Source organism: Seriola aureovittata, chromosome 24 (assembly GCF_021018895.1).
Source record: "Seriola aureovittata isolate HTS-2021-v1 ecotype China chromosome 24, ASM2101889v1, whole genome shotgun sequence".
NCBI classification, from domain to species: Eukaryota; Metazoa; Chordata; class Actinopteri; order Carangiformes; family Carangidae; genus Seriola; species Seriola aureovittata.
Window position 1 is genome coordinate 9973864 of NC_079387.1, and position 60948 is coordinate 10034811.

Consider the following 60948-nt stretch of genomic DNA (forward strand, 5'->3'; position numbering starts at 1 on the left):
TTGTCCCAGTTTTCCTTTTAGAGACGTTTATGGGCGCCAGTGAACAAATGAACTATAAAGGACTATCAAACTAAAATATTAGGCCTAGAGGCCTTGAAGCTTCACAGAGCAGTTTTTGACAAGATGTAGACGTACTGTGGATCTTTTCATTGTTCCTGTATAAAGTATATTTTATTGTTTGTTATGAAATATTACTATTTTGCAGGCGAGGACTGAAAAATACAAAAAAAAAAAAACGTGTGAGCTGATGTAGTTTAGGTTGGGTTGTAGTCAGGTGCAAAACAAGCACATTATCATAAACTAGAACACGTGACCTTTGAAATGAGGTCTCATAAATGGATTTTGGCCTTACAGTTCTTCTGTTACGAGCTCAGAACATTTACATATGGAAGTTGATGCAAATTGGGTTTAAAACAGTTGGGCTCTCTATTAAACAGGATTATCTCCGTATTTAAAGTGTACCATCAGTGCAAAACAATGCTCCTGTCTTCATTAGCAGTTTGGTTTTGCTTTGCAGCAAGGGAGCACCCACACACAGAGACTAAACTGCATTTAAAGTAATTCCCAGTCAACCGTCCCAAACTTTGAACACCCAGCCTACTCCTGTTTCTAATGTTTTTTAGTTGTATTCCTCTTTAGTCTTTAGTTTCCACAGACAGTGTACTAAAGAGACTTTAACTCACTTGATTTAGCGAACTCAAACTGCTGAGGCGCCATATTTCCCCCAGATAAGATTTACTATTTCACATAGACGGTGGGTTTTAGTACAACACAACAGTACAACACCTGACTATTGTTGAAAATAATAACTGACAAATTATTGACAATGAAAATAATTGCCAATTGTAGTCCTTAATCACTCCTCCTCTTTACAGGCCTACATGCTGTGAAAGGATCCCTCCCTATCTATTGGTTATCTTCTAAAATTACAGTCACCAACAGGAAATATTTAATTTAAAGTATTTTTTCGGCCTTTTTATGTCTTTATCAGAGATTTGAGAGGAGAACGAGATGGGACATGATAAGGGATAAAGGTACCTGTATCCAGTTTTTATGCTATGATTATTGTGGCCAAAAAATACCATGATAACCCCATTGTATCAAACCTTCCTGCAATACAACTATTTAAGCTGAATCGGATTTATCAGATGGAATAAGTGCGGAACAGTGAACCATATAATGCAACTTTATTGGACTCTGCAAAAGAGTTGATATATATATATATGCATATACAGTATATGTATATATAAAAAATCAACTAAAAACCTTCGACGCACGAGCGGGACTGAGAATTACTTCAAATGCAGCAGAGTCTGTGTGGGCGCTCCCCCGTGGTAAAGCAAAATAAAACTGCTAATGAAGACAGGAGCGCTGGGTTTTGTGTTTGTGGTGCCCTATGAAAATGAAGATAAACCCCATAATGACGATAATGGAAATAGTTGCCAGTGTTGTTATCATCAGAAAACCCCCAGGCCACCAAGGCACTTGATTTGTCTAACTCGGAGTGCTGAAGCCTGAAACAAGCTTTGGCTGAACTTAAAAGAGTAATCCACTCGGTGGAGAGTGGGGACTGGGAATTTTGTTTCCCATCACTTCCACTGGAGTCATGTTGAGGAATCTCTTCAGAGCCATTATGGAGAGGAGGAACATCTGCAGTGGCTTGGCTTGAATGATATAAAACATGTAATATCTCAATTTACAGCCAGTTACATATAATCATATTAATGTATTTTATATTTCAGGTGATGCCGCCACTAAACAACAGTTCAAAGTTTTATTTGTCACATGTCAAGGTGAAATGAGGGTTGGCCTTGGCAAAAATCAAAATTATGAAAAGTATTACATAAATATTGCGATATTCAATATTATGGAATATCGGGCCGAGCCTGGCAGTGGCCAATCACTCTTGTAGACTACAGTTCATAATAGGTATGTGATTATTGATTGAAGACTGCTCTTTACGCTCTGGTGACCAGGCAACAAACCATACTGCAACAGACTCCCAGTCCTCTTATCAATCTGTATTTTCATTGCAACAGATAACACTGTCTGGGGTATTTTTAACAGCAGTGGGGTATGTATGGGTTTAAAGCTGCGGGGAGTAAACAATTATAAATGTACAAAATTGCATCTGATTTGGATTTTCATTGAAAATGTTACGGGGAAAAAAAAAAAAGCCCAATTAAAAAGATGCCAAACAGCATTTGAAGAGAGGATGCTGAATTATTGAACCAGCACCAGTGTTTCCTCAGCTTAAGGGAACTGTCATCACAACGTAGCATGACCCCACAGTGAATTTGTAAAGCCATCACTTTTCTGACACTAAAGTACAGTTGTTTTCTTTTTGGGTTTTTTGTTTTTTTTGCTGGTGTAATTAACATTGCAGTATATCCTCTTTTCAGGCAATTACCCTGCATGTTGAAGCTGTAACTGAGGTGGGGGAAAAAATCTGTCAGAGGTGACAAAAGCCACCTAATGGAAAAATCTGTAACTCCTACAACAGGCCTGCTCGATCAGTGAAAATCAATACGCCTTTCACCGAAGAGATCTCGGCTGGGCTGTTATCTAGGTAGGCTGTACATCACACCCAGCCAGGACGCATAAAGGGGATACAGCTAAGTCCAGCTTGTCTGTGCACCTACTGATTAAAAAGTCATATGTTGTTGTTGAGTTCATGAAGCTTTATTTCAACCAGACGTGATAGAAATGAAAAACCTCTTTATTCAGACACAGGAGAAAGCTCAAAGACAAAATACAGCTTGTAGTTAATGCACATATTGCAAGATTTGAAAATAAAGCCTGTTTAGATCAGTCGGCAAAAATATAGATATGCATACTAAGTAACATAAAGAAGAATTTCCATGTCTCTGCACACCAGGTGCGTTCAAACAAAGCTAGGTATTGAATAAAAGAGCAGGAGTATGATTTTAAAACTCAGTACAAAAACACTACATTGAATCAGAGCAGTTCATCTCTCCATGGACTTTGATGATTGATAATTACGTGTGGTCAACGCTGCCTGATTAGAAGCTGAATGTCACTCGTCGTCATCGTAGTATCTGTTCCTCTTGATCTGCTCCTCCGCCGTCAGGCCTTCGCCGCCGCCGTCTTCGTCAGCCCACAAAGAAGTGGCATCTCTTCCTGCGCCGTAGCTTGTGACAAAGCTGTCACCGCTCTCATCCTTTCCCCTCACATCTCCTGCGCCGTCTTTCGTCTCCATCCCGAAATCCAAGAGGTCGTCCAGCGTCGACACCAGCGGCGTCTCCCCGGCAGGCTGACTGAAGATGTCAGATTTGAAATCAGATAGCAGACTGGAGGTGCTGGTGCTCAGGCCGGCGAAAATGTCCTCCAGGAAGCTCGATGTGCTAATCTTTGGCTCGGCGGCTTCGCTTTTGAAAGGGAGCGCTCCCTCGGCTCTCTCTGTAAGGAAATTTGTGTCTGAATAGTCTGTGGCTTCAGTGCATTTGGCACCCACTGGCACGAAAGCATCATCCCTCTGTGCCAACTGCAGCACGTCACTTGGCATCCATTTTGATTCTTCACAGCGATCAGCCTCAAAGAAATCTGCTCCTCTGGTCGTATCTGTCAAAAACAGCGACTGATTTTCCTCCTCGTCCTCATTAAACCCTTGAAACAGGATTTCATGGTCAAGCAGCGTCTGGCCTTTGTTATTGTTGTTGTTGGAGTTTGCATTCAGCGCCTGTTCCACCGTCGCCTCCTCATCTGTCAGCGTGACCTTTGCCGCCTCCCCATTGTTCATGCCATCATTATTTCCTTTATCTATCTCCTCCTGGCTCTCCCTCTCACCTGCTGCACCTTCTCCCTGCCTGTCATGTCCATTTACTTTCACTTCCTCCGCACTTTCTACACTCTTCCCCTCGTCCCTCTCCGGCACTTTCCAGCTTTCCGCGGCTCCACCGTCATTCCCATCACTTTGTTCTTTCGTTTCCACTCCAGGCTGCACTTCAGAGTCCATTTCAGAACCCACTTGCGCCGCAGCCTCAGAGCCGCTGTTTGACTCTTTAGATTCTCGAGTGTGAATAACACACACTGGCTCCTCAGCGACTGCCACGGGGGAGGCTGGAGTCTCCGGCTCTGCTGGAGTTTCTTCAGACTTTCTCACATTCTCTGTTAAACAGGCACTCTCCTGCACCATGTCATTTTCCTGGGGTCCATTTTGTTCTCTAGCTGCAGGTATATCAGTCTCTTTAAATAAAGGCTTCACAGGCTGATTCATGTGGTCATTTTCCTGAGCGGAGCCCTCCTTAGGGGGCCACGATGGCTTCACCAACTTCAGCTCCTCCCCAATAGTGAAGGCTTTCTTTGGAGAGTCTGTCTGCGGAGGCCACACGACAGAAATCTTCGCTGTGGGCTTTTTGTTTTCTTCCACTGATTTACCCGCGTCATAATCCTGAGCAGCTGATGAGCTCTGAGCAGCGGAACATCTGTAATCTATGACTTTCTTTTCAGGTGATGGTGATTTGACTTTTGTCTTTTCAGCTGAATCCTGCTGAGTTTTATTAGTCCATTGTTCTTTGTGTGGTTTCTGTCCAAATCCCTCGTCGTAATTTCCTTTGGACTTGAACAGTTGCTTGAAGTGTGGTTTGCAGTACATCCGTCCATGGAGAGAGGCGTAGTTGCCAAGACTGGTGGAGAGAAAAAAAAAGGTTAAAAGAGTGCAAGGTGGAAGAATAGGAACGCTTTGTGCTCTGTGAAGCAGATTCACCTTAGTTTGCCTCTGCAGTGTTCACAGCGGAAGCAGCTTTTATGGAAGTTTTGTTTGTCTGCGATCAGCGACTCCATGGGGTACACCCTCTTCCGACACACCCTGCACAGTTCGCAATCTGGAATTCGAATTTTCTGCAGGAAGAAGAAGGAAACAGTTTTTATTTTACAGCGCTAATATGCCTTTAATTTACGAGGAGGTAATTTAATGCAAATTACAGGGAAGATACAGACGTTGAATTTCCACTGAATTAATTCCAATTAATTGCTAATAAATTTCTCTTGGGACTTGAGAGTCTAACGAACATTGATTTTCCCTTCCACAACATTTTCTTTGGGTTAGTGGCTTTTCATACATCATCATATCTAAACATGGCGTAACACAAGTAGCACAAGTATAAAAGCGACTTTAGCTTAGGTTTAGCTAACCTTAGCCTCCTCAGGCCAGTGGTCACACCAGACCACGTGAGGCTGTAGCAGCTTGTTTATAACTTTCTACTTCTCATTAGTAAAAGTGAGATCGTTATTTATTCCTTCAAAAGGTCCAAAGTCTCACTTTAAGTCAGTGTTCAGCAGCAAATATGTAATTCTCTGTATAGTTTTTTTTTTGCAAATTAATGTAAGTTAATTAAAAATGTCCATCACAATTTATTGTAAGTCTATAATGTAATATAATATAATAAATAATGAACTACTTGTGTTTAAATGTACAATTCCTATAATAATTAATATTAAATTACATCTTTCTTTCATTAGAAAGTGTTAAAATATAATGAGATTATAAAAAATGATTTAAAAAAAGGACAAAAAAGGAACTGTATAATAAGGGATGACAGCAAACACAATTAAACTGCTGTTATCAACTGTGTTAGTGTGGATGCTTCTAGATGTGAGAAAATACACTGTAGAAAAATACACTATATTATAATTAGTATCAGTATTACAATTGCAGGGTTTGAGAGACCATTCTTTGACTCCCTGGTAATTATCTAGAAGTTAAAAATACTTTATTTTGAAAACCTTATCTTCAAACTGAAAAGTTTAAAGTATTATTTTCATTTCCAGCCGATTGTCTCGCAGCCAGAACAGCGTCACACACCGAGGCAGGAGAAATATTAGTTCAATATGTTAGCATCACTTCCAGCTGCACACATCACAGGCATGAATAAACAGGACAAAGTGTGACCTGTGAAAGTTAAAAGGTGTGTAAAGTGAGAGCTGCTCCGAGCTTCCACATTTCAAATAAAGGGGAACACGTCAAAATAAAAACTCACGGGACGAAAACAACAGTGTCAAACTCGTGTTAATGCTTTGTTTTATTATTATTATTATTATTATTATTTGTATTTTCACACACTGCAGATGATGCCTTTAAATGTTCACACACGAGGGATGTTAAACACACCGTCAGGCAGGTTTAGTATCCTCATGCCGCGCGGCTCGGTTTACCCGTCACGACAGTCTCGTGCTGATGCGTTACGATCTGCGAGCTCCTCTGCTCCGTGACGCTGAAGCCCAGGTTCTGGAAAACTCCCTGGCTCTCGGCCCACGACTGCTGGAAGCTCCTCAGCAGTTCCTCGGTGGTGGCCTCGGGGGGCACGGCCACCGTCGGGACGCTGCCTCTCACCACGTCGGCGTAGGACGGGGGGTTACCGCGGGTCAGGGAGCTCCCCGAGCGCGTCTCGCTCATCGTCTCCGTGGTCACGTTTCCAAAGTCGTCGACGCTGCAGAATTGCTCGGTGACCAGCGTCGTCTCGGAGTGACCCGCCGGCTCCGAGCGGGCCGACTCAGACTCCCTTCGTTCTATCTGTTCTCTCAGCTCGCGGGCGGCCTGAGAACTGTGCTCTCCCGTCTCGAACACATCCTTTATCGCTTTGACTTTGAACATAGGGATTTCATCGGTCCTCTGAGCGTGAGGGTCGACCTCTGCGTCCTCCGTGTCGCTCCCCAGCCTCTCTGTGATCACAATCGGCTCCTTCCTGGAGTAAACTTTTGGCTTGGGAGACTCGAATCTGTTCACCAGCTTCGACAGGTCGACCCTCGGGAGATCCTCTTTCAGAAGATCTAAGGTCACGACCTCGGCGCCTTCCTCGGCCTCAGCCCCGAGACGTTCGGGGATATCGATGGGATCCCTCCGCATGTACGTCCTGTTCACCTCAGCCCTCTGCGCCTCCTCGAAGAAAGACTTTTTGTCCTTGACGGTCATCATGGAGTCACCCACTTCTGCGACATCCACCGACCCCTGCTCGGGCTGCTCCACCAGAGTCTCGCCGTCGCTGAACGGGGACGGTTGCTCTCTTTCAGCCGCCAAACTCTCGGGTACCGGCGCGGGAGGAGGAGGAGGAGGAGGAGGAGGAGGGGTGACGCCGCCGGAGAGCTTGGATGTGGAGTCCCTCAGCTTCATCAGCTTCTCCGAGCGGCTCATGGTGGGAGACGGCGTGGCCCTGCTGAGGGTGGACGTGGGCGTGTGCGACTTGCGAGGAGGGGGCGGCGGCGTCCCCACGGATTTGTAAGGCGGAGGAGACGGCGTCACTCTGCGCGGCGAGTCCACCCTCCTCGATTCAATGCTGATGAAGGTGGGTGAGGGGGTGCGGATGCTCGCCAACGGAGAGGACCCCTCCCTCAGCTCCTGATGCGACATCTTCTCTTCCACCACTTTCTTCTCAGTTTTGGAGAAGCCGAACATCTTGGCGGATGCGCCGCTGAAAACCCTCTTGTCTGGTTTCGGGAGAACTGGTGGCGCCGGCGGTTCCTCTTTCTCTTCTTCTCCCTGCTTTTCCACAGCTGTCGAGTTCTGCTCCAGGAACGTGATCTTTGTGTGAACGATGTTCCTCACATAGGCCATCAACTCTTTCAACTTTTTCTTACTTTGCTGTTTAGCTATTTCGCTTAAATTTTTCTTCTCATCCGCGCCCGTCACCCACTCAGGGAGCTCGCTTATAATCATCCTGACAGCGTTGGAGTCTATTTTGCTCGGCGTGCCCTCCAGCTCTTTCATTTGAGCGAGCAGCCTCTGCATCGCATTACATCTCTCTAAATCTGTGATTTCTTCTGAATGAGCCTCGTCCTTCTGGCCCGTTTTCCCCGTCGCTTTCACAGACGCGCATTTCGTCTCACCTCTCGCCTTCCCCACCTTTATCTGCGTTTTATTTGTTTCCACTGCTCGTTGCTTTACTTGCTGCGTCTGCATCTGAACGGCCTCTTGCCTCTCCGTCACCACCGCCGCCGCCTCCTCGTGTCTCTGAATGTGCTCTGCCTTCATGCTCTGCTGACTGTGGGTGACAGATACATGGCCTTGCCCTTGGTGAGTCGCTGCAGATGTTATCTTGGTCACCTTAGGCATTAAAGCCGTAACCGACGGCGACAGCTTCACTTCAGCCTCCTTCTTTTGCACCTGCTTTCCCTTTTTCGTGTGAACCTCGACTTCCTTCGCAGGTGGGGTCACCTGACTTTTCTTCTCCTTTACTTTCATTTCTGTTTTCATCTCAGTTCTTGCTGATGTCAGCTGGATGTTTTCCTGACTCACATTTGTTTCGCTCGTCCGTGACACGCTACTTTTCTCTTGCTGTGAATGCATTTCACTTTTCATTACATCCTTTTGTCCCGAGCTGTCGTACTTTTCCTCTTTCTTCTCCGTCGGCATCTTAAAGGTTTTCACCTTGAAACTCGGAGTTACCTTTGGAATTTTAGTGGGTTGAGAAGGACTCATTTTTCCCTCCTGTGTCGGAGGCACATTAATATTCTTTACATCCTCAGCTTTCAATGTGACCGCAGCCTGGCTTTGAAGATTTACATTTTCCTGGACAGCACTCTGTGTGGCAGTGATAGACCTGGTGCTGGATTTCTTAATAAACTGCTGCTGCTCCGCCACGGAGGAAGTGACCACGTTCGAGCATGACTGGACTTGGATATGTGAGGCCTCGTGGTGAGACTGAGAGACAGAGGAGGTCTGATGTTTGTGTGCGGTTTGACTCTTTTTAACAGCATCAGCTGAGGTGAGTGTTTTTTCTGAGGAGTGCATTTTTTCCACAGACACATTTGAAGATCCGGCGGCTAATTTCTTATTTACCACTGAGATCACGGGCTTGCTCAAAGGGATCTGGGAAGGGGTTTTCTTTGCAGGTGGGTGTTGTGCCAATGTTTCTTCTTTGGAAATGCTCTCGGCTTCTTCGACCTTTGCCCTCGTCACTTCCGTCGTCACCTCTCTCTCGGCGCTGTGTGCTGTAGAAAGCTCAGGACTGGCGGCAGAGAGGGGGGTATTGACCGGTGGGGAAGTGGGAGTTGTGACTCTACTCTGATCCGTTTCCTCTTTCTCCATCCTCTGTTGGCGATACCGTTCCTCTGCGAGCATGAGAGGGGTTTTAAACTTGCGGGCGTAAGGTCTCGGGTTCGGGGTTGGCGCAGGGTCAGGAGATGGGGGCAGTTTGATGGGTGGGACGAACCTTTTGGTCTCTCTCTGCATCGGTTTCACTGCCGGGGCGCTTGGTATTTTCGTTGCTGCCGATTCAGACTGGATCGGTTTGCTCGTTTCAATCCGTTTGCACGTTTCAATCTGTTTGCACGTTTCAATCTGTTTGCACGTTTCGATCTGTTTGCACGTTTCAATCTGTTTGCACGTTTCCTTTTTCACCTCCTGAACTTTAACCTCTTCTTTGTGGTCTGTTGACATTGATGTTTCCTGACCAGCAAGGAGCTGAACTGGAGCCGGAACCGGAGCTGGAGTTGGAGCCGGAGCCGGAGGTGGTGGAGGAGTCGGTTGCTTTTTCTGCCATTTGGGTTTCACTTGTATGGTTGGCTTCTGCGTTTCTGGTTGCTTTGGCACTTTGAATAAAGGCCTGCCGAGGGGTTTCCCCGACTTTGCAGGGGGAGGCTGAGGCATCGCACTCAGCTCTTGCAGCGAGGGAGGTGGAGGGAGAAAATCCTGTCCGCTTGCAGAGGGTGCAGACGGAGGAGGAGGAGGAGGAGGAGGAGGGGGGAAGAATTCAGGCTCAGACTTTATGCATTCTACGGGGGGCGGAGGTGGCGGAGGTGGGGGCGGGAGGTCGCCGTCCTGCATCGCGTTGAAAGGTCGCGATGAGGGGAACGCCGGGCTCTCCAGCACCGGCGGCGGCGGTGGAGGGAGGGAGAGCTCAGACTCTGAGGGCGGAGGTGGGGAAGAGGGAGGAGGGGGGAAGTGGATCTCCGGTTTTGCCTTTTTGATCATACCTTTCCCTTTCACATCAAGGTTACGGTGATCGCTCTTCATATTCCTGACGCTCTGCTTTTGTGCGAGAGCCTTATTCTCCGTTTGCTTTTGAGACGTCGACGTTTGCTCCGACGCCGTCACATTCTGCCTGTGCGTGACAGTTTTCTCCGTCACTGTAGTCTGCACCTGTTTGATCGTCTTGGTTTCACATATTTGCTTGTTTGATATTCTTGTCTGTGATGCCTTTTGTACGTCTTTCATCACATTCACATCAGCTGCTTTAGTCTCTGTTTGTTCATTATTAGTCGTTTGTTTATTCTTTATCATAATAGGCTTAGGAGCTTGTATTTTCTGCGGGGGCTGAGCTTTCTGTTTCTCTTCCTTTATGCTCTTCTGTTGAGAGGCCCCAGCAGTATTGTCTGCTTTGGCTTCAGTAACAGAGTGGCCCTCTTGGGTTATTACCTGTGTTTTCACTGATTTGCTCTCGATGTGCCTCTGTGTGTGCGTCTGTGATTCACTGCTCTGAGAAAGGTTTTTCACAGCGGGGGCTGGAGTGTCTGCTACACTCTCACTCTTAGCTTCATGTGCCTGTTCATGCTCCCTTTGCTTTACAGTTAATGGATTTTTCATGGGCACTTTTGCTTGCTTACTCTTGGCCGCGTACATACGTTTCGGTTTTGAATACTGTTTTCTTTCCATTAGACACTTGATCGCCCCTTGAACGTCCCCTTTTACCACCTCCTCTTTTTCCGTCTGTGTCGACTCCTGCCCTTCGTACAGACACTTTATGGACGTCTTAACGTCTCCTTCGATGCTTCCCCTGCGCTGCATTTTCGAAGCCGCCGTCGGCTCCATCAAGAGCTGGATCGTGGCTTTAACGTCACCTTGTTCGCTCACTTGATGCTGGTAAATCTTTTTCTCGCTCGACGCCTCGTGTAAACTCAGCATGGCGGTGTGGATGTCTCCCTTAACGACCTCCTCTTTTTCCATTTCTTTCACAGTTTGCGTCGCCTCCTCCAGGGACTTCAGGGTCCCTTTGATGTCTCCTGGCACTAAATCTTCCACAGTCACTTCTGTTTTAGTGGTTGCAGATTTCTCCAGTGACTCGAGAGCACCTCTGATGTCTCCCTTGACTATTTCCGGCTTTTCCATTTCTTTGGCTTGATGCTGGGCCTCCTCCAGAGACCTCAGCGTGGTGTTTATGTTTCCCTTCACCACTTCTTCTTTCTCCATTACCACTTTCTGATTGATAGCTTGGGTCAGCGAGTCCATGGCCGCGCTGAGGTCACCTTTAACAATATCCTTTGACTCCAGGTTTCGGTAGCTGACAGCCGGCTCCATCATGAAGACTTTAACAGTGCTGTATACGTCACCGGGAACTATATCTTCCTCCGCCACGGTGCGACCAATCTGCTGCTGATTCCTCCGCAACAAGATCTTGGTCTCTTCGATGTCGCCTCCGATGATGTGCTCCTTCTCCGCCTTTTCCTCGACTTCGTCAGATTCGCTCTGAAGCTGTCTCAGGTAGTCCAAGGCGCCGGACTCGATGCACGTGGAGTAAAAGCTGACGTTACCCCTCTCCGTGTCTCCCACCTTTATCCTTCTAGAGTCTTCTCCGCCCGAGTTGGAGAGAAGACGGTGAAGAGTCCTGCTGACGTTCCCTTGGATGATGTCCTCTTTCTCCAGACTAGTCCTCTCACCTTTATTTAAGAGGGAGTAGATCGTCAGCCTCACGTCTCCTTTCTCGTCCTCTTGAATCAGAATGCCACGCTTGGAGGAGCCTTCATCCTTGAGCAGATTGTTTATTGCCTCTTGAATGTCACCGCGGATAATTTCCTCTTTTTCGACATTGATTCCCTTCTCCTGGTTGAATAACTGCTTCACGGTGGTGTTGATGTTGCCCCGCTCCTCCTGGTCGATGGTTATCCCCCTCTCCGTGGCCTCCCTGCGGTTCAGGAGGTTCATCATTATGTTGCTCAGATCCCCTCTGATGATCTCTTCTTTCTGGATCTGAGGAGCCTCCTGGTTCATGAGTTTATACTTCGCCATGCGGACGTCACCGATCTCATCCGTCTCGATGAGGATCCCTTGCGAGTCCACCATTTTCTGACAGTAAAGCTCCTCAAGCGTCTCTTTGATACTTTTGCCTATTATTTCCGTCTTTTCCATGCTGCTCTCGTTGAACTCGTGGAACGGGGTGCTTTCAAATAGCCACGTCGTCGACTTCACGTCGGCCTGTGGAATCTCCTCCTTTGTCACAACGAGCTCCGTGTCATCCGTCTCTTTGATGCTGTCGAGCGGCTGTTTCTCAAAGAGCCACACTGACTGTTTGACATCCCCTTTCATTACTTCCTCCTTTGTTACTCTCTCCATGCCGTCGTACTCGGCGCCTTCTCCGTGGATCTCATCAATGGTGCGGGTTTCAAACATCCAAGTGGCGGATCTGACATCGCCCTTTTGGATCTCGCTCACGCTGACGGTCCTGATGTACTTTTGAGACATCTCATCGGTTTCAAACCGCTGCTTGTTCGTCTTCACGTCACCGCCTTGGATATCGGCGACTGTTTTTGATCTCTCTTTTATTTCTTCTGTAATTTCATCCAAAGGTTGCGTTTCAAACTTCCATCTGGCAGAGCTAACGTCTCCTTTGTTGACGCCTTCCTCAGTCACAGCTTTAATAACGTAGACCTCCTCTGAGTCTCTAATTGAATCCAGCGGCTTTGTTTCAAACAACCATCGGGCCCCCACCACATCTCCCCTCATGACTTCTTCTTTGGTGACTGTAGTCACTTCATGATAATGGCCCTCCTTGTCACGGATGGCGTACAGCGGCTGAGTTTCAAACATCATAGTGTAATTTTTCACATCTCCCCTTTCCACTTCATCTCGAAAGATACTTGTGAGTTTTGAAATATCAGTCTCAGAGGATTCCTCTTTGATCTGATCCAGAGAGAACGTCTCGAAGATGAATCGGCCTTTGTCAACGTCACCCCCCTGAACGTCGGTCACGGTGCGGGTTTCCCTCGCCTCTGTGACGTCATCGCGGATGGCATCAATCGGCTGGTTCTCAAACATCCAGGTGCAGTTGCCGACGTTTCCCTTCTGGATGTCCTCGGCCTGCTGCGTCTTCAGCCTCTGCATCATTTCCTCAGAGGTGGAGGTCATGATGTCCGAGGAGCGATTCTCGAAGATGTACTTCATCCTCGAAACGTCGCCCGACTGGACGTCGATTTCGGTGACCCTCCGGAAAGAGCTGCCGTCGTCTCCCGTGATGTTTTCGAGATTCTCCGTTTCAAAGAGGAAGCGAGCCAGTCGCACGTCTTTTCCCTGGATGTCTTCTTGGTTTACGGTGCAGGTCTTCAGAATGGTTTCCGACTCAGACTCGGTGTGATCACGTATGTTGTCGAGCGTCTGGGTCTCGAAGAGCCACGTGCACGTTTTGACGTCGCCTTTCTGCACTTCCTCGACGTCAGTCTCGCTCTTCTCCACCTTTTCATACAGGACATCCATCGGCTGAGTCTCAAACAGCCACCTGCAAGTCTTCACGTCTCCCTTTTCTATTTCGACACCCTCCTCAGTTTTACGTTCTTCATCTTCACAGCTGCTGAAAAATTTAATGGCATCGAGCGGCTGCGTTTCAAACAACCACTTGGCTGTTTTGACGTCCCCGGACTCGATCTCCTGTTTGGATATACCTTTGATGATCTGAAACTTATTGATGCTGTCGTCGAACTCGTCAATAGGACGCGTCTCAAACATCCACCTGCAGCTGCGCACGTCGCCCTTCACGATCTCCTCCCGCCTCACGGTCTTCACCTCGTGGTAATGGCCGGCGCTGTCCTGCACGGCATACATCGGGGTAGATTCGAAAAGAACTCTATTGGATTTGACGGATCCGCTCGTGACACCTTCAACTTGGATTTTTTGTGCGCCTTCACACTTGCTTAAATCCATAGTTTCAAACCTTTCTTTATAGTTTGTCACGTCTCCTTTGTCGAGAGCTTCGATGTTCACAGTCCTTGTGATCTCCTTCTTCTCCTCCCTTATGTTCTCCAGCGGCTGGCTTTCAAAGACCCACTTCTGATGCCTCACGTCGCCCTTTTCTTCCTCGGATGCAACCATTTTCGTCAGTTTTCCCACTTCAAGCAGTTCTTTCAGGTTCTCCATGGGTACCGTTTCAAACAGATGTTTTGCGGACTGAACATCGCCGCCAACAATCTCCTCGCAGGGTAAATTTTGAGCATTGGCGTTGTCTTTCAGAGTATCCATCGGCTGCGTCTCAAAAATCAAACAGTGTTTCCTTACATCAGCTCCAATTATCTCCTCCCTTTGCTTCCTGGAGCTCTCCCATTCCTCGTCCTTAATGGTGTCAAGCGTCTTCGTCTCGAAAAGCCATCTGCCTTTGTTCACGCCGCCTTGAGTGTTGTCCTCCATTGAAATACCACATATCAGCTTTACCTGAGCAGGGTCTTTGTTGATCATATCCAGGGGCTGGGTTTCAAACATCCACCGTGACGTCTTCACGTCTCCTTTCTCCTCGGTCTCCTCCCTGCGGATGGTGGTGATCTCCAGGATCTCTCCCGAATCCCCCCTGATGACACACATGGGCTGGGTCTCAAACATGCGAGTGGTCGTCTTCACATCCCCCTTGATCTCCTCCAGCTCCGACTTCAGGTTCAGGAAGTGGCTCTCCTCGATGGTTTCTGTTTTGCCGAGGGAATCCAGATGCTGGGTCTCAAAGAGATACCTGGCGGTTTTGACATCTCCTCCGGTGATGTCTCTGGTGACGACGGCGTCCGCCTCCTGCTCGTCCTCTTGGTAGATCTTGTTCAAATAATCGAGAGGCTGCGTCTCAAAAAGCCACGTAGCGGTGCGGACATCTCCTCTTGCGAGATCTATCGATTTTTGTGACTGCTCAGCTGAATTAGGAGTCTCTGTCCCAAGAGCGTCCATGGGCTGAGTCTCGAACATCCAAGCTGTGTATCTGACATCTTTACCAGCAATGATTTCCTGCTGGGCGATATTCCTCACCTCATCCTCATCTGGCGTGTCATCTTTGATCGTGTCTAGCGGCTTGTTTTCGAACATCCACCGCATGGACTGCACTTCGCCTTTCAGGATCTCCTCCCACTCCACGTACTCTCCGTCGGGGCTCGAGCACCTACTCGAACCGTTGCCGTCGTTTTCGAAAATGTAGCGCGCCTGCTGGACGTCGCCCATCATTTCTTCGCTCTCCAGGTCTTTCCTTTCCGCGTCGGTGAGCTGACTCAAGAAGTCGGCCTCGAGGTTCTTGCGGACCTCCGGATGAATGTGCTTGTAGAGGCGCTTCAGCTCAGCCATGCTCTTGTGTTTAAAATATTGTTCCTTGTTGACGGCGCACTTACTCTGGGAGGATGACTCCTGAACCTGGGAAGTGTACTCGTACTCGGGGACTTCCTGCGACACCTGCACCAGGTTTGAGGGCGGGGGAGGGAAGCGATCTGCCGCCTCATAAGCCGCCGACGAGGCGGACGTTACTGATGAGGCAGAGGCAGTCTTTACCGTGGAGGAAGTGTCGTAGCTCGTCATTGCTGAAGCTTTGGAGGACTGGTTTATTGGTACCCATTGAAACTGGCTGACATCCACATCAACCTTTGAGTGGTTGGAAAGAAGAATTATGTGTTGTAGTTAAAGAAATAATATCTGACATTTTCCATTCTCTGAGTAAAGAAATAAAAACGGGCAGCTTTGAAGCACAGGGTAATTTAGAAAATTAAGCATCAATTTTCAAGCTAAAATACTGATCATTACAAATCTGGTTTCTATGATTTTCTGCAGCAGAGTCAAAGTTATTTTCTGAAGCTAGAAGAAGAAAAAAGGCAGAGCAGAAAAACCAACCTGATTTGGATGTAAATGCACAAATACTGACACGTCATATTCTGTTACGCACGTTCCTAATTACGGACTTGATTGAAATATTCATTGAAGATCACTTTTCAGTGCAGACAGTAATGTGAGTTCTTGTTTTAGACTGGGGATTTTCCTTTTAACACAGTGTGGGAAAAAAAACGCTTCAGACTTTGACTCTGTAATGACACAAGGTCTTTTATCCATTTCAATTTATTCTCCATCAGCTCATGGCATGAGCAATTTCTTTTTGATGATTTCATGATGTGGCCTCATCTTCACACTGATACCTCATAAGAAAAATAAAGAAGTAAAAAAAACTAAAACTATCATCTATTTAGATAAACAGACAGCATCATTACCTTAATTTCCTTGGCTGGTGCAGCTTCCTCAATCGTTTTTTCATACTGCTGCTTCAAAGCCTGAGTGGAAACCTTTGGTAGGTCCTCTCCTCCGACGAGCATAACTGAATTAGACACAAGGAGAAGGCTGCCTCATTAAGTCATTCGCAGTGAGGGAGCTCAGGGGGATTGGAAAGGGAAATAAATCATTTCATTAAAAACCTGAGTAGTTTTCATTTTCTGAAACCATGCAGCGGTGATTGCCCAATTTCCACTTTCCAATATTTTACCTTCCTGACTCTGCCCTGATTAGATTTGCTGCTATGCACTGAATAGAAAATCATCTGCACTCCAACACATTTTTATAGCTCATCCCTTATTCAGCCATAGTGGGAACAATCATTAATATACAGGACACAAGCAGTGCTGCGATAAAAACCTGCAAATTACAATATTAAAAAAAAGAAAAAGGCATGTGCAGACTAACCTGTTTCATTGTAATGGTTCCCGTAACTGCCAGCCACATTGTTATGGTGGACTCTCTGATCGTGGACCACCTGTGAAAAGATGGAGGCAAATGATTGATGTACTGTTTACTCTCAGAGCAGCATCCGACTGTTTTCAATCAGGGAGAAGCATGAGGCAAATTTTCTATATAAAGGTTTTGTAAAATGCAACAGGAAGCTCTGAAATAACAAGAGAGCGTGTTTATTAGCAGCGAGACGAACCGGCGAGTGTGACAACCAGTACCTCTTGTTGACTGTGAAGGAGGGCTGTGGCGGGGACGACCTCCCTGGCACTGCTTCTCACCGTCACCTGCGAGGAGCTTGACACTTCCTGTCAAACACAGAGACGAGGGAATGACAGCGTGTGCAACAAAAAAAAAAATGGCCGCAAACACACGCGAGAGAGAGACACACACACACACACACACACAAACAAACGCCACGGTTTCATCACCTCATGACTGCGAGCTTTAAGAAACAGAGGAGTCATTTTTATATTATGAAAACGCTTAATAAAATCCCTCCGTGGCTGGAAACAAATGCTTTTCCATTACGGAGCCGCTTCCAAAGAAACTACTGAGTTTAAATTCCACTGAAGGAAGAATTTCAGTGTTGGAGAGAAACAGCAATAGATGAAACTGCATCAGCCGGTTCCTCCAGTGAGATTCATGCAATTTGAAGGGGATGAAAGAGAAATATGATATTTTAGCTTGTATCCTCTGCTGTTAACATGAAAGATACATGGTTGGTGGTGGTGGTGGAGGGGGGTGGGGTGGTGCTGTGCTCCTGAAACCACTTATGTCAGTATAATAATATCTTTTCCTGGTGCACAGCCAGCGTTAAAACATAACTCGGATATTACACCTGTGAAGGAAACTCGAGTGGAAAGTGGTTTTCTGTTGCAGCACTGAAGCAATAACTCGATCAAACAGACTCAGACACCCCCCACCCCCCCCTCACGAATCCCTATGTAAAATTTAGCATTCAGCAAGGTTCCTCGTGCACTCGATGAATCCGCCCTGCTTCCTGCCTGAATGAGCAGATGGGGAGAAAGCATGGAGGGGCAGAATTGACCTTACTTCACTGAGACCCCTCCCCGTCCCGGCGCTGCTAAAATGTTCTGGCATTTTGCTCACGCGCTCGGTGACTGTGGCAGATAGATGAGCAAAGTTCAAGGTGCCCTCTTTGATTTGACCTACAAGATCGCTTCGGGCGGGGGAGGGGAAGGAGGGCAGTCGGGTTTTTCCAATTAAGAGCTACAGTAGAATGTAAATCATCCAGTGGCGCTCATATGTTTCTCACTTTACACAGAGCTGGTGGAGGGAAAGGACAGCAGTAATCCGTCTTCCAAGTTCTGTCGACTTTAAACAGGAGAGGGGGGAAAAAATCTTCCTTTCACCTGTCATCTTCGGTATCTCCAACAATTCATTTTCTAAGCAAAAGTTGCATATTCAATATGTGAGGATATTATCACATATATTCTCCAGCCACACTTCTTCCCTTACTCTGGCTGTATGAGAAAAGTTGCTGCACAAAAAAGCAAATGTGTGTTTTTGTGCATGAAATATTGACATACAACTATTACATGAACACACAGTTGACAGGAATAGTTTGACAAGTTTTAATTTGGGGATTTACTTTCTTGCAGAGAGTGAGATGAGAAGATTGATACCATTTTCATATCTGTATGCTAAGTATTAAGCTTGGGCCTGGAGACAGTTAGCTTAGCTTAAAATAAAGACTGGAAGCAAAGGGAAACAGCCAGCTAGCTGAAGAAAAAAAAACAGCACACAAGCAGCTTTTAAAACTCAATAACTAAGACGTTAAATCTTGTTAAACAAGCAAGATATATTATTATTTAGCATTAGAGGTGCTGCTACGCTAGCTAGTTTCCCCCTGCTTCCAGTCTTTATGCTAAGTTAAGCTAAATTCTACTTGCTAGCTTTAGCATACATATATGAGAGTGGTACCAGTTTATTCACACTGACCTTCAGGAAGGCTAATTCTTGGCTACGATTAAAGATTTAGGACAAATTAATTGTTTATGAATCAAACTGCACAATAACAAACTTTAAACATTTGATGGGTGAAATGTTTAGATTCAGTTACAGTATTGCAATGTTTATATTATAACTGTAAAAAATCTTTATCAGAACATATCAGATTATAAAACTAAAATAGTTAGAAGCTAATATTAATGTTAATGCTATTAGCTTAGCATTCGTCTTAGCTTAGCGAGTTAGCTTAGCTCCCACAGAGGCAACAGGGAAGGTGCAGATCATTTACTCTTCGCAAAACTCTTAGAAAGAACATGAATGAGAATAATTCCCAGAATGTTGAATTGTTCATTTAGAGGTTTTCACCTTTTTCAGGAGATGAATATGTAGAAATATCATGTCCAATTCCACTTTCTGTCACATACATCCATCTACTGCGAGCGTAGCAACACACGTGTTTGATTAGTTTCTCACCTGGACAGATTTCTGTTGGAAATGAATCTGGGTGACGCTGGACTGGGAGGACGAGGACGTAAACTCCTGGTTCTCAAACTGTCTCTTCACGCTGGCCAGGCCACCAGGCAGCGAACACGCCTCCGACTCATCCATCATCTGTAGGCAGGAAACAGAGAACACCAATTACACCTGGAGATATGTATCATAGATCACACACTGTAAGACTCCACCGTTTATCTGGGACTTAAGAAAGATTGGATTTGACTTAGGTTAACTAATCTCTGCTCTCATTGTTTGTGAATATGTGACACATTCACTCATGCTAATATAAAAGTGAATACAAAGGCATTATGCTAATGCTTTTTGGAAATATCAGCAGTGTTGGTTTTTCTTCAGAACGTGGTGTGAATGCTGTAAAATGTCAGATCCTCTAGGGTTGAAAAGTATTAAGGTGATATGATGTGCTGTAGGTGACGCTGTAAAAGAAATACTGAGATAAGGTATAAACATCAATACAAAACTTAAGTCTTTCAGATTATAGGAACAAAAAAAAACTTTTCAATAACTTTGAACAAGTTACGAAGGGAATTATTCCTTAAAACTGGAAAATAAAAGAAGAGTTCTTTGCAAAGATGAGGAGGACAGAGAGTGCAGTCCTCAGACGACATGAATGCACATTGACTGTTTTAAGACAATAATCTCCTTTTGGGTTTGTCAATTACTTTGCTAATAAAACATTTATATTTAGGCTTTTGCATATATAGCTTCTGGGGAAAATGCAGAATATGAGAATCTCCAAGCTTGCTGCTGTGTTAATGTATGTGTGTGTGTGTGTGTGTGTGTGTGTGTGTGTGTGTGTGTGTGTGTGTGAACGTTTCTTTTTTTAATGCAAATTAAGGATACAATACAATTTGCAAATTACTGCAGAGGAGTTTAGGTCAGTGACATTTTCTGGCAGGGCACCGTGTTATCAATATTTTACTACTTCAGGGTAAAAAAGCTCCATTGATATGACATGCAATCATTTATAATTACTGCCATATAATGTCGAGTTGAATATGTATGCAGGGATGTTCAGACACGCTGTCTCCTGTGCAGTTCCTTCTCCTTTTCATTTGCACATTATAGAATCTCTTCTCTTGGCCTCTTCCACGTGGATTATGTGAATAATTAAAGTCAAATCAGACAGAAGCACCCCCCAATTAAATCCTTATATGCTGCTAATTTGGTTTGTCAATTACGTTTTGAGACGAACTGTAACAAGCGCAAAGACTGTGATGCTGGAGACGTTTGCATCCTGCGTTAGCATTAGCATTATGAAACAAAAGCACTTGGTTTGAACAGTTGCACATTCTGCTTATTTGATTTCTTGCCACACTCTCATTAGCTGAAGTGAGGAGACAGTCAGCTCAGATTAGCATACAGACTGGAAACATGGGGAAAAGCTAACCATTGCATGTTGGTTTTTGTGCAGATAAAATGAGAAAAAATACGTTAATTAAAGAGCTTGGTTAGCTGTTTCCCCCAGCTTCCTGTCTTTATGCTAAACTGAGCTAGCCTAGCTTAGCCATGTAGCTTCTTATTTGAAAGAGAATGACACATCCTCACATCTGGGGGGGGGGGGGGGGGGTATTCCCATCTAACTCTTTGCAAGAAAACAAATAGGTGTATTTCCTAAAACATCATAGTATTCTTTTAAGGGTCAGAGGAAGACTGTGGGTTTGATTAAATGCTGATAAAATAAACTGTTGCTGTAGTTTAATATGAGCAGAGGGTTTTGCGAGAGGAGGGGTAGCTGGATGACACACTGAGTGACACGCTGTCACTTGTGTGGACATGCAGACAACAGCTGCAAAATGTGGAGGAAAAACAAGACTCCCGTGACCCCACCACCAACCCTGTCTCACACACACCTACACACACACTCAGCTGTCAGTAGCCACCACTGACAATCACTGTGGAGGGTCATTCAGTGAAGCTGCTGTTTGGGAAGACTCTTGTATTGGTGTTATTAAACCCTCAATAAACTAATAGAAAGGATCTGTTGAGTTCATCCACTGGTGTTTCTTTTAAAGATAATTACGTGCTTACAGCCATTCATTAAAAGCAACACACCACTTGTGGCGGTGCTTTATTGTGATGTTGGTGCAGAGAGAGAAGCACTCGGCGTAATGTTAACACCTCTCATCTGTTCTGAAACAGCTGTAAAGCTCGGCCTCAAGTGGCTTGTTGCTATGCAGACCTGTGACCAGCTAACTGCTAATGCACTCACCGAATATCAGGAAACTGAAGTTATGCTGCAGAGTGGAAGGCAACTATCAGTTATTACTATTTAATCATGTTTAATAATGAACTGTTTTAATTATTTATCTTAAGATTTTTAATTATTTTGTAACATTTTTGTTTCCCACCACTGTTTTATCATTATTATAAAACACAGCTTCTTGTGTGTCATAGCTTAAGTATGCAACTGTGCTGTCTTGTCATGTCCAAAGGCACCAGAAGGTGGCAGGTCACCACCTGTAAACATGTGGCCTCATGAATGCTTCACCTCGATTACTTAAAGATTTGTTAAATTAGATCAGAAACCAGGGGATCTTTCACACACAAGAATAAAGGTTCTCCAGCGTTGTTGAAGCTTCAGGCTTTGGGTTTTACTTTGTACCATCATCAGGGGGTTGGCAGGTTAAGACATCAAAAACACCAGCTGGCTGCTCATCTGCATCAATTAGCTTGATGGTGTCACAGGCCTGAACTGCTTATAAGCCAGAACGTCAACACATGTCGGCATCCAAAACTCTGATCAATTATTTCTGTGTTTCTTGTTTTTTTTATTCTGTGTCTGACTCGACATGATGTTATGAGCTTGACCTCGTATGTCCTGACTGTAACGCTGATTACACAGGCAAAACTGAGAGGGAGTTCACATGTGAGGAAATGTTCATTACGGAGTCAAATGTTGTCGGCTCGACAAGAGGAGCAGTGATTGAACGAGATGACAAGTCAATATGGGAGATTTATGGCGTAACTTTTAAACTTCTCAAGCAGAAGAACGAACAAACAAATCATTTATTAAACACTATTATATATAACCATGGATTATAACCATCCGCAGATACAAACGTCCCTCCAGTTTATTTTACAATTGTTGTTTTTTGACATTTGTCTCTGCTCCTGATGTTAACTGAGTTTATTCTTTAGTGGTAGAACAGACATTTTCCAGTTGGTAGGGCTTTTATGTTAGAAAGTGAGCTGACTCACTGTAATGGCTGTTGAATTACATGCAGGCTCTCCAAAGCCACAGAGGCTTTTCTTTGTCATTGATAATGACTAATGACTCAGAAATGTTATTTCTTTTCATTTTAAAAAATAAGAAAAACGCAGTTAAATGCAGTAAAAATGACTCATATTACTAACATGGTGATTGGTGGCTTTGTGCGTTACCTTTCCACAGTTTCACATTCTGACTTTGTCACAAAAATCCTTGTTTATAATATAAGCAAATCAAATATTAACTACATCTGATAAAAAGAAAAGTTTTTAAATTAATTTTCATATTTAATATTGCGATCACACTGATAAAAGCTTTCAGTGGTGGATTTCTAATTGCTTTTTTTAAATTAAATAACTTTTTTTGTTGGATTTTGTTTTGTTACATTTTCTTTTGCTTTTAAATTAATGGATAATGTTTAAAGGCCAGGAAGTAAACACATTTCTTACAAAAATATTTAATTACAGCTAAAAGACAAAGGTACAAATGTGCTAATTAAACCCCTGTAATTGATATATTATTACAAATGACATTATTAAATTGGTAATACTAATGATTCAGTGTGTAACAGCTCAGTAGTTCCCTGTCTGTCTCTGCATCTTAGGTCATGTTCTCGTATTTGGTTATGTCTCGTCTTTTAATACACTTCCTGTTTTATTTTGATATCACTAGGTCACAAGCCAAAAAGGTTGGGAATCGATAGACACTATTAGTAAGGTTTGCTGTTGCTACACAGCTAACGTTAGCATTAGCAGCTGTTTACTTACCAGTCTAGGAGAAACACTGAGAGTTCAGCATCAAACCTCATTCGTTTACTTGCAACCCTTTTGTTTTGCTTCTATTCCTATCACGTATTTCCTTCTACTGAAGTTAGCATGCTAACCAGCTAGCTCCTTATCACTTCCCAACACCAAGTCACTGTAGCATCCAGGCTACCTTGAAGAAGTAGCTGCCCAGAGTAAAGTAAGTGAGTAAATGCAACAATGAATGAAGCTCTTGGCAAAACTGGTGAGTAAACAGCTGCTAATGCTAACGTTGGCTATGTAGCATTTAGCAAAACTTACAAAACAGCTCCTTTAACAATATATTACATGTTAGGAGCTTATTACACGTTTTGAATGTGAAATCTGTCAGATAAATGTTGTAGAGCAGAAGTATAAATTAGCATTAAAGAAGAATTCATCACTGGAGTAAATGTGGGTCAGATCTACTGAACTGGCTCCAACTGAGGTGAAATCAAGGCTTATGATTTTCTAAATGCACAGCGTGTTGAGGAATTATTGATATATCCTGCTGAAGAAAGCCGCCTGACTGCTGATGATTCCTCCCGACACTCTGGAGGTTTGGTTTTTCCCATCCTGCTCTGACCCCTTTGACACATTGACAAATAGTGCCACCATCCCGCCAGACCCCCTGTTCAGCCAAACAGCCTGCAGTAGATTTATACCCGAACCCTGGATCTGAATGACAGAAATGTGCTCATAAACATCAGTAACGTCCATCACAGATTGTCAGTTTAACCGTTAAATCAAAACACTGCTGAGTCCTGCCATCTCTCTCTGGTTGACACCGTATACCCTCTCCGCGGCGTCTTGTTACATCCTGTGGAAGTATTGTCTTACCGCCGCAGAGGAGGAACTGCTGGTTTCTTTCTTGGACACGGCAGCCTGATACATCGCCAGACGCTCTTTCACCGACACCGGCTCTGCCTCCGGGTCCTCGGCGCTCAGGGCCCAGTCCTCGGGAAGTCCTGACCTGGATCTACCTGGGCTGTCTGCAGCTACACACACACACACACACATACAGATGAGATATTAATTTTAATACCCTTCATTGATGCAAGCAAACCAAGCTCAGCTTTATCCTCTTGCTCGATATGTCTCTTTTAGAGATCTGCTGATATTCGCAACCTTCTCATTACTCTCATGGCTCGTCAGTGAAGCTCAGACAGAGCTTGCCCTTTTGTAATTAGCCTTAAGGGACAGTTTTGTGTATATGAGTTTTCTGTCATTACACTGGACCAGGCGGAGGCGACTGTTTTTACTATAATCAATGGAATAGATTTTTTTATTTACCTGCTGCAGACAGACCATCCTTATTAAAATATTACATAATAACATTAAATGAAAGGAAATAAAAGAAAAAGAACGGAGGCAGGTGGTGTCACTGACATCTAAAGTATTAAAGGTCTCATATTTCACACTTCTCATGTGTTTATCTTAAAGTGTTGATCCATAAGAAGATATATTTGTGGTTTTAAGAAGCAAAAACCATCTCAATGTAGTTTTACATCTCCTCTCTCAGGCTTCTCTCTGCAGCTCTGGTAAAAACAGGTCGGTGAGCCAATCAGAAGAGAGGAGGCTCTGAGCCTCTCTTTAGGCTTGGTGGCTGCTTTGTTGTGACATCACAAAGTCACAGAAGTCCTGACGGCTGGTTTTAAGGCTCAGTTTCTGAATACAGGCTGTGTGCATTTCTCTGTGGACTGAGGCTTTGATACTTTCACAGTATTAACACAGAAGCTAGATCTGATCTATAATCACACTACACATGGACAGAGACCAGAAAATCCCATCCGCACCGACATCTGCATAGTTCCAGACACTGTAGATATTTTAACCTATAAGGGGCCAGGGGGAAAACGATCCGTAACAAACGTCGACACAAAGCTGAAGCGCAGCGTTGATCAATCACAAAGCACTTCCTTATGATTCTCCATATTGCGCAGCACATCCCTGCGGATTAGCCAATTAGAGAAGAGCATTGATTTTACATTTGACTTTTCTGTGCTACAAAGCATCATTAGGCAACAGAGAAGGCTCCGTTAAAGCTCCACATACACCCACACTGGACCTTTCAGCTCTTGGTGTGCTCGCTCTCTCTCCAGGCAACAACACCGTGGGATGAAAGAAGACCATAAATAGAAATTATTCCCTCTCATTATGTGCTCACATCGTAACCTTTTGACATTTTGAAACTCTCCACCCCATGTTGGGTTTTTGCAATAGGTGCTCACATATTTTCTCCATATGGTATAATTTTGGTTTAAGTATGAGTTCTACTTCGGGTCAGATTTTTGTTTTGTTTCAGAAGTGTTAAAGCAGCTGCTTCTTAAATCCTTATGAATCTGATTGAAGTTGGCTTGGCGCTGTAGGTGCACAGAGAAGAGTAAAAAATTCAGTGTCTACTGGTGAAGTGCACGCCAACAAGTGTTGTGCATGAATGCTGTTGCCATGGTTACTATTTAGGTTTAGGGAAAAGATCGTGATGAGTACTTCCTCAACATTTGACGGTTTTTGTTGTCATGGTTACAGTGTAAACTGCTGGTTTCACATGGGAATCGCCGCTCTCCTGTGTCATATTCATCTGTCCACCACCACCTCCTCCCGACGTGGACTTTGTGTCTCTTTCTACTACGTCACCAGCACTTCCTTTTTGCTCCTGTCATAACTGCCACGACCACTAGATGTCGCCTAGCAACAAAAACGTATAACTATGGGTCATAACAACCTGGAGCACGAACGACCCGTGGGCTCGACAGTCTCAATACATCAGCAGAAGAAGAACCGTGAACACATCTGAACACATCTCTCAGCTCGTGAGTAAAGCCAGTGACGCTCTTCTTTTCTTTCACTTTCTGCACAATAACAAACGTTTAGAGCTGAATTACATTCGTCAACTGATCAGTCTTGAGTTGTTTAAGTGGGAAAACATGAACTCACGTTGGTAATCTCTGTCTGTGAGTCTATAGTACTACACAGTGATGTGGACAAATTCAAAACTGTGAGCTAGTTTATTTCAATCTGTGTGAACTGAACTTTGAGCCGGCTCCGGTGAAGTGTGAACTTGCACAACCCTGCAAACTGAACGTTTATGCTCGGCTGTGCAGAGCGAGCTATCTTTATGCTTCTCCCAGCCCACGTATAGTACATCCTGACCGGCTTGATATACACCACTCCTGGTATCCATGTCTTCAAAATCAAATGGCCACTGATTCCATCTTTTTATTTTGTAGGTAAAACCACATGATTTCCTGCATAAATCCAGTGTGAACCATCACACCACCATTAAAAACAGGGAAACATTTTGTGGAATATTTCAATTAAATACACTGGAGTTCATCCGGGTTGGATCGTGGCTGAAGTAAATCCAACACTCCGGTTGAGTTGACCTTTGACCCAACTAACATTGTTTATGAGAAAAACTAATAGGACTTAATGGACTGGTAAGTGCCGACGTTTGAGGAACCATTAAGCTAAAAAGACAGAGTCAGACAGATACGAGACAGTGGTACAAAAACCTCAATTAAAACTAACTGAATCTATTTTACTGTTAATGACGAAGCTAACACGCTTGCTAACTGTTAGCTACGTTCTTAGCCTCCCATGCAGAAATGTGTTCTATGTGCTTATATATGTTTTTCGTATCAGTGTCTAATATTCCCAGTCTGGGAAAGTGCTCTCAGACTTTTGGACCCTATAATATCAACATACACTGACAGGCTTTGGGATGGATATAGATTTACGTCACGCCTCTACATATTTAAACATACATATTTGTATGCGTTAGACATATGAGTCAGTGCCGTGTTCTGGTCTGACCGAGCCTTAATCCAGACGCCATGTGACAAAAGCATGTTCTCCTCATCCCGCCATTTTTAGCTTTCTGCTACGTCTGGCATGTTAGTGTAACCAATAACCATCAGGGAGAGAAATAGCCTGTCCAAGACAGCAGCATCTGAAAATAAACAGGGTTTTTTACCCACCACATCCTATAAATATGGGTCAGAAATCCAACACCTGAGGCTGCGGCGTTACCCAATACCAGCCTGATGACAGAAGCACAAGGATAATGCCTTCATTTATCACCGGAGATAAATGTTCACGTCACGGTCTGGAGCCGTCAGAGAGGCACAGACATGACGGGTTTGATCCCTGAGAGCGGTGACAACAGCGCTTTGGATATCACTGGCTTCTGAGAACGGGGGTTTGCTGTATACAAAGCTGCCATAGCATGGAGGTGAGGTAACCAGGCTGCAGGAGGGGAGGGGAGGGAGGGAGGGAGGGAGGGAGGGAGGGAGGGGGCTGACTGGAGGAAAAAAATAAACCCAGCCTTTTTATAAACCGGCTCTGTCTGCAGCGTCATGTTCCCCTGTAACAAGGAGATTTATGGAGTGGAAGTGTGTGTAGGGATGGGTGTGTGTGTGTGTGTGTGTGTGTGTGTGTGTGTGTGTGTGTGTGTGTGTGAGAGAGAGAAATAAAAAGGAAAGAAAAAGCTAATGAGATATATTTTCAAAGATTTCAAAATCATTTCACCATCTCCCTCCGCTGCCACTAATTACTACTGGCACCAACGGATGTTTAATTAGCATTAATAATAGCTTTCAAACACGGTCGTCCAAATATAATAAGGGGCCAAATTTCTGTTTACAGTGTGGTATTGATATCAGATAAAAACTTTTCTCCTGTGTCACTCCTGTTCACAGGCACATTTACCACCGCGCTGAGTATTAGCTTCTTATCTCTTCAATCCCACAGCAGAGGCACAAGTGTTGGCACCGGACGGGGAGAGGCCGGGACAAGTCAACAGGGCGGGGGGGTGGGGGGGGGGGGGGGGGTGGGGGGTTCATGCACAACTCAGTGGCTATATTGAGCCCAGCTGAGGAGCGCTGACCTCCCTGTCACAGCCTCCTCTGCTGCTGCCTGTGCTGGAGCGATGCGAGGCGAGGCGCTGGCTGGAAGTGAGCGCGGCGTGTCGGGGAAAATGTGTGAGTGCAGAAGAAGAAGAGAGTAATTTCAGAGTTTATGGGTGTGAGCGAAGGCAGAATGGCGCCGTTGCTCAAAAGCTAAATCGAGGCCCATAGATCTGTGTCAAGCAGAGGCCGTTTCCTAATCACAGAGGTGTCACCCTCCTTTTTCTCTGCCCTCCCAATTTTCTGTTCAGCACTAACTGACCGAACCCTCTGGCTGGGCGAGGTTTCACAGGAGAGTCGGAACGAGCTGCACTAATTGAAATGTCAGCCGTGGAGGGGGGCGATTTCTTCCCTTACCGATGAAAGCAAAACAGGCACAATAATTGAGCTGTCAAATCTATCAGAATAACTTCTTTACATTGAGAACGGATTGCCCCGGAGTGCTTCCTTATGCTGGGCTAAGCACTTTGTCTCTGATTTGCTATGCTTTCAGAATATTTTAGATCCGACTGCTGCCGGTGATGTCTGGTGGAAGGGAAAAAGGAAAAGGGGCCCATGCATGTTTTATGACAAAGCACAAATCCTGGTGGAATCGCGTGGGGGGGGGGGGACATGCTGCGATATCACATCTCATTCAGAGTCCAACACAATGCAGCCTCTCTCCGCTTCATCTTATTTCTGATTTTACACCACAGACGTCTCACGTCTGCCGCCCGGGCACATCAAACCAATTCATTATCAGGTGAAATGTCATCTTCCGTTTCCAATTTCCCTCTCCCACCACTTCTGCTTAGGTGTGCTGACGGCGGGGGCCTTGAAATGCTGATAGTCCGCACACATCTCTTACCTTCTTTAAACTGTGTAGGTCGCTCTTTGCGTCAAACAACAATAGAATCCAACAGAATGAAAAAAGGAACCTCCGGGAAAAAGGAACGGGCTCAGTCGACCAACCTTGACCCGACACGGTGAGCAAATCCCAGGCACAGACAGACAAGTGAGGCTTGGAGACCAGCTCCAGCAGTGCTCTCCACAGCTCAGTGAGGCCCGGGGATCCTGTGACAGCTGATTTTATTTTAGAAGCCCCCCTTCGTAAAAAATAGGATGGACTTAGGGGAGAGGGTAAATGGATGTGGGTTTGCTTTTTTTAGTTGTCATGTACCGAGGTACCCGACATGCTCTTAACCTTATGTCAGAGCGGTCTTACGGACAAAGACGTCCCACACTGTGACACTCGGTATCATTTACCCGGGGAGACGTTTGGCATTTGGAAGCACCGCTCGTTAGCATGGTAAATATCACGACATTTTATGACTCAGCACACACAGCCGAGATACGGTTCATACATATTGTTTCATAGACAACATAAACACACACACACACACACACACACACACACACACAAGCTATGGGAATTCAATGAGACATCAAGTTAGATGATAAGATCATTATTACTCTCATGTCTGTGCGCTGGATATGAAGCTAGAGCCAGGGGGCAATTAGATTAGCTAAATTAGCTAGATAAAGACTTGAAGTAAAATCTGACAAAGCTCAGAAATACAGCGAAGCGCATCTGTAAATCTCACAAATTAAAATATATACTGTTTATCGCCTGTTTGATCCATACACAGTGAAATGCTAGTTACATGGTGAATCTGTTTACAAGCAGAGCGGGAAGCGCAGCTGCTGCTTCGCCACGATGCGTGTAAGTCACTGTAAAACCACTTAACTGGCACATGGACACGAGACAATGGGCCGCAAAAAACTCCCCACCCCCCCATCACAGGAGCAAAACCCCCGGACTGAAAGTCATCGTCACTTTGCATCTCTGTGGTCGTTTTGAGTCTCTTTGTAGTTTCTATGAGACTTTTGTTTTTCTTTTTGTGGTTGTTTTTGGCTTTTTTGTAGTTATTTTGAATCCTTTTGTAGTTGTATTGTGTCTCTTTGTAGTTGTTTCGTGTCTTTTTGTAGTTGTTTTGTGTCTTTTTGTAGTTGTTTCGTGTCTTTTTGTAGTTGTTTCGTGTCTTTTTGTAGTTGTTTTGTCTCTTTGTAGTTGTTTTGTGTCTTTTTGTCATTGTTTTGTGTCTCTTTGTAGTTGTATTGTGTCTCTTTGTAGTTGTTTCGTGTCTCTTTGTAGTTGTTTTGTGTCTCTTTGTAGTTGTTTTGTCTCTTTGTAGTTGTTTTGAGTCTTTGTAGTTGTTTCGTGTCTTTTTGTAGTTGTTTTGAGTCTCTTTGTAGTTGTTTTGTCTCTTTGTAGTTGTTTTGAGTCTCTTTGTAGTTGTTTTGTCTCTTTGTAGTTGTTTTTTGTCTCTTTGTAGTTGTTTTGTGTCTTTTTGTAGTTGTTTTGAGTCTCTTTGTAGTTGTTTTGTCTCTTTGTAAGCTCAAGCACAAGGGTCAGCTGAACCCTTTGGGCCCCGGGGCCTGTGCCCTGTTGACCCACTCAGTAATCCATCCATGTGTTGGTGGGCATATTTTTGAACTGAGCCAGCTGTTTACCCTCCTTTGAGTGTTTATGCTAAGCTAAGCTAACCAACTGCTTCCTCTGCCTCCATATTTAGCATACAGACATGAGAGTCGTCTTCTTGTCCAACTTTCTGTAGGAAAACAAATAAATATATTTCCCAAAATATCAAACTATTCCATTTATATAGATGGAATTGAATGACATCAACTTTCCCAGTATACTAATATAACTTTTCCCGACATAGCCCTGCCTCTCTGTACATCATTGATTACTGATTCATGTGTCAGGGAATGGTTATAATAGCACTACTTCTAAATCAAATCTTCCTCCTTCTTTCTTTGATTAGCTCCTTTACTTCATTCACTATGTTAAAATTCTGCTTGTGAACTGAAGTGCCCTACTTTCTCAAGAGGAGGTAAAAACCTTTGTTCCCCCTAAAAGCCCTTCTTATTCACTGTATTTCATGCCTTTGAACCTCCTCAGCAAATGAAGTGCACTTCCTGCTGTGCACAATCGAGCAAGAAACATGTAACAATCAAGAAACACTCAAGCAGGAAATCAATTGGTGGAAGATAGAAAATCATATTGATATCCTTTCTTTCTCTTTGCGTTTATTTCTTCGCTTCCTCCTTTTCTCCATACATCTCTCCTCGACATATGTTCCCCTACAGCAACAGCAAAGGTCCTGTTATAAACCAGTGACCTCCTGTTTGAGTCTGAAAAGCCCGAGGCCTTTCCTTCACTCCTTCTCAACCTACATCCTTCCTGACAGCACACCAGAGAGTCTAACCGACGCATACATCCATTCTGTACATAATATCAGCTGTGATCACGCCTATTTACTGATCTCATGTATGAAACACAGGGTGTTCTCGGGGAGCCCACCCCGTGAGGTGCCGCTGGCAGCACATCGACTGGAGAAAAGCGTGGTTATCGGGCTTGTAGAGAAGCTGCTCTCTGCTGATAATCCCACTGAAATTGCACATGGATTTTCTGTTAAAGTGGAAAATAAATGTACTTGTGTGGAATACCTAATGAAGGGGGGGCCTGACACTGTCCCCGAACTGAGGTTCGGAGGGAGTCCGCACTCAAGTGAAGGTGATTTTAAACTACAATAACTTTGGCGCTGAATGCGATTAATATCTTTAATTTGTTAAAGTAAGTTGCCAATAAAGAGATTTAGTGTTCGATACTAAAATAACCGTGAAGGCTTTTTTCCTAACAACAACATTTAGATGACAACAGGTGCAACCAGGCGCAACTGCAATGTGGAAGAACGTCTGAAAACTGAAGGAATAAAAGGGAGGGAGAGGTCTCTGAGAGAGAGAGAGAAGTTCAACTCCATGAACAAACACGCTGCTGACGGTGTAATTAACAGGTGAAGCAGCTTCAGAAATATCAGCGCTGCTGGTTATAACTGTGAAAAAACAATTATCCACCAGTGAAGTGAATTCAAACTCTGCAGTTCGTCTCCTCCTCTGCATATTTGAACCCACACAGATTTATGTTTTTCAAGTACAATAATCTTATATAATTATGTATCTGAAAAAAAAAAAAAAAGAAAAAGAAACAGTCTTCATTTTTTTAAACTAATGCAACGAACAGTTTGGAGATTTGATATATAGAAAAACACACAAGGTCAGTTATTATTAAATGCCCATCAAAAGATTTAAATTATTGATGAAGGTATCTGAGCTGTGGCAGCAGAGTGAAACGTAAGCAGGATGTTGAAGAGCTGCGTCTCTTTCCAGAAGGGAAAACTTAAGTGACCTGCGCAGGATTCTGCTCCAACAGGTTTTATTTGTTCTCTATAGAAGCCATCTGTATTTTGCATATATAAAATAAAATAAACTAAATGTAAAAATTCAGTTGCCTTTTCAGGGCTTCTGTAGTTCCCAGGATAAGAGATGGATCCTTTAATGGTGACAAAATATAAAACTCACTGCTTTTTATTTTCCACTGTTAATAAAAAATAAAAATTCTAGAGTGATGTTTTTCGAAAATTCACACAACGTTATTTACTGATGGATCTATTGTTGTCACCGTGTCCACAGACTTTAATAATCAACACGCAGCTGCTTCCTAAAGTCAGAGACTGTAGATGAAAAATGCTTCATCTGTGATGTTGTGTGATGAACGCAGGTGTTTAATCAACTACAGAAAAGACCTGACAGCTCACTAATCACACAGAACAGCACTGCTGATGTTTCTGCAGAAGTCCGGGTCAGTCGGCGAGATACCAGGCGGGCGCAGTCGGGGGGAAAATACGAGTTCACCCGTGCCACCACGGTTCCCGCCGTGCACCAGCATGAAAACAGAGCTCTAAATAACACTGAACCTTTCAACTTTGGAGGTTCCAGGAAACAACTTTTCACGGTCACACGACGGCGGTGGATGGATGGGTGAACTAACGAAGCCACTTGTCAGACCCGATCAACTCAGACTTCTTTTAAAACAAAGCTTCTCTTTAACGATGAAATATTAAGAGCAGATGTAATAAACAGGAAAAAAAACACCATTGATTTCCACCATTAGTCAAGAAGAAAGCAAAGATATTAAAGTGTAATCTTGATAAAAACCCCAAGATTACAAGAATTTCTTTGCTCAGCGAGGTTCAGACACATATTCTTCAAATGTCACGGATTTCACACATTTCTATAAATACACTGTGTAGACGACGTCCTGGTTCACCTGGAGGAACCGAGATCGAGCCACATCAAACCTCAATTTTTAGATTTCCCAGCATCAGCCTTTGTCTTAAGATCTGATTTGCATGCCATAACAGCCACTAAGGGAATCAAATCTGGATTTGACAAGAAGAAAAGCTCTGTTTATCCTCGGGATGAGATTATAAAGACATCATCATTTGGCAGGCAAATCTGGGAGGAGATTAATTAAAACAAAAAGACTGTTTTGGCAAATCCTCCTCCAACTGGCAGCGTTTGCACTTTGAAAAGTTCTCTTGGGCCCAGTCTGCCTGACAAGTTTAATCAGCCAGAAACTAATATATATAACATATATACACACAGGAAACTTTTAAATAAATAGAGTATAAAAGCTCTCCTTTTTATTGTGTGCGACACAACTCTCATGGCGGCGATTCTGGCGTAACAGGAGAGGAAACAAGTAAACAAGGATGTCTATTTAGAAAAAGAGCAGCAGCGTGGAGATTTAGAGGTGAGCTTTGCATCTGTTTAAAGTGCAGTTACACCCGGCTTTATTTAAACATTGCGGCTTTGGAGGGAACAGCTCCTGAAGCCCTCCTGCCACCGCAGCCAGTCATTTGACCCGGCAGAGGACTGTGCCGTGTCGTCACTGACAACCTGTCAGCAGAGACAAAAGCTTGTCGCTCAGTCGGGTCAACAGGAACGCCGACAAGCTCCAATTTTAGAGACGGCGCGGAGGTTTAGAGGCCGACTCGAAAGCCCGACTGATCTCAGGTGGAGATGGAGAGGCGTCAGTCGGCATCTGTGAGTTTATGAGCGTGTGCGTGGTTAACACCTTGATACTGCTCCGAGGCCTGTCAACACTTCCATCGCTTTAGAGTCTCGCTTTCTACAAATCACTTTTACTATTTCAATTTACACCGGCCTGACATTTGACATGTGTTCGCAAAGCATATAGAAGAAAATACAGTACAGTTATAATACAACCTGGGTAAATAAGAAAACGGTGAAGAATAAAGCAGCTGTAGTCAACATTTCTTGAGTGACATGACCACGAGCATCTTTCAGCTCATTGTTTTGGTTTTACTGCTCACAACTTCTCTGTTTTGGTCGACTCTCACCGCTCTCATCAGCTCTAAAAACCACCACTTACTCAGCACCAAACAGCAAACAAAGCTAACAACTAGCTGGTGAACATAGTGTAGCATTTAGCGGCTAAAGCACCAGATGGGAGCTAGCTATAGCAGAGCTAAAAAGAGGGTAAATACTCGAGCTGTGTAAAAAAAACAGAGTGTAAATAAAGATGGATGCAGCAGTTTTGAAGCTCAGAGTGAGCTGCTGCGCTGTCGCCATCTTGGCAGTGCCTGACTCCGCCTCCTAACTCCTGGCTAATCTAAAAATAGAGGAGGGACGAGTGTGGAGCTTCGGTGCCATAAGGAGGAAAGTAGTTTTTGTACCAGGCTGTAAACATGTTTATTTCTGCTGTAAAGTTGGACATTTTAACATGGGAGTCTATGGGGACTGACTCACTGCTGGAGCCAGACTCTAGTGGTCGTTAGAGGAACTGCAGGTTTTTGACTTCATTTTTCAGCTGCTTGGTAAAAAAGTTTAAATCTCTGTTGGTTTTTTATTTTGGACAAACACTAAGGGAATGTGTCGTTGTTCTTTTGTCACCTCCCTCTGCTTGTTTCTATATAGAGACCTCTTCAACAGGCTCTTCAGCGGCCTCGGGTTTAAGGCACCAACCATAAAACACAAAATCCCCGGCTCACGTTTGACTGGCGACCCCTGTTGCATGTCATTCCCAATCTCTTTGTCCTTTCATTTCCTCATCTCTCCATCGCGGCTGTCTGATAAAGGCAGAGTAATTAAAAAAAAATCTCCACTTCATGGTTCATCGTTGTGTGTTTAGCTAAGCTTCTGCTTTCATTGTGAATGTTTTTAGATGTTCAGCCAGTTGAATGTCACTTATGGTGTTTATTCAAACGCTGCGATGGATGGATGACACTGGTCTGTGGTTGTTGGTCTCTTCAACCTCACCACACATGCACTAGAGTAACAGCGTTACTGTGTTGGGCCACATGAAAGGCCAATATCTTAGAAGTTGCTCGCTTTAATTTGTTTGTGATCCATGGACTTTACCTTGCACCGTGAACTCCATCTGTGTGCGCAGCGCTATCAGCGTCAGTGGGAAAACAAACTGGAGGTAGCCAACGCGGTGTTGCTATCGCAGTAATGCACAGTATCCAGCAAGCCATTTAAAAAATAAAGAGCAGCCAGGGAGGCAGCCTTATCTAGCAAAGAACAATGTAGTTTTCAAAAGCTGCTTTCTGCCAAATGTTTATCTCATAGAACAAATGGGACAAAACATTGCATTAAGCATTCTGCTGCCTTGGTTTGTTTGCTCAACACACTAGTGTAACCATGACGCAATCACACAGCTGTAAGGGCCTCTCGTCAAATGTTATAACTCATCTGCAGTTGCATCAAAGTCACTTTTAAAACTCTACTTTTAAAAAAAACACAACTCCCAAAGAAAAAAAAAAAGAAAAGCTAGAGAATATACTCACAGAGAGCGGCGTCCGGAGGTGAGGCCATGCTCTGATCTGCCGTCTCGTCAGCCTGCGTGAGACTGCTACTGGACATCGCTCTTTTGGATGGGGAGGTGTGGACGCTTGTCACTTCCTGGTAAGAGAGACAGAGAGAGAGAGAGAGAGAGAGAGAGGGAGCTATCAGAGGAAACACCTGTGCTTTGCAACAAGGGAGATGGAGAGGTGACAGTGCAGGTCATCAGTGGACAAACACAGAAAAACACACGCATACCTTCAGTATGAAAAATGACACAGTGAAGCGTCTGGTGACATTTAAAGCTGCAGATTCCTGTGAAACTTAGTTGCCGGTCTGCACACACACACACACACACACACACACACACACACACACACACACACACACACACACTGAGTGGAAAGTTAGTGCAAACAGCACTTGGTTGAATTTTAATAGTGCCACTCTGTCTGTGACTAAAGGTGTTTTCACAGGCTTCTGTTGGAAAAAGGTACAACGCTGGTAAATGGCATGTCCTTGGCGCACACAGGTTTGTTTTTCCCCTGGAAGCATTTTGTCAAAACTTAGAAGTCAGCCTGTGCAACACACCTATTCAGTTGCAAATCATCCCTGCAGGGAACAGACACACCTGTGTGTCTGTGTGTGTGTGTGTGTGTGTGTCTTTGCAAATGTGCGGGTGTGTTTTTTCATTTGCAAATCAAATGTATTCCCCATAGCATTTTTTTTTGACAGCTTCTTCCCGAGCGTCTGCGCGGAGTGACAACAAACATGCAACAACGGCAAACCACATGGCGCACGTGCACACACACACACACACACACACACACACGCATAAATCTGTGTCTGTCTAGCTTGGTCGTCTTCTCTCTGCTGAAGGTGTCAAGCATTATTTCAGAAATGCACCAAAGGACTAAACATTGTCCTCAAAAAAATCCCATTAAGCAAATCCCCAAAATGCACCCATGGTCATTTGCATACTTTCCTACAGTATTACACACACACACACACACACACACAACACACACACACACACACACACACACCTCCGTAGAACAGGGATGTAAACATAATCTCTCCCTCTCTGTCACTGTTACTTTTGCTCTCTTGCTGAAGTAGCACTCACATCGAATGAAGCTCAAATAAGTGAGTCCACACAGGCCGCTGCTCCCCAGCTCTCTGCTGATATTAAACAGTATTTTGTCCACAACAGGTTGTTACTTTGCTCCAGGGATGATTAAGTGCACGAGCAGCAGCGGCAGCATGTGAAAAATGTGTGTGTGTGTGTGTGTGTGTGTGAGTGAGTTTGCGTTACAGAAGTGAATGTCACTGACTGAAAGCCATTAAAGGGCCTGAAACATTTATCTCTGTCTGGAATTCTGGTGAGCTTGTTTACACTTCACTTGTGTGGTGAATTATGAACACATGTGGCGTGTGGGTGCGATCATACTGTGAAAGTCTTTGTCCGCACTCCGGTCGATATTTTTCAGTTGCAGATGAAACAGCATGGAATCTCATTGACGGACTGGCTGTGTGCACACTACAGCAAGTACAGTAAAACAAACGGATAGATACCTACGGTGGCCCTGAGAGCTCAACACACTGCAGCTTAAGAAAACGCATGCAAATAAACAAATGTACCGCAAGTAGCAGAGACAACAATGAGTGATGAACCTGGCTGGGACACACTTGTTGTTCAATGCTGGTAAAAGCCTCTAATTTTTTAAATGTTGATTCTGACAATCCGACAACGAGGTGTGCAGAGGGGAAAACATATGTAACTCTCACAGCTGCCTACATGAAGCTTTTCATTCCGCCTTGTAGTGTGTATCCATTTGGAGAAGATAAACACACTTTTGTCCTCAGACATGATTGGACAGCAAGACTTATGAACTGGTTCATTTGCAGCATTCCTCAGCCTTAAAGGAAGCATGTACAATAAAGAAGAACAGGACCCAGGATCGAACCCTGGGGCACGCCACAAAAATATTTACTCGACAATTCAAGTAGTCTTACTAGAAATCCAGAGGTGACCTGAGATAATCCCCTCTTACTGTATAAAATGCAGTATTGAGTACCAAAACAGATGTTTTTCTAGCATTCATGTATGTTCAAATATCATTTATTCCTTAGAGCAGATGCATCTCAGGGCTGTTTGGCACAGATACAAGATGAAGCCAGCAGAATTTGTAAGTAAATAGGTTTCCTAAAAATACATCAAGTTGGACTCAAGTTGGAAATTGGCCTGAAGATATTCATGTTTCTGCTAAAACTAACTTTCTTTTTTTTTCTTTTTAACAGAGGCAATTTTTCAAAAGCAAAAGAAAAACAGCCAGTCTGCAAGGACACATTGATGATGTGCTGGAAAAAAAAACTTTACAAAGCCGGTCAAGGGCACAGAGGAAGCTGATTTTAAGACAATAGCATCAACTACAACACATTAAAACTGACTCATTTAGAAATGATTGATGGGTAGTAAGAAATATACAATATATTATAGAGAAGCAGCATTGAGACATTCAGAAAAATATGTGTTCGCTTATTTGGGACTGTTAAGATTTTTTAGAACTGAAACTATTAAATACTGGTGAATGATACCGTCCCGAAAAAGACCAATTTTCAGTTCAGCAGATATTCTGTGACATAACAGTTTTGCTGTTATCCACTTCACGAGCTACAATAACCGGATGAACAGCAGCAGTGGCAACAGCACAGCGGCTCGTGCAACCATCACCGAGCGCTATCTAGCTTTGAGTCTCTGCCATATGTTCTGTTTGGCGCAGGCTGCCACAGAGGAAGGAGGGAGGAAGAGGGAATGGGAGCGGCGGCGGCGGTGGTGGAGGTGGAGGAGGAGGAAGAGGAGGAGGAGGGTGTCTCTGTGCATCTCCAACAGACTGACAGAGTTAATAAGGGACAGCGCTTGGTGAAATCTGTCTAAATGTACGAGCCTGTCGCGAGAGATAATCCCTGTGAGAGCGAGAGAGAGAGAGAGCGAGAGAGAGAGAGAAATCACTGGATCCTCTTAAAAGATGCTCCGCTAATGAAATCAATTCAGGCCATCTGGGAGCATTTGGTGTGTGACAGCCGCCTACGAAGAGGCCAGTCGGACCCGTGGCGGTGAAACCATGGTAACAGTAATACACGCACCGTTAGCCCTGGGGAGGCGACACCCTCCACCCCTCCACCCTCCCACCTTCACATTGGCGCCTATTAGAGGGGGGACATCACCAGAGCTTAGACTGATCCAGGAAACTATGAGCTCGCTGTCACGCGTGCAGGGACTTTACCGTTTTACGCTGATCGCCTCATGTCAGCCGTGGACATTTTCGTCCTCTAACAAGCCGGCGCTTCCACTCGTAGGACTTTAATGACACGTCGAAGCGCACGGAGGGGTCTCTGCGGAGGGCTGTCCGCCTCTCCCTCCTCAAATGTTCTCCATCTGTCCTCCTCCTATGTCATCCTCTGTTTAAAAAGTGTCAGTCTTAATAAGTCAATTAGTCAAAAACTGAGCCCCGAGGTTTTATTTTTCTCCACCCACAGAAAGTGAATGTGCCAGCTGGGAGAGAGAGAGAGTCGGTCGTAACTGTTCACTTAGATGGAGTGATACTGTCTTGACCTTAGTAAAGTGAGTTTCCCTTCAGTCTGTTCATGTGTGTTGATCATATTTTGATGGCGATAATCCAGCTGTAGTGTTTGAATCTGGTTAATCACTCAAGGTTATGACCGCGTGGCGGAGTTTGAAAAATAGATTACAGTCAATACACTCAGGGCAAATGACTGCGGTTATGATGAGCCTGAATACAAGTCATCACAGAGCTGCTGGCCGTCTCTCCTGCACCTGAAAAGCTCAAATAGCTCGGAAATTACCCAAAGTGCTTTTAGTGGAGTTGGTGGAGCTACAGTAGCGGCTGAAATCGATAAGGTCCGTGGGGTCGATATTAGATGTGACATTTTGGAGGAGAGAGGTCGTCCACCTCCTTAAAGAGATCTTATTTTGGGGAATGCTCTCTGTTCCTTTACGCCTCTCCGTCTTTCTTTCTCCCACCCTCCTTTCCTTGTCCTTCCCTTTTATTTATTACAACCCATAGTTAGGTTGTGTTGCTAGGCAGCATCTGGTGGTGCGAAGGGTAAAGTGCTGTGACTATTATCAATTAACGCTTCTAGTCAGCGATCACCTTAAAACTGATCACCTGTGGTCAATACTAGTAGTATCGCGCCATCCCTAAATGTAACCATGACAACAAAGATCAGCTCACGTTGAGGAAGTATTTTTTGAAACTAAAGTCAAAATCTTTTCCTAAACCTAACCACGCCACCACCGCTGTTACAGTAACCGCGGCGACAAAGGCAGGTACGGCAGTCTCGGTACAGTCGGCCTGTTTCATATTGTAACCGTGACAACCGAGGTCAGGTACCGTAGTGGCGCTGTTGCAGGTGAAAACGACCTGTGTGGTTGTGCAGGTTTGTGCAACGAGACTCTGCTGACGTTTGAACCTCTTCACACCGAGTTCCTCACAAATCCGCTCGTTCATGTGCTGCTGTTCATTTACCGCCTGTTTGCCATTCATGTATCTGGAGGAGCACTGCAGCTCTGGCTGGTGGACCCCCCAAAACAGGAAGTCACTCACACATGAGTCACCGCCTGAGGACTTCATTTTAAATTAATAGGATTCCTTTGTCTGCGATCGGAGCGCGCACAAGTGAAGCTGCACGTTTTGGACAACGGCACAGTTCAGCCACATGCACCCTCCCTCCGACAGCTCTTGGAGTGAGAGCTTCTGGCTGTGAAAGCCGCCTTATGTGTCGGCTGGCATAGCATACAAGTGCCTGCTCTCGAACATGACTCATGAGGCTCGACAACAGTAAACAAATCACTGGGTCTGACTGAGGCAACCGGTTGCTTTGGACTCGTTTCTCTAAAAACACGCCTGACTCTCCCCAACAATTCAAAGCAGGGAGCCAGAGGTCTCAGCAGTCTTTTCAAACTGATGCTATGCAGGTGAAGCTTCACAATGTCGGCCTGAAACTACCTGGAGGGACTTTTTGAAGCCTGAGATTTCAAATAGTTTTCTTAGTGACTGGGATCAAAGGTCTGTATCACAAAGCAGCAGCAAAACCATGAGTGTTGCTCTTAATATGGCTGATACCTGAGAAGATATTCTAGTACGATCACACAACTGATATACTGACATACTACTACGGCTGGTTTGAAGGCTCAGTTTCTGAATACAGGCTGTGTGCATTTCTCTGTGGACTGAGGCTTTGATACTTTCACAGTATTAATATAGAAGCTAGACCTGATCTATAATCACACTACACATGGACGTCTGCCTTTAAACTCTACTACCTTTAATATATTTGTTCTTTTCACAGTTTTATATTGATGCATTAAAATGTACAAGCAAGAACCCAAGATTTACGGAGCTAATTATCTGTGTCAACTCTTTTCTCTTCATCTCATTGGTCCCTTTGGAGTATTTATACACAAACATTGCGTTGGTAATTACTTGCTAACTAAACAAACACGCCCTTGCTGTCGGTTGCATTGAGAGAAATGTGGGATGGAAAGAGTCGGACTCATCGCAGCCTCCGTCAGACACCTCTGCTTTGGCTTCAACATTCAGCTGTGGCGGCTGCAGCGCCTCAGCCTCTGGGGTTAAATCATTCAGGCTGCGTGAATAAATAGATGAGTGAATGGATGCATGAGTGAGGGGCTTTGTTGATTATATGAGGCGACTGGTCATCATCTTGAAAGACACAGCTGCTGTCAGAGGTTTCATTCTGGCCATTTACTTGCTATTCACATTTACCAAGATCAATTTGGTTTGTTTACTAACGTAATTACTCTTTTCAACATTTACATGTTTTAATTAAAAGGTTGCCATGTCAACCTGAGCTCAGCTGATATAGTCCCAGCTCACCAAAGATGGATATGAAAATTATTTTTCAAGGATACTTTCTAAAATTACATATTTCCATTCTGATTTCCATTTTCTTCTTCTGGGTGTCGAGTGATCAGCGCGATCACGCCGCTGTCACTGTTCCCAACACTTTACACGTCATGTCCTGGTGAACAAGCAGCTAGCGGCTAAATGCTAGTTTTAGCATTTTAATATGCACAAAACGACAATGCTAACGTGCCGACGTTCAGCAGATATAATGTGATAAAAAAGACCTTGAGGTATTTATCTGAACATAAAGCTGCAGCTGCAGAGTGGGCCGGATTCATTTTGCTATCAATAAAGAACTTAAAGTGTCACACTTCCTCTAATTGATTGTACTTGTTTTCTGCAGTACTTTTATTTTTTTATAACTTCAAAATATGATGATTCTGTTGTGATGATAGTGCGAAATATTTGAATTCCTGGTTCACCAAGCGTCCAATGAGAAATGCATTTACTTGACGCCCTTGTCCCTTTTGACTCAGACAGTCACTGTCTGTTCCATCTGTTAAAAGGAAACAAATCAGTATCTATTCCTTTCTTCTTCTTTTTTTTTTTCCTCTGAAGTTTTCAGTCCTTGATCTCAGAAGCTCATTGTTGCAGGAGAACGTCTTTTCATCAGGAGTGATGTGTAGAGGAGAAGCAGCCTGATCCATTCAACAGTTCGCAAAAGAGCCAATATTTTCATTTGCAGATCAAATGACGGCAGCGAGATCTTAAAGGCATGTGCTCGGTTTTATAGCGCTTCTCTAATCTTATCGACCAATGAAAGCGTTTTACACTAACAAGCCACATTCACTCACACACACACACACACACACACACACACACACTGACAAACACGCCCTTGGTTCAGCATCTTGCCCAAGGACACTTTGACATGTGGACCGGAGCGGCCGGGTAATCGAACCACCGACCTTCTGATTAGAGGACGACCCGCTCTACCTCCTGACCCCTCGTCCACATTCGGATCTGAAGGCTAAATCCTCAGCCATCTTCCATCACCTCCTCCTCATTGATGTTACACAACCATGTGCATTGTTCACTTGAAGGTCGTCTCAGCTTTCATGCGCTCCCTCTGCGCGTCTACTCTGTGGCAGCTGCTTTTTCTTTTCTGCCAATGTTTTTGTTTGTGCCGTGTGCCGCAAGTGTTCCCGTTTGCAATCCAGTAGAAGTGCAAAAAAAACTATTTTTTTGTTTTGTTTCCAATCCTCTATCGACCGTCCTTATTATGACTAAACAGAGGAACGGCGAGAACCACCCACATCAATATTTCAAGCACTCATGGGCAGACATGGGCACAAAAGAGGCACGGTCCAAAAAACGGGGAAGGAATGGAGAAAGAAATGGGCCACAGGCCAAAAAAGACCGAGTGTGAATGAAAAAGTGAAAGAGAACGATGTTGAATAAGGGAGAAAAAAGTCAGATAGAAAACAAACCTGAGAGTGAGAGAGAGGTGACTGTCGGAGGGGGAGGAGGGTGTGTAACAGTGATTTGAGGTTTTCTCCCGAGCCCAGCTGAGGCAGAAAGGATTAACTAAAGGCCAAACACACAGACAGAGTCACAAGTGAAAATCTCGGAGATGGACAACGGCACAATAGAAAGACTTACAGAGACGAACCGAGGAAATGAACAAACACAAAAGAAGAAAGAGCAGACGTGTACATATATATAAATATATATATATATATATTGAGCCAGAACAAAGCCAACAGGGTATATGATTCACTTTTATGGCGACAAACAAACAGAGCCGTGCTATTTTAATACTGAAGCTCTCCAGTACAGAAAACTGTCTTGATATATGAGCTGAGGGCACAGACAGTGCTGCGCTGGTCACAGCATGTGCTTCATTATCCTCCCTGGCAGATTTCTGACACATAAAAACTGTGTGATGTGTTTTCATCCCAGGCTGTGTGTATGTGTGTGTGTGTGTGTGTGTGTGTGTGTGTTGTGTGTGTGTGTGTGTGTGTGTGTGTTTGCGTGCATGTTTTTTTTTGTTTTTTTTGGATACATGATGCAACATTTAGTCAGAGTTTTCCCTCCGCAGCATTTGTGGTGGTGTCCTGTCAAAACCCTCCTCTCCTGCATCTGCCTGAAGGAGAGTGCAGCGGTTTCCACTTTATTTTTCTTTCACTTTTAAAAACCTCTGGTCAAAACATGGGACTGATATTTTTTGAATCAACACCAGATAAATTGAGACTGCGATAGGTGTTGTGTTACACCAGGTAAAGATTGGTTGGTGAACTGCTGGAGCTGGCGTGCTAATGCTAAAGATGCTAACACTAAAGATGGAAAGTAAACAACAGGTCCTGCAAACAGAGCAGCCATATTTGTTCCAACCCTCTGATATGACCAGTAGGAGTGTCTCCTGAAACAGAACCCCTAGGGGCCGCACCTTGGTTGTCATGGTTACAATAACAAAGACTCGCGTACCAACAGCGGCATACCGAACCGTCGTCACCGGTCATGGTTTGGTTAGCTTTAGGGAACGATCATGGTTTTGGTGCTTGCTAATGGTCATTTAGCTAACTTGTTAGCTTGTTAGCTTCACTAGCACAAAGAGTCGCATTCGTGCCATTGATTCCCGTCTCATGAGCGTCTGCACACCGTGTCTCATTTGTTGAGCAGTTCACACTGTTGAATATCTTCAAAGGTCAGGACTGTTGAGGTGGCGTGCGATTGGTCAACACACAAATTCGTGAGCAAAACTTCCAAATTCATATTTACTATGCCATTAAAATTAGCTTTACACAAATGGGTCATGGTGAAATTTTAAATTCTGGTGTCACCAGGCCTTCACTGTGAAATCTGACATCTCATACCAAGTCTTGGTTTCGTTTTCCCGTCTAAAAGCGAACACAGATTCAAACCGACTGCGTATCCATGACGGACTTTACCTTCACATACTCGCCGGTTTGATCCTCACACATTTACACCTGGGATCTGCCCAATCACACCACAGCCGTCAGCTGCTGGCCGCTGAGCAGCCTCACTGAAGCAGTTGGAGGTTATGACTAAACCTGCTGCTATTTTTAGCACTTACTAGCACTCCTCATGGGGCGAGCTTTGCTACAGGAAAGCCAGGGGGAGTCCAGTGTAGTGGCAACATGGATTATTTATTTACTAAACTTCAGTTTGATTTCAGTCAAACACACCTACAGGAAATAAAAGGAGCTGAGCATTTGTAGAAAATGGATAAAACAGCTAAATTAAAGCACATACAGTAAATCATAAGAGCTGCACAGTGCACCTGCATGACTGTGATGGAACATAACTAGTCAGCTGATAGTCACACAGCTGGTGAGGCTGCCAGTGACTGCGAAGCATGAATGAAACAGCTGATGCTACTCCGCTAATATAAGCACGACTTAAGTGTTCTGCCTGAGCTAACACCATGCTCCAGTAATTCCTAAGGCGCGGTGAAATTTCACAGCAAAATTGATTTATTCCAGCAGAATCCCCATGATTAGTGGATACACAGTCGCAAGGGGCTGAAGCAAATCCATGCAAATTTTTCTTTCGGCTTAGCTGAAATCTGACCTACAAATTAACTCGGTGGACCAATAGCAGCCTGTCTTGACACTGAGGAGGAAGGTATTGAAGCTTGTTGGTTTTCTGCACCAAACATTTTTTTGCAAAGATGTGCTGATTAATTTCCCCTACTCTCTGATGTGACGAGACCGAGACAGTACAAAGAAAATACTGCATCTCTGCTGCAGTATCTGCCCTCCTGACTCACAAACCACACGCATTGTACTTTCTAACTGTAATTTACCGCCCACTCCAGCAGGTTTTAACCAGTGTTTCAGCGCTTCACCCTGCATGTCCACCAGATTTCTACAGGGTTAAGTGCCTCGCTCAGACACACTCCCGGGGTGGAGGCTGTTAAAGGAGAGTGATTCAGTTTGCTCAACTGGGTCCATTTGCGAATGACAAATTTGACCCAGATCTAGTGAGCAGCGGATAAATTAAAGTTTGACAGACGTCCAATGATTTGGAGTTTCAAAGCTTGGCTAGAAACTTCCTGTGTGTATTGACTAGAGAAAACTAACAGGGACATTAGCAGATAATTAATGCAGGCTGGAGATGTGCTCAGCCATTACATAGTATATATTTACTGTATATGTATATATATATATATAGCAAAGTGCAGCATTATGTTCATTATGATGAGATATTGCAAGTCAACTAAACAAGTGTCTCCGTTATATGAAGTTGTATTGGGCAATACCACAGAATTTCTTTTTGATCCACAATTAAATTAAAAACAAAACCTGAAGTGAAGAAGGAAAAAATGGCATCGAAACAAGTTGTACTAGAAAAAGAAAAGACAAATTACAATCTTATCTTATTTAATTTTGATATGTTTTGTATTATGATGTTTTTCAATGTCAATCTTCTTTTTTCAGTGACAGTTATTATTTTTTTTAATGCCAGTGTTTTATTTTCCAGTTGAACCTTTTCCAGAGTCGATATTTTTAGGTCAACTTTTCTAATGCAACTTTTTCAATGCCATTGTTGGGTTTTGATTTCAGTGCCAGCTTTTATTTTTAAATATCAATACCGTCACTGTTCTGGCCCCAAACTGCAGCTGAGCCACCGAAGCGTCGGTTCATGTTTGAGTGCGTACGACACGACAAGAGCAGCGGCAACAACAAACAGTCCAACACAGAAGAGAGAAACTGAAACTGCCATCGATCGATGCCGACGCCAGAATCAATCTTCAAAAACGAGAGGTGGCGTCGATATTTCGGGATCGATCCCCGCCCCTCGTAAGAACGCTCTGACGTCTGATCCCACTGATGTTGTGAATGTAGCTCCGCATGTGGTGATACTGTATATTTAGTGTCTACCTTGTGGCCTGCGGCGGAGCTCATTCTGTATTCTGGGTTGCTCTCGCCTGATTATCAGTGATCGTAACCGGGACTGAAACCTGACAGACATGTGCTCGGCTGTCAGGAGAGAAAGTTGTGGGGGGAAAAAAGGAAAAAGGAAAAACTGTCAGTGTGATTGTGCAGCCCTGAAGTGGGGGGGCGTGATGAAGCTTATAATTATTGAAACATGAATATAATTTGTTAATCAGACAGGGAGCTGCTTCACCTGCTAAAATATGAACTCCATCTTCATTTGGATTCTCTCTCTCACCCCTCCCCCCCCCACACACACACACACACACACACTGATTCTCCATCATCCATCCTATCCGTCTTCATCTTCCTCACCCTCTTGCCTTCCCCTCCCATCCACTCTCAGTCCTCTCTTTCACAATATGGCCCTGTGCTCACTGAATGTAAATCATATTTCAGTCTCTTTCATCAGGCTCTGTGCCCTCTTAATGTTCAGTGAGCGATGCCAACATCACCAGGCACTACTATTTATACATGACGACTCCGACGTGGCCCGGGACCCGGCTCCGTTTTCAGCCTCTCCAAATATACACCGAACCATGGACCTGACATCGGCTGACACGCCGCATGCCGAGTTTATATTCTGGGGATTTTTCATCTATAATTACGTGTGTGTAATACAAGCCCATGCAGGTGGACAAACTTCATGTCACCTTAGGATACTGGCTTTTATATTAAACCTCAACTGACTTTAGCCACGCTATAGTGGCTAGTATAGAGACGGAAATGCTGGTTGGCTGGTTGGTTGGTCCATACTCAAATATCTCAACAGCTTTTGGATGAGTTGCTATGAAAATTTCAACATTTCCCCCAGTGGTTTATTCATAATGACTTGACACCGTGAGGTTGATATATTTGTTGTTTTAAATAAAACGTCTCAACTCTTGGACAGACTGCCATTAAACTGGAAGCAATTTTTTATCTTATGGGTCCATTGTTTTCCTTTGAAGACCTATAAGTAAGTAGAGACGAATTACAATTATTACACTTAATTAATTCCAAATACTTTGCTAGTGTAACTTAAAGAGTCTAAAGGTAGAAAGGTGTGAAGTGTTTCTACACGTAAGAATACACTTCATCCCATATGAACAAGAGAGAGAGAACGTTAGCATTTAGCTCTCGTATATCTGTTTATTATTATTTTGTAATTTATTTCTACACAAAGAGAATTTAAAAGTAAGTAATAACATAATGTATTTAGTTTATTTACAATGTATGTAAAAAACACTTTGTGTCTGGAGCTAATTAACAAATGCTAGCATGCTAATACAGTAAACTACTACAATAAACAGTTTACCTACTAAACAGCATTGTTAGAGTGAACATGTTAGCATTTAGCTCAAAGCACTGTAGTGCCTAAGTACAGCTAGCATGGGCGGTATTATCAGCACCTGTAGCAGGTAATTAAAGGACTGGGGCTAGTTTCTGCTAACAGAGCAGAACAAATTACCACTGACTGGCAAAATGTTACTATTTCATTGATGATATTTGAGTCAAAAGTACCTCGTTTCTCTAAAGTAAGCACTTACATATTTTACTTTACTTCTGAGATATGCTATTTTATTCAATTATATATAAAAACACTGAGTTTATAGCTAACTAGCAAATGTTAGGTTGCTAACATGCTAAACTAAAATGGTGAACATGCTAAACATTAAACCTTCTAAGCATTAGCATGTAAGAGTTAGCATGTTTGCTTCCTGATGTTAGCATTTACATAAAAGCTAAGCTAACATGTGTGTAAGTGCAGCATCACAGAGCTGCTAGCACAGCTGCTCCTGCTCTTGTCAAACTGTAGCAGTCATCAGGTTTAATGATAAAGTGTTAATTTATGATACACAGCCAAAAGCATTTACAGTGGGGACCTTTTTCTGAAGAGCGCTTCCTCTTTTTTCTTTTGCTATGGCAACGATGAATGGCAAGAGGAGAGAGATGGCGTGGTGCTGCCCTCACATAGACATATTGCTGTAGCTAGAATAAATGATTGAAACAGTAAGCCTTGCGGTCTTTGGCTAATTGTTGAACACATATGCTCTGGTGGGGCCGTGGGTGTCAAACTGCGTTAGAGAAAAGACAGCCTGAGTCACGTAACCATCTCTATGGAAAAAGGCCCAGAGATATGCATTCATTACCCAGCTGTGGGAATGGATTATCCTACATTGCAGTGCACACGCTGCCACAATACCTCTGGAATAAAAAGGGCAGTCTTAACAAGCACCGACAGCAGTACAGAGCAAGACTTTTATGTAGGTTTCAATTCCACAAATCCATAAACAAAATAAACGGCAGGTTCGACAAACGACTTATCTGAATGAGTCAAATGAAGCGGGGAGTTTCTGCGCTATGTTTGACAGACCACGTAACACTGCAACTATTCTCAGAGGCAAAGCTGTGGAGCAACAAGTCATCATCACACATCAGACCAGCAATGCGTCTCACTCTCACACACACACACACACACACACACACACACACACACACACACACACACACACACACACACACACACACACACACACACACACACACACACACACACACACACACACACACACACACACACGGCTCGGCTGCTGCCAGCTCCATTAAAAGATTTGAATCTGTGAAACTGAGACGAAAGAGATGCCTGGTAAAAGTTAATGGAATTTTTACGAGCTCACCGGACTTGATGAGGACGCCGGTGTCCTCATCAAGTCCGGATCAATGTCTTGCAGAGACACATTGTGGCTTTTAGTTTATTTAACATTTAATTAAGTGAGTTTAGGAATGCTGTTGCATATTGACTGATTCCCCTTCTTTCTTTTTGCACACAATTAGCCACAAGGCAGAGTGACAAAATTCACACAATTTCGCATAAAAGCTGGAGAAAGGTGATTTAAAAAATGAAAAAAGCTATAGAAATGAACTACATGAAAAGCTCCATTTACTGTCTTTCAGACTGAATGGTGCTTTTTGAAAACCATTTGTTGAAGGCACATTATGAAAGAGAAAATATGGTTACAGGAGGGTAATGAGTCTTTCCACTCAATTCAAAGTTATTGACAGTGACAGTTATGAAAATAAACCTGACCTCTGGTGTCACTGTCTGCGTTTACGTCGAAAACTCATTCACAGAACACACCTGAAAAGTTTCTCTCTCTCTCTAATCACATTATCCTGGTAACCCTGTTTAATCCCACAGTATGAAATCCTTTTTAAATTCTCTTATGTTGCGTTAAATTTACCGAACACATTAAAATTAGATATTTTGCCAGTTATGCAAATCCTGATAATCTGACTGCCTCAGACACAAGAGAGCGGCAATTTTTAAGACCCCCCCCCGGCATTAAGCATCAACTCCAATTAACACCAGGTGATTAGCAATTGTCTCCCTGTGATAAACTCCTGATTAAGTCCATATAATTCATCCTCCCTCTCTCACACAGTGTCTGTTTTTAACTCCAGCTTTGCTCTCTCGGCCTCACAGATGCTGCACTGCCACCCACTGGCTGACGGCGGCCATTACAACAAGTCAGGTCATGAGTATTTCAAACATTTAAATTATGTAACTGCTAATTTATGCTTGAACATTTTAATGAGCCAGAACAAAATAATGAAAAGTGCAAATGTTCAACATCCTTGATTAGTGGCCTATTTTTCTGCATATTTATATAAATGAATGAAAAGTGCGTGTTTCCAAGAATACTGAACCTCCTGCATGATAAGATTTGACACTGAAGCACCTCATGTGTCTCATGTGTGTCATGCATCAGTGTGTGTGTGTGTGTGTGTGTGTGTTCTCCCCTGTGCGCACAGTCATGACCAGAAGGTCAGACAGATGCTGTAAACACAAGCCAGCGTCCCTGGAGGTTCGTCCAGCCACACAAGCGGAAAAACACGCTCTTTGCACTGCGAGATAAACCATTGCATCACTTCACATCTGCAGTTGCTGGAAAACGCGGACGATTTTTGGCCACGGCTGAGAGACCACCTGGGAATCCATCACTCATTGTTACGGCCGGCCGTCCAATGACATTGCCGCGTTTAAATAAATGAAACGGGCCACAGAAAGAAAAATACGGCACATCATCAAATATTAAGCTCAGCCTTACAAACGAGTTGGAGACAAGGTCGTGTTTTATAACCAGCCGGCTGCAGAGCTCTAGTCCTCTCCTCTCTGTGGGAATCTGGGAACACTGCCCATATGCTCCATTAACACTGACTACAGGCTTTTTTTTTCAAGGAAAGATAGGAACAGACTGCAAGCACTCATGATACAATTCCAAGATACAGCATGTGTTGCAATGCCAGCTTGTGACAGACATTTTGACCAGCTGTACAGCTTGTTATCTAAAAGAGAATATAAATAAAAGGCTTGCTCCACCATCGGGTCAGAAAGTGAGGATTCAGTCTGGAAGTAGAAGAAAAAGTGACGTGAAACCTGAATCAGCCGTGAGTGGCCGCGAAGTGGCAAGTTGAGTAGTTATATCGACAGGAAAGGTCAAAGGTGAAATGATCCCAGCTCCCACAGAGGATGATGTTAGCGGGGTTAGCTGCAGGCACGAGGAGACTGATGGTAAAGATGAGCCATGAAGCGGAAACAAGCTAGGAACTGGGTCATTATCACCTCTAAGGTTGACACTTGCTTACAGTATTTACACATCCAGCTGATACAGAGAACGTTAGCGTTAGCATAGAGTTGTGTCCAGTATTTAATCTGCTTTTGGTCTCCAAGTCTTCTCCTTCAGGTTTCCTTTAAATGTTCTCTTAAGTATTTAAGGTTTTATCCTTATCTTAGTATTTTACTGAAGAAACCATTGCACAAAAGACTTAGTTACCACGGCAGCAAACGAGCAGTTCCCGTGGAAACAGTAGAATTTTACGGCTGTAAAATCTCTTGCACTGCTGCAAATGCCTCCACTTTTTCTTTAACTACGGAAAACCTTTTAAGAGATTCTGTGCAACAGCTTTAAATACTGTATGTGCACACTACTACTACGCATCTCTTCTGCTACATCGTCCACACTGCTCCGAAGTTACGAGTCTCTAAAACAGACTTTAAGAAACGCCGCTGGCCCCTGTTTTTAGTTTGGAAACTCCGGGGTTTCTTTTAGTCTGGACGGGCAAAACTGGAGACCTTTGGAAACAATGACGTCACTCCCTGATGTTGATGTGTTGCTGACCTTGTGGTCTTTGCTTTCTGAACAATCTACTTCCTGTTTACACTGGCACGCACATGCCCAGTGTAGGTAACGTATTGCTCGTCTGGACGGAGGTGGTGAGGTTTTTGTGTGGACGTAGCTTTATTTGCTAACTCTATCTCTCTGCCGCTGTGCAGGAAGTAAACGCTGAGAGGAATGAGACTGAAAACACAGAAGCTGCAGGACTCTGTTGCCAATTCTCTGAGGGTTAGTCACCAGAAGTGACCCATTTCACATTACACACAGTCATTTGATCCATTGCTAGTTACTGTCACTATCTAACACAAGAGATAACACTCAGGCAGACACCTCAGTGACCCTTGAGTATCGAAAGGCTGAGAACTTTCTCCTCATGCCAAGCTGCAGATAGCTAACGGTCAATGAGACACCGTGGAATGTCAAACAGCCATAATAAGCCTTCTTATCTTTTGGGACCATTATGACTTATACCACAGCAAACCCAAACATATGCCTGATGACTAAAAATAAATATATAATAGCCGGACTGGAAAGCAGAAGAAAACCTCAAAAGATGCTATCTTGGCTTCAGTGATGTGGCTCATTAACCGCAGTAATCTGGAAAATGTTTTCATCTCAGGAGCCAGATGTGATTTGATTCTAATAGCTCCACGTCTCTGTCTCCACTCTGGCCTGACGGAGAAGTTTCGCACTGCTTCCAGCAGCAGCAGCCGACATACCAATTACAGGGTTATTTTTAAAATCCTGCTTAACCATAAAGCTCCCCAAAATAGGCCTTAAATAACAGGGTGTCGAATATCAGCAACCCCAGTGGCACTGCACTGATGCAGCTGGTGTGTGATCTGTGCCACCAGTTTGCACTGGCACACACTGACAACTACACTCCCCATAATACATTGGCCCATGTGGATTTTGTTGGGGTATGTTTATATAGTTGGGAGCCTCTGAAGAAGGAGGTTTTCATGCAGCATCATCGAGCTCATTGTCCTTGGCACATTCTGACGGGTCACGACGACATTAGGAGGAAAAAGTAGGTCATCTGGACCTTCTTGTCTCATCATCAGACATTTGGAAAATGGGAGGTTTTTCTCATAATGACCCACTTCACTTCCAGCAGACTTAGATTTTCCTCTCAGAGAAGCCAGCTGAGATGGAAAAAACAAAGTGGGAGAGCGAGGAGACGTGTGCTGTGAGTGTTTTTCACCAGAACTGAGGAAATGACGGAAAAGTACAAATTGCCAGAGAGTGAATGATACTGGAGCAAATGGAGACACAGAGATAAATCCCATATTGTTACTAGATAAAAGCGTAGACAACCAGCACCTGAAGTCCTCACATAAAGAGGAAAACAACAGTGAAATCTGAAGTTTCACCACTCGGAAAACAGATGTGTTTTTCCCCTCACAGTCATGTCACCACTACTAACTTTAAAGTTTCTTTCAATTTGCTGAAATGCAAGTCGCATCGAGGCCTATATTCATCCACCTGACACATGCAGCACAAGCGTGGCAGTTACCTGGAGCGAGGTGGAAAGTAACTGCACAAAAAGGAGGTACAGTTCACGCCACATAACCCCATGAAAATCCACAGTGGCAGTACTTACCGTATTTGCCACAGCAGGCTTCTCAAACATCCTCTTAAGACTATCAAGTGGGATGGCAAACCTTTCAATCCTCTTAGCAGCCTGCAGGTCCTCTCTGAGCACTGGACTGTCTGATGCCTCTACCTGCAGCCCAGAGGGACGACGGGAAACGAAGCCCGAGGTCGCCGACACTGTGCTCGCCACCTCCTCTCCATTTCCTGATTGAATTTCCATTGTTGCACAGAAACTGTATCCCCCCTGCTTTTCCCTTCAGGCCGCCGCTCGGAGGGGAAGTCTATTGTGTGAGGTGAAGGAGGGGAGAGGAAGTGAGGGAGAAAAACAGGGAGTTATGAGAGGGTGAGGAATAGAGATGGAGATGTTGCTGGGGTTCCTCTTTGTCTGTCAGTCTGGGTCTTTGCACAGCGAGTCGCTGGAGGAAAGAGGAGGAGAAAAGAAAAAGTTCACAGGGAAATTTTTCTTCCCCCTCTCTCCCTCTGCCCAGTAATTACTCATACACACACAGAAGCCTATGTAAACTCACATGTGGGCTCAGAAAAGCAAATTGAGATACGAGCTGTGAGAGCAGGCCAAAGGAGCAACAACAAAGAAAGAAGAAAGTGCTGATTCTGTTTCCTGGAGACATTGTTTTATGACTTTGCTTATAAACCAGAACCAGTTTCATGACTGTAAAACATTATATTTGCTAATAATAATAATATAATACACTTAAGTAAATGTATTGTACTTTACTTGACCATTTCTATTCCATGCTATTTGATATTTGCTTCACTATAACTGAGGATAAAACATTGTTCTTTATGCTCCACTACATTTTACTTTACAGATAAAGATTTTAAATATAAATAAACATGATTAACTTGTAAAATATGATGCATTATTCAAAGTTAAATCACCCAATAGGCTAAGAACTAGTTGAAATGAACTCTGCCTTGATGATTTATGACATCACGTTGCTAACATGTTAATGAATCACCAGTAATAATAAAGACATTTGCACCAAGCATTCATTCACTGGTCATACTTCTCCTTTTAAAGTCTGACATTAGATCTATCACATGATGCGTAGACAAATTCACAATTCACTCTTTAGAGTTGCTAATTAAACCAACCTGCTTGTCTTTGGACTGTGGGAGGAAGCCGGTGTAGCCGGAGGAATCCCAACCCTCTCGCCGTCTTCTTGTCGCCCGGGGGTGACCTATAAAATATTTTTAAAAATGAAATAAAAATAATAACACTGACGGGGTCCATTCTGCTGCATTAAAAATACTACGTCTGCAATTTAAATACATTTAGCTATAACTGTTCTTCTCCGAGTAGCCAGCAGTAACAAGCTAGCTGGTTGCTACCTGAATAGGAAATGGGTTTTAAAAATAGGTTTTCCTTTCTTCTTGCCGTAGATTCAGAGTTCCCCAGTTCAGGTGTTATAAGACTAAAAACTCCTTTATCCCGTTTTGTATCTGCAGCCCTGACTGCAAGTCAAGTTTCCCACTCGAAATATCAAAACGTCTGAATCTGACCTTGTGAAAGTTAATGCTAATGCTAATGCTAAAACATGAGAGGCAGAAACTGGGGCTAAGCGGCTAGCTAGCTTAAATACAGTATGCCCAACACTACATATAAAGCACAAAATATTTCCTTATTTAGTGCCATAAAAAATGCTTAATGTTCATTTCTGTACTTGGTCACACTCATGAAATATGCAAGTCCGGTTTGTGGCTAAAGAATAGTTAACACCTCCAATTATTTCGTTTTTTTTAAGGTCAGAAGAAAAGAAAAACATAACTGAAGGAAAAAATGATCGTTTGATTTGTACAGTTATTATTTTCATGTGGCATTAAGGACTGTGGGAAACCAAAAACAGAGGAAGTTAAATCCAGCGACACACAAGGATCTGCTTTACTTTTAAATCAGCTGGTCGCAACATTTTTCAGGAAACAGATTAACAGCTTTTTGCCTCACCCATCCTCTCTCAAACAACAGGGTGGGAAAGCTCATTATTCCTGATCAAATCACGGAAAGGTCCATAACAGCTAACCCTGCTGGCAGGCCCTGCAGCCGTGATGGCGAATATATTGTTAACTTTTCACCAGCCACACCAGCGCTTCCTGGGGAGTGTTTTCCTGAACTCGGCCCTGGCAAGAAAAGGGAGATTAACACGTTAACTGAGCTTCCTCTCTGTGACTCACATTTCAGCTGCTCCTCTCTCATCCTGTCGTGTTTAAGGTGCGATTCTCACTATATTGTGCCACATTTCCAGCCTCGAGCGAGTGGGCGTTTGTTAACCACTCACATGAGCTGAGAAAGAGGAGCAGGGGGTCAAAACGACGGAGGGGAGAGTGAGAGCGGCTGACAAGAGGAAAGGCGAAGAAGAACGACAGCTTAGTTACAGGAAACAAAGAGAGCGCAGTTACAAGCCTGAAACAGTCAGTCACAGTCACAACACAAGCATCAATACAGAGGCAGAGGGAGGAAGGAGCTGAGAGGCAATCCAGATAATCCAATCTTAATGAATGAACGGTCATGATAGATGCATCTGATAGTACTTTAGAGGACACAGTATCACTCCGTTTATACCAGCCAGGATACATTATTCAGAGAGGCCCAGAGGTATGTGTGTCACTTTCTGCTGGATCCTGTGTCCACTGAGGCCACGCAGTTTACAGCAGTTACTCACCTAAAAAAATACATCTGATTAGGCCACTATGGATTTCTATTAAAAGTTATAATATTTAACTTTTTCCACATTAAAATGTCTAAGAACAACTTCCATTATCCAAGATGTTTACAGCAACTTTCAAACCTCGAGAAAAACTGACTTTTATTTAGTTTGAAGCCACATATTTAAAAGACGGTAATTGGTTGTTTTCAACTATGTATTTTAACCAGATGAAGGATTTTACTCATCGAACGTCTGGATCTGAAGTTATCAGAGAACAAAGATGAGTAAATGTTCAACAGCTCCGCCCCGAGATGTCCTGTGTCCACTCAACTGCGTCGGTGAATCACTGATTTTTAAAAACTGCTTTATTCAGTGTTTCTACTGGTTTTAATGCCCTGGTCTGTTTGTTCTGGAGAGGAAAACACCTCTGTGGAGAATTCAGCTGCCTCCTGAACATCTGGTTCTTAAGCTGAGAGTAGACAATAAAAGGTTCGCAGTAACACTGACTTTAAACGATTGGTTCAGAGCAAACTGTTTATTTTTATGCGATTTTTTTAAATGAAACATGTACAATAAAGAGATGTTAAGCTTAAATTTGGTTAATTCGTGGTCCATCTGAGAGTTTAAAATGCAACGATTCTTTCTATTTTACAGCATCAGACTATGATAAATGGTGTATTGGCGATATTATATATATATAAACACTGGGTCTGTTTGTTGTGGAGGTAAAAACCTCCTGAACCGCTGACACTGAAGGAATCCAAACCGGGAAAAGCTGACGGCGATCGAGGTAAGGAGTCAACAACTCCCATGATCCCGCGCCAAATCCTGACGTCACCCAACGCTGTATTTTTGTTATTGTTTTGATTAAGAGAACCATAGAGACGGTGTTTACACTTACTGTGCATTTAACTTATGTTTTTTGCTTTTGTTATTTCATTTCAGCAACTGAAAAGAGTCAATTTATAGAGGAAACAGGCCTCTGAGGACATGATCCGGAGTAATGGAGTATTAAAGATTTTCTGTGTTATGCGTCTTGATTTGTTGGATAGTGAAAACAGATTACACACACACACACAAACCCACACACACACACACAAGCCCACACACACACACTCACACACACACACACACACACACTGTTTTAAGTCCAGGGTTGAGTGGAATTCAGTGTGAGAGCAAACATAATGGCCCCTAACACAAAGCACCAGAGCAGCTTTTCTTTAATACAACAAGACAATATTTCAGGCCAAGTGGGGCTTCAGAGAGACTTTTCTGGTGAAGATCCGCCAGGGTATAAACAGTGTCTGCTTCTATTAAATGAAAGCTGTTGCAGGTTCTGTGTTTGATCCCATGTTGAATTCCTGGCAAAGGACTCTTGACTTTTATTCTGAGGACAGACTGAAAAATTATCCCCCTGATAAGATAAGAAGAAATAACTACTCTTGTTTTATTTTGTCTACAGTGTACAGAGAGTACTCGCACACATCACATTTTCCAGTAAACCATAAAAAAAAATAAAAAATGTCACTAAGTACGCCCACTTAACATAGTTTAACATGGTTTCTACTTTCAGAGCCAAAAGGTCCATTCTGGTTCCCAAGAAAAAGTCTGGAAACAGCATCTCAGAGTCATGACAGATGACAGATTCAGCTGGAAAAACTGTCAACGTTTCAAAGCCAGAAAAATCTTTTCCCAGCTCATTGCACATAATTCATTGTTGCTGGTTTGTTAATATTATGGGAATAAAAAAACAAAAAAAGATTCTCTGACATCAACAAGCTGCTGCAGCCAGAGATGACAACAATGCCTTTGGAAGCCTGGCTCTTTTACATACATCATCATGCTCTTGAAGAAATTAGCCATTTTAAACTATAAACCGTATGTGAAACTTACTTTGCATTCCCATTTCAGACAGGTCTCTCATTATCTTATGAGACTTCCTTCCTAAATAAAAGGTTAAGGGTCGGAATTTTACACTGTTTCATTAGACGTGTTGATCCATAAGAAGATGTATTTGTGGTTTTAAGATTTGAAAACCATCTCAGTGTAGGCTGGTTTTAAGGCTCAGTCTGTGAATGCAGTATGTATAATGTCGACTGGAGCTGAAATGATTGATTAGTTTATCAACAGAAAACTGATGTGGAACAATTTTGATAATCAAATAACTGTTATTTAAGTGATGTTTTTTAGGCAAAAATGGCTGGTTCTGGCTTCTCATTCACTCACTGTATTTCTCATTATACACCCTGTACTTCCTGCTCACTTTCTAGGCACACAGGGAGAGACAGCAGCCAGTAAGGATCAAATTACAGCTGTGACTCCAGTTACTTGGGCTTTACTTCCTACCCTACCTTCATTATAACACAAGCAGGTCATCCGATAGGGCCAGAGGATCGTGCTGTGGAGTAGTAACAGTCGGCCTACCGTCAGTGAAAATATGAACAGGAGTCTTTTAAGGTGAAACTGTGAAAAATGCATGGACATAATAACTGCACTCAGGCTCTGAATGTTAGATGTTTTTGTGCAGCTGCAAAAACTGAAAAATTGTTTTATGTCACAAGGGCAAGACTTATAAACCCCTTGATTTGAATTTCTGCATTTATATCATTATGAATTCATGTTTTTTTAAATATATATTTCCCACTTGGGGTTATTATTATACACTGTTGTTCCATGTTATTTTGGTGTTCCTCATTTGTTATCTCATTTGTGTCTGTACAGCTTCTGCATCATTAGCAAGCTCCATTGGGGACGAACTGACTGCTTGTGTTATATAAACACCTTATCTGGATGCACGCCGTGAAGAGAGGGTATATTTGGTGAATAGATGGCCTTTGCTTCACTGAAAGATAGTGTTCTCCTTGTCTGGGCCTTGAAAACACTATGGACAGAGACCTACAGTTCACAATAGCTGCTGTCTCAGAACAGAATCTATTGATCGAATAAGAATAAGACCATTCAGTAGCTGATAAAAACCATTACATACATGCTTACTTCCATGACCCATAATATAATACATGTTATATTTATAATAAGAAATACTTACCATCCTCATTGTTTTGCTCAAAATTCTACTAAATGGTTATTTGGATTTTCAAAATAAAATAATCAAACTTATACTAATATTAGTCTGTCTCTCTAAGTCAGCCTTTCTCAAAGAGTAAATTAGTTAAAATATGTTTAAAATTTGTAGGTTGTTTCTCAAACTATCGAGTACTGTCTATGTGTTGTTTTCAAAATTAAATCAACTTGTGTAAATTCAAACATTACTAATAATTTGAACTGGCTGTTTGGGTTAAGGTTTCAGATTTCAGGTTCTTTAGAATAAGGGATGAAAACTGTTTGGAATAACTCTTTTTGTGAAGGTGAAAGAGACTTAGACTTAGGGTTAGGGTTAAGATACTTTGCTATGACATAACTTCATCCACAACTTTGTCAGCAAGCTACTAGCTAGGATGTAGTTAGCATCATACAACCCGCCGGCCCGTGTATGGCTAATTAGACGGTTCTGAACCTGTTCTGATGGAGTAAACACTTTAACGTTTGTCACTATAGTCACGCTGTACCTGGTTAGATCGGTTAGAGTCTTTATAATTCAAATATTCAGTTCATTTTTCGCTAACTATAAGCACATAAATATGATTTATTAATATCTACCAGCATCATGTACCAGCGGAGTGTGGTGACTGCTGACCGTTTAGACGTGTAGAACTCCGGTTCTCTCTCCATTCCTCCGTTATCTGTGTTCCTTTAGTCCGTAACGGTCCACAGGTCACAAAAATCAAAATGGTTCCTTATAAAAAATATTCCAGGTTATGAATATTGTCCCAAGAAGTCCAAAGCAGACGATCCATTGCTCTTCCCTCACTTCTCCTCTTTCTCCCTCCTTCCGGTTCCACCTGCGGCTGTTAGCGGCTCTGCTACTGTTTGTTAGCTTTCTAGCTACAAAATGGCGGCCTCCCTGTAAAGATCATGAAGTTATTATTGTAGGACTTTAAGTCTTATAATACATACATCATAAAGATCGGATAAGATTTCACTTCCGCTTGGTGGGGGGGAAACAGCGAGCGTAACTGAGCGTGAGACGTCATGACGTGTTCTTTTCCGTTGGAAAAAGCCTGTTTTTTTCACATCTTTTCTACATGACTCACATATTGATAGACGTCTCCCCTGACCAATCAGAACAAAGTAGGGGGGCGGGCACTTCAGAGTGAAGTCCAATAGGCTTTGAGAGATGTGGAAACAGCTGACAGCAGGGATCAGCTCTGTTTTAAATGGTTCCTAAAGGTTTCGTAGGCATCAAAATACTTCAGTGTGTTTTCTATTATTTCATATTAAAGAGTTAAAACACATTTCTCTCAGTTTTCCTTTTAAAAAAGGTGAAGTGAAAAAATTAACTACAAAGGCCTATTAATAAAATAACTACAAACAGAAACACAGAACAAAGTAAAATGATGAGATTCGTCTGCAATATAATTTGCATTTTATTGTATTACAAGAGTTTACATTTTTATTTAACATTTTTCCAATGAGCTATTTATAGTGTTGTTTACCTTTTGAAACCAATGTTCATTTTGGAATAATGCAAAAGTCTCTGATTGTACTACAAGTCTAAACTATTTCAGAATTGTTGTTGAATGTTCATACTTTTTAGAATTGTGCACTTGATTAAAATCAATTTGAAAAGGTACTTTGGCCGAAATGCTCTGTTATTCTTTTTTCCTTTAAGATCTGTCACCTTGGAGGGCTGTATTTTTATTTTTCATTTTTTGGGATTTTTTTTTAATAGGGAAATTGGTTTGATTGTTCTGTTCAGTAACTTCCAGCCTTAAAAACCAATTTAAAAAAGAACTGTGATAGGTTCAGAGATCCTGCCTGTAAATATCATTATATGATATTTTCGCCGTATCACCCACCGCTATCC

The 60948-nt window shown here is 43.4% G+C and overlaps 1 protein-coding gene across 4 annotated transcripts; it reads right to left on the reverse strand.

The window, feature by feature from the left end:
- Positions 1 to 4507: 4507 nt before the first annotated feature.
- xirp2a (xin actin binding repeat containing 2a) lies at positions 4508 to 60070 on the reverse strand. 4 transcript variants are annotated; one of them, XM_056370166.1, is made up of 12 exons: positions 59719 to 60070; positions 54472 to 54557; positions 53363 to 53636; positions 35754 to 35868; positions 23990 to 24147; positions 19115 to 19252; positions 16888 to 16974; positions 16625 to 16694; positions 16159 to 16262; positions 6175 to 15541; positions 4727 to 4860; positions 4508 to 4646 (listed from the first exon to the last, which is right to left on the reverse strand). In XM_056370166.1, exons 3-11 carry the CDS (start codon positions 53573 to 53575, stop codon positions 4766 to 4768), a joined length of 10347 nt encoding a protein of 3448 aa, XP_056226141.1. In that variant the 5' UTR covers positions 53576 to 53636; positions 54472 to 54557; positions 59719 to 60070; the 3' UTR covers positions 4508 to 4646; positions 4727 to 4765. The 4 variants fall into 4 exon arrangements, with proteins under 4 accessions (XP_056226141.1, XP_056226143.1, XP_056226142.1 ...); XM_056370168.1 differs by lacking the exons at positions 54472 to 54557; positions 59719 to 60070 and having other exon boundaries at positions 53424 to 53562; XM_056370167.1 differs by lacking the exons at positions 53363 to 53636; positions 54472 to 54557; positions 59719 to 60070 and adding an exon at positions 42608 to 43369.
- Between the last annotated feature and the right edge of the window lie 878 nt (positions 60071 to 60948).

Bases quoted from the DNA above. Each gene is read 5' to 3' on its own strand.
- xirp2a (XM_056370166.1), bottom strand. From the start codon at position 53,575: ATGGAAATTCAATCAGGAAATGGAGAGGAGGTGGCGAGCACAGTGTCG. The intron at 19,253-23,989 runs GTAAGACAATAC...TCCTGCCTACAG, and splicing joins GCAGTTCCTCCTCTGCGGCG to ATGATGGATGAGTCGGAGGC. The intron at 16,263-16,624 runs GTTAGTCTGCAC...TGTCTAATTCAG, and splicing joins GAACCATTACAATGAAACAG to TTATGCTCGTCGGAGGAGAG.